The sequence below is a fragment of the Arvicola amphibius genome, chromosome 14, assembly GCF_903992535.2.
Source record: "Arvicola amphibius chromosome 14, mArvAmp1.2, whole genome shotgun sequence".
NCBI lineage: Eukaryota > Metazoa > Chordata > Mammalia > Rodentia > Cricetidae > Arvicola > Arvicola amphibius.
This window is the reverse complement of record NC_052060.1, coordinates 3577807-3646997: the sequence shown is the minus strand read 5'-3', so window position 1 is coordinate 3646997 and position 69191 is coordinate 3577807. Positions and strand designations below refer to the sequence as shown.

At 48.9% G+C, this 69191-nt stretch overlaps 5 protein-coding genes across 8 annotated transcripts; all 5 read right to left on the bottom strand.

Moving 5' to 3' along the window:
- Window positions 1–20955: 20955 nt before the first annotated feature.
- Window positions 20956–22242, bottom strand: S100a6 (S100 calcium binding protein A6). Of its 2 annotated transcripts, none has more exons than XM_038311973.1 (3): window positions 22152–22242; window positions 21443–21601; window positions 20956–21179 (listed from the first exon to the last, which is right to left on the bottom strand). In XM_038311973.1, exons 2-3 carry the CDS (start codon window positions 21578–21580, stop codon window positions 21048–21050), a joined length of 270 nt encoding a protein of 89 aa, XP_038167901.1. In that variant the 5' UTR covers window positions 21581–21601; window positions 22152–22242; the 3' UTR covers window positions 20956–21047. The 2 variants fall into 2 exon arrangements, with proteins under 2 accessions (XP_038167901.1, XP_038167900.1); XM_038311972.1 differs by having other exon boundaries at window positions 22157–22240.
- A 1440-nt stretch (window positions 22243–23682) lies between these two features.
- Window positions 23683–25504, bottom strand: S100a5 (S100 calcium binding protein A5). The gene is made up of 2 exons (XM_038311635.1): window positions 25367–25504; window positions 23683–23823 (listed from the first exon to the last, which is right to left on the bottom strand). Exons 1-2 carry the CDS (start codon window positions 25502–25504, stop codon window positions 23683–23685), a joined length of 279 nt encoding a protein of 92 aa, XP_038167563.1.
- Window positions 25505–28885: 3381 nt separating this feature from the next.
- On the bottom strand, window positions 28886–31215 carry S100a4 (S100 calcium binding protein A4). Its single transcript, XM_038311907.1, has 3 exons — window positions 31138–31215; window positions 29785–29940; window positions 28886–29182 (listed from the first exon to the last, which is right to left on the bottom strand). The coding sequence occupies exons 2-3, from the start codon at window positions 29923–29925 to the stop codon at window positions 29018–29020; spliced, it is 306 nt and encodes a 101-aa protein (XP_038167835.1). The 5' UTR covers window positions 29926–29940; window positions 31138–31215; the 3' UTR covers window positions 28886–29017.
- A 1389-nt stretch (window positions 31216–32604) lies between these two features.
- Window positions 32605–33279, bottom strand: S100a3 (S100 calcium binding protein A3). The gene is made up of 2 exons (XM_038310781.1): window positions 33139–33279; window positions 32605–32769 (listed from the first exon to the last, which is right to left on the bottom strand). The coding sequence occupies exons 1-2, from the start codon at window positions 33277–33279 to the stop codon at window positions 32605–32607; spliced, it is 306 nt and encodes a 101-aa protein (XP_038166709.1).
- A 17732-nt stretch (window positions 33280–51011) lies between these two features.
- S100a2 (S100 calcium binding protein A2) lies at window positions 51012–68812 on the bottom strand. Of its 3 annotated transcripts, none has more exons than XM_038311881.1 (3): window positions 68683–68812; window positions 52485–52632; window positions 51012–51243 (listed from the first exon to the last, which is right to left on the bottom strand). In XM_038311881.1, the coding sequence occupies exons 2-3, from the start codon at window positions 52623–52625 to the stop codon at window positions 51091–51093; spliced, it is 294 nt and encodes a 97-aa protein (XP_038167809.1). In that variant the 5' UTR covers window positions 52626–52632; window positions 68683–68812; the 3' UTR covers window positions 51012–51090. The 3 variants fall into 3 exon arrangements, with proteins under 3 accessions (XP_038167809.1, XP_038167808.1, XP_038167810.1); XM_038311880.1 differs by lacking the exon at window positions 68683–68812 and adding an exon at window positions 62103–62330; XM_038311882.1 differs by lacking the exon at window positions 68683–68812 and adding an exon at window positions 60373–60439.
- Between the last annotated feature and the right edge of the window lie 379 nt (window positions 68813–69191).

The window sequence follows — 69191 nt, the reverse complement described above, 5'->3', positions numbered from 1 at the left end:
CAACGCCCCTCCCTGAGGGATTCTTGTCAGTTAACAGCTATTACTGTAGGTAGATGGTATCCATTTTCTTCATTGGTGTAGCCAAAAGGGTGTCTGTCCTCTAGCAAATAACCTCCCACTTGTTCTCTGGCAAGAACTCTAAGCTCAGTCAGGCACTAAATAAATACATACATACATACATACATACATACATACATACATAAAGGAGGGGGACTTGGTGGAAGAGGGGTTCAGTAGGAGAGAGAGAGAAGTGAGAGAGAGGACTATGTAAGTATGTCAAACTATCAAATAATGTCTAAAAGTTTTGAAGGCGGCCATTTAAGAACCAAAAAACATGTCCTCACCAAACACTGAATCTGCTGGTCCTTTGACCTTAAACTTCCCAGCTTCCAGCATGGGGTAGTCACCAAGTCTAAGGTACTTAGTTGTCCCCATCTGGTAAACTAAAACCATTAAGACACTGAATGTCATCTGTCTGAGAGCCTGTTTCCAGTGTGCTTTCTTCCTGGGCCGTGACTTCCCAGCTGCTGTCTCCTCTGGTTTCCAGTTGCCTTGTGGAGTTTCCTAAGCACATACCCCACTCTGCCCCGCAGCCCCCGCCTCTCTGAAGATACAGTATTCAGGCTCCTGAATGCTCCTTCCTTTTCTAAGGCCAGTGGCTACTCTGTGAGTTCATTTCTTCCTCCTCTTTCATACTAGGAATAGTCCCCATACTGTGGTGAGTTTATCACCTTAGGTTCATCTACAGCTCTGACTGGCCTGCTTCCGGTCACATGTCCACCTCTTTCAACAATCACTGTGGCCAGGGTGACCTCATCCACAAGAACTAGATTAAAGGCTTGGAGAAAAGAGCACCCTCTGACACTCACGTCGATTCTGAGGAGTTAGTCGGTGTTTGTGTGACATAGTCAGAGGACTCCACTTTCTCCGAACATTTCAGAGGGTGTCAGCTACAGGATGTTCACAGGCCAGCTTCCTTTTCCCTCATGTCCTCGACCTTGTCCCCCTGGAATTCTCCCGGGGTTCCAAACCTGCACTAGTAAACACACCCTCTCACTCTAGTCCCGGGGGCTTGTCCCTCACCCCCGTGAGCTAAGCCGCACTGCAATAGCCACCCTATAAGGAGCCTCCTGCATTTCAGAGCTTTGGAGGACTGCACACAAGAGGCTCGTGGCATGAAGAGACAAGGACCATGCAGGTCCGTAGTCACACAGCCACACTGTGGCAAGTAGGAATGAGATTTTGAATAACCACCAGGAGCCCATGGAAACGAGAGAGACGATTGCCCTGAAAATGAGGGGCACAGCAGCAGAAAGGCAAGAGGGTGCAAGGGCCAACTGGCCTCCCAACCCTCCTCTGGGCACTAGGGACTTAGAGCCCTTTTGTAACTAACCCCCCTCCCCGGTCCTGCTGAACTCACCAGCTTCATGCAGCTGGCCTCCTCCACTAGCTCCGTGAACAAGCTTTTCCACTTCCAAGTCAGGCAAGGGAGGTGGTGGGATCTATTGCCAGAGAAGCCAGAGCCATGAGTCAGCTCCCCTGAGCCAAGGCCAGGCCCTATGACAATGGGTCTGAGATGAACGCTGGCCCTGAGGGAGGATCGGAGGAGGGAACAAACTTAGCCTCAGAATGTACAGACCCAGGTCACTAGGGCCCTCTCCAGGCCTGAGGCTAAGTGGAAGGCCCACACAAACAGAGGACGAGCTGACGTGCTGAGAACAGGCTGAGGCCCATATTCAGGGAAGCCTGGACAGGGCTCAGCTTCAGCTTCTCCAGCAGCCAGTCCGCCAGGAGCCTGACACCAGCTTCTCCTCACTCCAGGACCCACCTCCCAGCCACTCTCTTTCCTGCTGGCACAGCTAGCCCTGGCCTTCAACAATGCTGACGCTGTGACACAAAGTAACCCAGAGACATTATTTCAAATGGACTAGCACTGTGTAGCAGTTTCTGCTACTGTCTGAGTTTTCCAGATGAAGGGACTCACAAAGAAAACAAGCACATTTACCAAGAGCACACAGCTAGCGAGACAGCAGGGGTTCAAGACCAAGTCTCCAAGTCTGCCCCAGGGGGCGGGCATCCAGAGCCTAGCCCATTTGCTGCCCCCTTGCCAGCCTTCGCTCCTCATACTAACCTCATTTCTCACCCAGGAAGCCCCTGGAGGAAACAACCCTGAGACCTCCCAATGTAATTCCATCCGTTCACTCATTCTCCAGACCTCAATGCCATAGGAAGCAAAATATTTTCACTGCTTCCATTACAGTGGAAGGTAAAGGGAATACATTTCTAAGCTTTCTAGAGAGACTCTTGGTCCTCTATGAAGAATTTTCTAGGCAGGAAGTTAGCCCCAAAGCAAACAATAAATCTATCCTCACCTCAAGAAAAAGGCATTCTGAGATTATTCAGAGAGAGTTGTGTGTTTCGAGGACAGCATTTGTTCCCACCTCACCCCCACAGAGGAAGAGAGCAGGCACTATCCCGCAGACCAAGTGAGTGGCTCACAAGAGAACCTCTCAGCTGACTTGAACTGGATAATGTAAGGGAAAAATACAGGAAATAGTTCCTGACTAGTGAGTAAAACATCTCTGAAAATGAGAGGTTGCCTGCCCGAAGCCAATGAGGAGAAATGGCAGTACAGAAGTCAGCTGCTCTGCCACGTGATGTCGGAAGCAATTTTTGAAACCCCAGGGTCAGATAAAGATTTCCTAAAGCCTGCCAGGCATTTGGGAGGCAGAGGCAGGAGGATCTCTGTGAGTTCGAGGCCAACCTGGTTACAAAGTGAGTTCCAGGACAGCCAGGACTGTTACACAGAGGCACTCTGTCTTGAGAAACAAAAACAAACAAGCAAACAAAAACTCCCTGAAAAATGGGGTACCTATAGGACAACTGAACCCCAGCAGAGTCCTGGAGACGTCAGCTGGATCCTGGTGTAGACTGTCACAAGGGGTGAGTGAAAGAGGTGTCCTCTCCACTGAGAGGCCGTGAGTAGGAGAACTGGAAAAGCCCTCAGCAGTCAACCACCTTGAGGATTATAAGGGTGACAGTCAGAAAACCTGGAACGGCTTGCATCTCCACTCCCCCGACCTAGAAGAGCAAGTGGACACGTAGTGATGGGGACAGGTGGCTGGGGGTGAAGAGGCTTCCCACGTACCCTCCCCATTGCAGGGCGGGCCCAGCTGGGGCAGTAGAAGCCCTTTGACCGGAGCTGGAATAACTTCCCACCTCCTGCAAGTCACGACCTCTGAGACGCTAAAAAGGCTATGGGGCCAGCCATGACTTCATCCAGGGTAAGGAATGGAGGGTGGAAGGCTACTGTGTGACGAGAACAAGGTTTCCTCTGCATTTGCTCCTCCTTAGTCAGTGGTCGTGACTCACAGGCACCTGCTCTACCTGACTCGGGAGCACAGCCATGAATACAGCATTCAGGACTGAGGCCCCAGGGATCCACGAGATGATGACTCACAGGCACCCCTGCCCCGTGACCCCAGTCTCAGAGACACACCCTGGCAGCTAGTCTCACAAGCTTCATCTTTTGGGTTCATCCTCCAGGATGTTCATGATCATGTTTCTACCTAGAAGCCCTCTCCCACAGGCTCTCCCTCCATGAGTCCTTTACCCCACATCCCTCCTCAGTGGGAACAAAGATTCACTGAGCACCCACTATATGTCAGGACTTAACACTAAATGAAGAGGAGGGTGAGAAGTATCTCAGTTCAGATTCAAGGGAAAGATATGGAGGAAGAAGGGGGAACAGTCGTGCAAGTCAGCGTCAGACTGTTGCAAAGGAATGTATCAGGACAGCAGGAGAGACAGCTGAGAGCCCAGGACCAGAGAGGTCACTCAATAGACGACATGTAGCTGGGTATAGAAGATTGGGAGAGTTGAAACATGACAGAAAAGCTGCATGCCTGAACCATGGAGGTGGGAAGGATGAAGGATCAGAGGAGGGCAGTCCCTAAGGCGGCATGAACTGGGCTCCATTGCCAGCAGCAATGCAGCGTAGGCTGGGTTCTATGGAGTGAGGTCAGCCGATGCCTTGGCTCCAGTTTAGTGCTCTGGTGGTTCTCCTAAAACACCTGTTACTACATTGCAACAAATTGCAACAAAATTTTTACATGAAAGATACACGTTCTCCCATTAATATGCTGTCAGCCTCCTCTCTGTAAAGTATTTGCACTGGCTTTATTACATCCAGGTGCAGTTTTTGCTTGTTTTCAACAGTTAATCTCTCAGAGGACTGCAACGCCTCTGCCTGCACCATCAGGCAAAAGGCACCTTGCCCATCCATCCCACCATGATAACTGTCAGGGAAGACAGTTTGTATTTTTTGTTGGGGGGGTGTTTGGGGGTTGGGGTGTGTTTGGGAGTCTTTTGTTTGGTTAATGTGTGTGCCCAGGAATATTTGTGCCCAACTGTAAACTTTGGCCCGGGGGGGGGGGGGGGGACAAGCTGCAGCAAATGAACCAGAAGAGGCAGAGACACAATTGCCGAGGGCTTGCTGTGCAGACTCAGCACCCGTCCCCTGACTGAAGCCCATACAGGGATTGCATTATAGGATGAGTTTGGTTTGTGAAAACAAAAGCACATTCAGTTGCAACATGGAAGATTCACTGGCACAGAAAAGCTTAGCTCAGCTCTTCGCTGTGGGAGCCTACATTCTGCTGTACCCAGTGACTTAGCCCTAAGAGGAGCTAACTGGTCTGGCCTCTGCTCCAACCAGCTGTTGTCCAAAGCTAGCTGGCCACTGGGCTCCCCCAGCAATCCCTTAGCAACCTAACCTGCTCTGACCACTTTCCTGGCAGGACCGCAATGAGTGGGAATGGAATGGCCAGCAGGAGGTGCCAAAGGATGGGTAATGAGACACCTTCGGCAGATCAGCTTCCCCTGTCTTGTAGAAAAGAGGAAGGCAGCCTCCTCCCCTGTGCAGACCCTGTGGTCCATCATTGCCGCCCTCAGGCTCTGAGCTGAGATGGGGCGCAAAGCAGAAAGGGGCGTCTTTCACCCAGGAGAGAAGCCACCCCTATGTTACAGATCTACAAGATGGACTGATTGCTCAGACCTTTGTGATTAAAGCCCTGGAACTCTGCAGATCTAGAGCCCTCTCTCGGGCAGTTTCCTGGATAGGCATTCGTTTCCATCCCTGTGTTTGACTGAACTTCCTTATGACTGTCACATAAGCCCTTTGGAAACCTAGTGACAGACACTAGTTCCTACCAACCCAAAGCTAAGCGCACGATCAAATAGCATCTGAAAGTCACAAGAGATTTGCTCCAGCTCACCTGATGTTCTCCACAGTCTCAGAGCAAACTTCCTGTCCCTCTGGCTCTTACAATCTTTCCACCCCCTCTTCCGAAATGATCCCTAAACCTTAGGAATTGTGTTGTAGATGTTAATCTGTTCCGACTGGGAAACCCTTTCTTTAAGATGGGTTTCTCAATGGCCTGGGGCCTTTTAAGTAGGCTCAGGTGAAGGGACAGGGAGTACCAGGGAATCCCTAAGGCTCTTCACCTCCCCAGTCCTTGTCACCACACCCAGCTTTTAAAGTGGGTTTTGGGGATCCCACCTGAGTGGTCCCCTCGCTCCACCTTGGAGTAGTTTGTACTTGCCAAATTTGTACATCAACAAGCAGTCAAGATTCAAACAGTTAGACATGAGTGTCCCGAAACTAACTCTGTGGTTCCGGGTTGCAGAAATGGCTTGTCAAAACAAAATGACGAACCAGGACTCAGCACGAGCCACAGAAGTAAGAGAGCCAACAATACCTGTGGGAAGGCTGCTGCTGCAGTGAAGCTGCTTCCGTTAGTACCTTCTCCACAAGCCCCCGGCGATTTGGACACGCAGCCGGACACAGGCCCAAGTGTCCAGAAGGAGGGGCATTGGCAAACACTGCAGAGCAGCAACAGCTCTTTCTGGCATTAAAATGGCAACTATACTTTCCCAGGGAGACTTGGCGAGGAAACAAGAGTGCTGTCTTCCGGGTCGGGAGGACAGGCCGCAGTACAAGAGCAGAGGGAGCACCTCTCACCTGAGCGAGAGAAAGTAGTACATGGACTTCTTGCTTAGTTGAAGATGGGGGATTATTTTTTGCCTTTTATGTGATGTTTTATAGTATCTTTTTAATTTTTTTCAAAATGTATTAAGTATGTTGTTTCAGGCACTTAATAGGTTCTGGAAACTTATTCATAAACTACAAGTATCCATCCATATATTGCTACCGTGTGAAATATAAAAATACCGTGTGAAATATAAAAAGTTGCCCAATGTAACAGTCACTAAGGATGAGGCCTTCCAGGCTCAATGGGCTTTTCTATTGCTTTCTGTGGTGGAGGAAAAGTAATCAGGGGTTGTCAGGAAAAAAACAGAAAATGAGCACTATGCAGGAGCCCCTGGTACTTCAGCTGGAGGTGGCTGGCTCCACTCTTTTTTTACTATTATTATTTCTTTTTTTAAAATTTATTTATTATGTATACAATATTCTGTCTGTGTGTATGCCTGCTGGCCAGAAGAGGGCACCAGACCTCATTACAGATGGTTGTGAGCCACCATGTGGTTGCTGGGAATTGAACTCAGGACCTCTGGAAGAGCAGGCAATGCTCTTAACCACTGAGCCATCTCTCCAGCCCCTGGCTCCACTCTTTTGATTTTTGTTCTTATTGTTTACAGAACGACAGCTAGTGACAGACGGAGTGGTCTCCCGCTCCGTGGGCCCTGTGGCTGACTTTTTGCACTGTTTCTGAATGACGTTCTTCTGGGGACAACTTCTGTGTGCGCAGCTATCATGTTTGCTCCTCTGCTACTCCATCCATCAGCTTCCTGGGGTTGATGTTGTGTTAACAAGGAATTCCAGTGTCCTATAAGGAAAATGACTTTCCTCACCCTGGCTCCTAGGTCCACTTCTATCACCTTTAACACTTTTGCCCACTCCTTCTGGTCTCAGACCCAGGCTTGGCCAGTTCAGCCTGACGGTGACCAGAACCCTGGTAGCTTCTCTGCCAGTCACCACCATGTATCTTTCTCCTCCGTAGAAGCGATGGCTGCTTAGCTCCCAGCTGCCTATACCCCCCCACCCCCCAAGCTTTGACGGATCTAATTGAGGAATAATACGACTATTGTCTTTCAATCTACTCTAAGCACTTCCTAATAAGTATTTACCGTAATAACTAGTAACACGTTTACTACGCTAATAATAGTTATCAGTAACTCCATTGCAATGCTAAGGCCTGCAAAGGCATTCTTTCCTTTCAGTCTCAAAACATCTCTAACAGGAAGCTCTGTGTATCTCGATTTAAAGATGGCCAAACCAGGCTTGAGGATTTTTTCAGCCTCCATGCTGCTATGCCTATAACTTAGGCAAAGGGAGGGTTTGGTATGGTTTGGTTCGGATCTGGGGTTGTTTTGGTTTTGTGGGCTTGGTGTGCAAATGCTTTCTTTTATTGTGTTTGTATGTGGTGTAATAGGTTTGGTTGGTTTGGTTTTGTCCGGTTGAGACAAGGTGTCGCTGTAGCCCTGTCTTGCCTGGAACTCAGTGTGTCCATCCTGGCCTAGAACCCCTGCTAATTCTCCTACCTTGACTTCTGAGTGTGGGATGGCAGGCATGAGCACCACACCAGGCTCATGATGAGGGTTGAACTTGATTCTGCCTATTCCAAATTTATACCCTAGCCACTACACTCCACTGCAGCCCTTCTGGAGCGGTTGGGAGACCACCGTCTCCTCCACCCGGGCTCTTGGGGCAGACAGCAGAGAGCACAGACTGGTGGGCACTTTATTGTTATTTCCCTTTAAATGAGATAAAAGTTGAAAAAGATGTCCATGAAGGATTTAAATGGGAGAGTTTTAAACTCTCAGTAGCACTGGGGTGCTAACTCTGGGGACTGCTAAACCCCAAAGGCTGGAGGACTTCCGGTGCCAACACTGGTGTCATGCAGAGCAGCAACAGAATAACAGAAGCAGGCCTCCTTTCTCCAGCAGTCCTCAAAGAAGGCTGGCGTCCAAGGTCTCCAGAACAACGGGTCTCCAAAGCCCATCTGGAGCAATGGGTCTCCAATGCCGGTCTGGAAGTTTGGAACTGCCAAACTCAGATGCCGGGTCTCAGAGAGTAAAAGCCGCTGCAGAGGGAATTCCCCTCTGTAGCCCACCACGTGACAAGAGTCTTGACGGCTGAGACAAGCACAAGGCCCTCACCTGTGGCTGCTCATCAGATTGTGGAATCCAGCAAGCTTCCTGCCCAGGGCAGAAGCCTTGGACCCAAAGACGGTCAACGCTCTGTCCCTGGTGATTATGGAAGGCACTCTTCCTTCTCCGAAGAGCAAGCCAGCTATGCGCCAGACCCTGAAGTCTGCAGTGAAGATCTCAGAAGCAAGCAGGAACATCTGAAGTCAGGCCAGGGCCAGGGGGCAGGCTTTGAAGTCTCCCTTCCCTTCTTCCTTGGTGGGCTCCTGCAGCACCTGGATGCCAGGAATCAGAGATGTGCCAGGTGGCCAGCTAGGCCTCGCAAGCTGCATTTGGGTGTGCAAATAAGTAAAAAAAAAAAAAAAAGTTGCTCCAATCAGAAAAGAGTTGCCAAACCTGGGAAGGGAGGGGAAGCAACCTGAGCAGCCAAGGGTTGCCCAAAGTTCACCAAGAGGTCCACAGGTCTTTGTCTCTGAAGAGGCCAGCAAACTGTATGAAAGGCTCTGTTTCTGGTTGCTACGGTGACCTTGGAAGACTGCCTGCAACCTCCCACCTGCTGGGTTCACTAGGGGATTTCACTCAACAGGTGTTTTTTGTTTCATGGGACTTTTGTTTCTTTTTGCAGCTTCTGTGACTACTAACACAGCAGCTCCTTTGCCCTCCCAGCTTCGAAAGCTCTAGGCGCGTGGTTGCGGCACCTACATACCACTTGTGCCAAGCTTGGCAAGGACCACTGCGCTACGGGAAGATGCCACAAGGACGTGAGCCAGCCAGCCATTACCATGTTGTGGCGGTGTGAGCCGAGGACCCCAGGCCTGGTGAGCTGTGCTTCTCAGCTCTACCCACAGACCAGACAGCTGGGTTTTCCTGTGTCTCAGAGAAACAGGTCTTCCCTTCTCTGCTCAGAAGAAATGGGAACTGGAAAGGGTGTTTGGAGACGGAGCCAAATACCCTGTTAGTGGAGGCAGAATTGTACAGCAATAATGAGGTTGATCCTGGTAAGAAGCTCACAGGAAACAAAGGGCCACAGCTGCCCATGTTGATACCTCACAGTGATGTGAAAAGCCATGCAGTTTCCTTTCTGCGAGCAAGAAGGAGCTCACCCATGCCTGCGTGCGTCCCTGAATGAAAGAATTGAAAATGCATCTGCACAAAACCTATGTGAACAACTCATGCTTTGTCCTGCTTTCATATGTGCAATTTTTTTCACGTAGAAATAACCTCATGCTCATCAGCTGCTGTTCATACTACACCCTGTGCTATGTACAGATGACGGGGCACTAGCGTGTGCTGAGCCAAATACTGCTGCGTGCTGCTGCAGAGGAACTGAACACCGTGAAGCATCGTGAGCGCTTCCTGGGTGCTCTCATTGTACGCAATACCCAGAGCCCACAGATGCAGAGACGAAGTGTGTTAGGGGCTGCCAGAGGCCAGAGGGAATGACTGCCAATGGGCATCAGGTTACTAAAGGGATTAAAATGATCTGAAATCAAATCATGGTAAAGGTTATAGAATGCCAAGCTTATTAACTCCTCTGAATTAGAGCTGGAGAGGAGCTCAGTAGGTAAGAGCAGAGAACACAGATTTGTTCCCAGCCCCGACACAGCAGCGCACAGTTATACATACAAGCACAACACTAAAACACTTTAAAAAAAAAACAGACCCCTAAATTGAATATTTTGGGGATTTAGATGTAGAGTTCTTTTGAGGCAGGATCTCATTGGCTGTCCTTAGCTGGCCTGACACTCACCATGTAGCCTAGGCTGGCCTCTACTGTGTCCTGCCCCTCCCACTGCCCCTTGCAAGTGCTAGGGTTACAGGTGTGAGCCTCACACTCAGGACTGAGCTTCTGAGCACCTTTAAAGGGGCGGTTTGGTGGCATGTGAGTAAAACCCGAATAAGGCTATTTTCATAAAAAGAAAAGAGGAAAACGGCTCATTTTCTCTTAGAAAGAAAACAAAGAAGATACTCACTGGCCACTGTGTGCACACTGAAAGGGCCCCTAAAAGGCATTTTGGCTTTGTTAAAAAGAAGGTTCCCGAGAGATGGTTCCATGGGTAAAGGTGCCTGCAGGCAAACTTAATGATCTGAGTTCAACCCTGGAACCACATAGCAGAAGGCAACAACTCTCAAAAGTTTCTCTCTCTCTCTCTCCCTCTCTCTCTCTCTCTCTCTCTCTCTCTCTCTCTCTCTCTCTCTCTCTCCACTCCCTCCCTGCCTCTCTCTTTCTGTATTTCTCTCTGTCTCTGTGCATATCTCACACACATACGCACACTCACACATCCACAAAAATAAATAAATAAGTATGTGATAGAAAAAGAAGCTATAACAGTGGATTGTGACATCTTGGCTTACTTATTTTTTTCCCTGGAGGAAATAACCCAGAGGGGAAAGTGCATGGAGCAGGTGGAAGTCAGAGTGGACCTTCCTCTAGACAATTCATGAGGAAATCAGTAACAGCCTTCATCCAGGAAAAGAGAATGGGGACCAGTGTGCTGACCATCCTCCACTCGGGGTCTAGGCAAAGCATCATGGGAAACCCCCATGAACCTTCACTCTAACACACCAGGGATGACAGCCGGGATGAGGCAGCTGGGGTGAAGCACACAGAACTTTAGGTTTGAAGACAGAGGAGAGGTGGCACTGACAGGAAGCACCGCATGAGACCCTCCCCATCTGGCAGAAGAGGGTCTTGCTGATTGGTGGCTCTTGTCTTCCTCTGGAAGAAGGGTGGGAGCAGGAGGCCACAGCTTCACCACTCCTCCTCCTCCTCCTTCTGAGCACAGAAACGAGTTGCCCAGGCTCTGAAAGGGCACAGCTAGGTATGGGCACTAGGAGAACTTCTTGGACATATCCCTGCAATGACCAGTGGCTCCCAGGACCCTCGGTGCTCCCAGTTCACCTTCCATACCTTCAAGAAGAGCTCCACAGCAAGTTTCTCACCCACCCCCTTGTTATGCGCAAATCCGTGAAGTCCCCACAAAAACTAACAAGGAGACTGAGTCCTGTATGTAAAAGCAAAGAGCCTTTATTTTAATCAAGTTTGCAAAATCTGTTTCTCTGCACGTCCAACATATTGGAATAGCTGAGCCCCGAGCTCAGTTAGAATAGGGTTTTATAGTAGTAAAGATGGGGTTGAGGGGTCTCTGAGGTTCAGGACTCCTGATTGGCTGACATTTGCCTAGGGGGTGTCCTGGTAAATATGTTCTGGCAGGTGGTCCTATCTACAGCGTTGGAATGTTAGGCTTTTTCCTATGAATGGTCTGTTCTTGAGTGGAGGTCAGGTAATCTCGGTTTGTGGTTCTTTCTGCAACCAGGTATTGCTTCGGGGTAAACTACTGAGACTCAGGCCTCTTATTAAATTTATTGATTGCCGAGTTCTACTCTGGCAGGTGATAATGGTTGGAAGAAAAGAACTTCCTTTGGGTGACCTGCCCACACTTAGCTTACCATGGCTGGCCCCCACATTTCCCCTTTCACAAGCACCAATGACAAGACCCAATCTTGGGTCCTGCTTGCCCCTGATTTTAAGGAGGCTTGGAACTACTTAAATTAATTGACAATTCTGGACCTAGTGTATTAACAGACACTATAGGTAGTTATCTTGTCCCCCATGCCAGGGAGTTCCTCCTTGTCTGAGCCTTTCAACCTATTTTGGGCAGGGGCCATGGCACAACGTGTTCCTTTCCACATCTACTTCAATCTGACATTGGGGTGTTGTTACCCAGGCCCAAGCAGGTTGAAAGGCTAGCCAAAGGTGGGGGAACATTTAGGCAATGGGCACACATCAGACTCCATTGAAGGAAGTGGGAGTGTTTATACCAGCTGGACTGGTTCACATTAGCTTTTAGGAAGTCTAGGGCTTGCCACCATTCAGAGCAGGTTGTTGTCAACAACTGATGCTTAGATGCATCTGCCAACCAAGTAGAAGCCTATTGAGAAAAGTTTAAACTAGGAACATAAGTAAAAATTTATTTACTTAAAGAAAAACCCATATTGTAGAATGTAGAAAGAGCGGCAGGCTGCACCACCTGGCTAGCTTTACACCCGAAATAATTACACAGAAACTGTATTCATTTAAACACTGCCTGGCCCATTAGTTTTAGCCTCTTATTGGTTAATTCTCACATCTTCCTTTAACCCATATTTAGTAATCTGTGTAGCACCACGAGGTGGTCACTTACCAGGAGAGATCTTAACCTGCATCTGTCTTGGAGAGGAGAAGCATGGTGACTGCCTGTGGCGACTGCCTGAAGCGTCTGCCTCACTGCCTTCTACCCAGCATTCTGTTCTGTTTACTCCACCTACCTAATTTTCTGTCCTATTAAAGGGCCGAGGCAGTTTCTTTATTAACCAATGAAATTAACACCTAGACACTCCTCCATCAGTAGAAAAAGAGCAGATAAGGGGTATCTGTAAATAGAAGGAATAGACTCATACCTTTGAGTCCTAGCAAAAACTACAGATTTTGGTTAGAAGCATGTATATTTTTCTGCTGTCCAGAGAACCATGTATGGTTTGGACAGAGATGTATTTAACCCAATGAGAAACAGCTTTAAGTTAATATTTAAATTACAACCAGAATAGATCTAAAATCTTGAGCTTGTGACCCACATAGCAAGTAGTCATTGCTCTATTAGCTTATTAGAACTACCGTGGTGGGGGGGATTAGAAACATTTTTTATATCTTAAGTCATTTTTTAGACCCACAAAGCTTAAGAACTTTTATCTGGATACCTTTTGCTGCTAAACTGACATTATAACTGTCATAGACATTAATACTATCAGAGATCTCAGAAAGATAAATAAAATAGATCTGAGTACAGACCAAATAGTTTCTGAACCTATTAAAAATGACAGGGACCAGAGTCCATACACAGTTAGTCATACCCAGGTCTCCACAGCATTGGAGGCAGAAATATCCAGAACATCAGTCTTACTGACTAAGCCACGCCCATAAGGTGAACTTTTCTTTTTCTGTGGAAGAGGGACACGGAAAAGACCAGCCATATTTTGTCTAGGCAAAAGAGGTGCAATCAATTCTCCAAGGTCCTGCTGTTTGTCCACGGTCTGGGGTCATCTTGCCCAGTGGTCAGCGTCATCGTAATCCAGGTCGAGACATCATGGTGTCTCATAATCTTCTTTGGAGACCTTGGGTTACTGCTAGGATCTTGGAGTCTCTGTCTAATGCAATAAGCTTTTTTAATCATTACTTTAAATGCCATATTCTACAGATCTCTGAGGTATGAGGGCTGCCTAGGTATGTCTGATTAGACAAACTTTGTTTTTTATTACTTACTTTAAGTTTGACTTTGAAAACATATACAGGGAACTAAATAAGGCTTATTCCTGTAACTAATCATATCAGTACTTTATTTTTTTTTCTTTTTTTTTTTTTGGTTTTTCAAGACAGGGTTTCTCTGCAGCTTTTTTAGAGCCTGTCCTGGACCTAGCACTTGTAGACCAGGCTGGCCTCGAACTCACAGAGATCCGCCTGCCTCTGCCTCCCGAGTGCTGGGATTAAAGGCGTGCACCACCACCGCCCGGCTTTATATCAGTACTTTAAATATGACTGACTAACTTGTATTTATAACAGATAATACTACTACTAATAATAATAATAAGTTAGTAGCTTTCACAAGACTAGAACTCCATACTCTGTAACGATTTTGAATTAAAGCTAATAAAGAAACTGAATTAGTCATTCCGAGGGTAAACACAGAACAAGTTTATATCTAGCTGTTAATGCTGTCTCCTGCAAAGGCAAGCAACAGGTCCCAAAGTGAAATGGGAACAGGAGGGCGTCTAAGAGCTAGCATTGCCCTAGGGTAGACTGAGCTGATCTATAGAACCCATCCTAGCAGGTGTGTACTAAGTTGGCCTGAGAAAGCTGCCCTGGGCCCAACATGTTTCCCCCTTCACAAGTACAGATGACAGGACTCGATCATACTCGGCTACCTCCCCAAGGTCTACCTAGGAGGGGTGGGGCCACCTGGCTTCTGAGGTGGGGGTTGAAGATATGTATCAGACGGGCCTCGAACTCACAGTATAATCCAGAATGGCCTCACAATTGTAGAAGTGCTCCTGCCTCCACCTCTTGAGTACTGAGACTACAAGCTTGTGCCACCACAGCAGACTCTGCATGCTTCCTAAGGTAAATATAAATACTGTTCTGAGAAGCACCGCGGTTCATCTAGCCATCTGCTAACTCCCTTGTTGCAGAGACCTTGCCTGCTTCATGGTTTTCCACTGAAAGCAATTAATAATTTCACTGAAGTGTTTATATATTTGCATCTTTAAGGGATGATGCTTTTATTTCGATGATATGGATCCCAGGAGTGAAGTTGCTGGGTGCTGGGCACATGTATATTTAATTGAAGTAGCTCTTGCTGTAATACTTTCCCTCACAGTAATAGCAGTTCATGCTGCCATTAGCAGTCAATGAGAGCAGCCTTTCCTGGCACCTCTGGCATCTCTACGCAGCAGCTTCCTCTTAAAAAGCTTGGCACTCTAATGGAGTTTGAAAGTCCCGTTTCCAGGCAGAGTGTGAGGAAGAGCTCGGGAGGACTTTCAAAAGGTGGGACCTGGAAGGCCGTGACAGCAAGGGTGTCTGGAGCTGAGAAGGGTAGGCTGAGGCAAGTTCTACCAGCTGCTGGTGAACCCCTCCGTAACCTTGGTGGACTGCGGGGTTGGGGGGAGCAGGAGGAAGGCAGGAGCACTAGCAAAGAGCACTTGGAGGCTTCACTGGACACAAGCCAGGGGGGTGGGGTCCAGCTGAAGACTGGAATGGCAGGGCTTGGTAGGGCTTGGCTCCTGGGAGGGTGGAATACTAGCAGGGGGAGGAGGGGAGGCAGTGACCTTGGGACTATCCTAGGGACCTAGAGCAGGTTGTACATGGGGCCAAATAAATAAATAAATATTTTAAACCCTAAGGTTTTCACTGTAGGGTCCAGCACAGTGGTGGAATGCTTGCCACACACACACACACACACACACACACACACACACACGGGAAATAGAGAATCTAGTGTGAGAGCTCTTCTCATCAATGGGAATATACCCTTAAAGGGAATATTGAGGTCCCACCCCCTCCTCTTCTCTTTCACATCTAGGCCATGAAGCAAAGGGTTTCCCACATGCTCCCATTACAGTATACTGTCTTGTCACAGGCCCAGAAGCAATAGGGCCAACCTACCATGGATCTAAGTCTTCAAAACTGAGAACTAAAAGAAACCTTTCTTCTTAGGTTGACTGCTTCACGTCTTTTGTTATAGTAATGGAAAGCTAATACAAGCTCATAGACTGGATAGGATAACGTCATTCAAAGGTACTGAAGCTATTCCTTTAAAATGAAGAGATAAGTCAGGCATGGTAGCATACACCTTTAATTCGAGCCCTTGGAAGACAGAGACAGACAGATCTCTTGAGTTTGAGGCCAACATGATCTACAGAACTAGTTCCAAGATAGCCAGGGCTACACAGAGAAACACTCTCTCAAAAAACAAACAAACAAACAAACAAAAAGAGATAAATCACGTTCATGTATTTGAAGAGTCAATATTCTTCAAAATTTGCTCTACAGAATCAATGCAATGCCAATCAAAATTCAAACATCTCACACTGAAATATATCTTATTTTCATATTTATTTACTTAGGGAGGGTGTTTGTGTTTGGTTTGGTTGGTTTGGTTTGGTTTGGTTTGGTTTTGAGACAAGGTCTCCCTGCATATCCTCAGATAGACCGGAACTCACAGAGATCTGCCTGCCTCTGCCTTCTGAGTGCTAGATTAAGGGCCTGTGCCACCACGCCTGACTTACCCATTTTTATGTATGTGTATTGGTGTTTTGCTGGCATGTGCATAAGTGCACCACATGCATGCAGTGCTCACGGGGGCCAGAAGATGGCGTCATCTCCTCCTGGAACAGGAGCTTCAGGCCTTTGTGAGCCACCATGTAGTACTGGGCACATAACCCAGGTGCACTGTAAGAATGACAAGCTCTCTTAACCATCTCTCCAGTCCCCTAAAGCGTATGTCTTATTGTAGAGGCCAAAAATAGATAAAATATCCTGCAAAAGAGGAACAAGTGGGAGATTTGCTTTAGCAGATCTCAAAGATTACTCTAAGGTATACCAGGATGTGTTGCATTGGCACTGAAATAGATCAGTTGGCAAAAAATAAAAGAAAGTCAGAAACAGCCATACTGTGACATTGTGAAATGTATATATTCTCTTCCTCTCCTTCCAGGCACACAGCTTGTACAACCCTTGGAATCTACAGAGTGATAAGGACGTTTTTGCATGTGTGCAGGCTAGTTTTATGTCAACCTGATACAAGCTAGAGTCATCTGAGAGGAGGGAACCTCAACTGAGAAAATAACCCCATACGACTGAGTTACAGCCAGGCATTGGTGATGAAGGTCTTTAATACCAATACTCAGGAGGCAGAGGCAGGTAGATCTCTGTGAGTTCAAGGCCAACCTGGTCTACAGAGTGAGTTCCATGATGGCCAGAGTGGTTACACAGAGAAACCCTGTCTCAAAAGGGGGGCATTTCCTTAATTAGTGACTGATGGTGGGAGGGCCCAGTCCTGGGCTGGTGGTCCTGGGTTCTATAAGAAAGCAGTCTGTGTAAGTCCTGATGAGCAAGCCAGTAAGCAGCACCCTTCCATGGCCTCTGCATCAGCTCCTGCCCCCAGGTTCCTGCCCTGTTTGCGTTCTTGCCCTGGCTTCCTTCAGTAGCAAACTAACGACAATGCGGAAGCAGAAGCCAAATAAAACTTCTCCTGCCCAACTTGCTTTTGGTCGTGGTGTCTCATCGGAGCAATAGTAGCCCTCACTAGACCCAGACCTTAGATGATTGATACTTTCACCCCCACCTGCCACCTTCCAGGACTGCAGGCAAACTTTGTCAGTGGCTAGGGATGTAATCATTTGTGCTTCCTAATGAAGCTCCCGTAAATAATCTAAAACGATCAGGCTCAAGCCAGGTATAGTGACATGTACCTGTAATCCCATCACTTAAAAGGGAAAGGGAGGGGCATCGAGGATTCAAACAAAGCCAAACTCAACTACATAGCAAAGCTAAGGGCTCTGGGGCTACATGAGACTCTAAATAAGATAAAATAAATGAGAGGGTTCAGATGGCTGAATGTATAGAAAATCTGTGAGCACAGGACACCCAGGGAGGGCAGGAGTGGGCCTTACTCCTCCTTACAGACCTGGCATCTGCATCTTTTCCATCCGGCTGGTTGTTCTGCTTCTTTTTTATATCCCTAGTGAACAGTACATAAATGGTGTCGCTCTGGCTCTTTGAGCCACTCTAACAAATTAACCAAACTCTGTATCTGCTACAGTGTTCCTCTCAAACTCTGTATCTGCTATAGTGTTTCTCTCAAACTCTGTATCTGCTATAGTGTTCCTCTCAAACTCTGTATCTGCTACAGTGTTCCTCTCAAACTCTGTATCTGCTACAGTGTTTCTCTCAAACTCTGTATCTGCTACAGTGTTTCTCTCAAACTCTGTATCTGCTACAGTGTTCCTCTCAAACTCTGTATCTGCTACAGTGTTTCTCTTTTAAAGATTTAAGTTTATTTTTTATGTGTTGGAGGAAAAATATGTGCAATTGAGTGCATGTGCATGCAGTGGCCAGAAGGGGGCATCAGATCCCTTGGATCTGGAGCTCAGGCTGTTGAGCGCTGCTCCCTGTGGGTACTGGGAACCCAGTCCCAGGTCTCTGCTGTGCATCTCTCTGAGCCTGTTTCTCTTTTTTATTATATTACGTTTATTTATTTCTGTGTGCACATGCCTGTGTGCACTCTCCTTCCACCACATGGATCCTAGGAATTTAATGCAGGTCAGCAGGCTAGACAGCAAATGCCTTTACCCACTGAGCCACCCCAGCCAAATAAATGTGTGTTTCTCAACCTGGGCGTTTTGTGTTGCAATATTTATATTTTAAGTGTCATCTATAAGCTGTTTACATATTAAATATAGAACATTTAAGAGAAAGATATGAGAAAAATAGTGAAATTGAATCTGGAAGCAGCAGAGAATGGCAGGAATGAGCTGGCCTGGAGTCAGGAGAGCTCAGCCCCTCCCAGAACCCCTACTGCCTCACCGTGGTCCCGCCACTCTGTCCTTACATTCGAATGGGGTTAGTAACACACACTACACACAGTTCTGGAGATGGGACCACAACGGGTAGAGTGACACCTTGTACAAACGCGAGCGTTGTAGGACACCAACACTGTGGGAAGTGCCGCAGCTTTCCTGACGGTCTCAGCCATGCTTGGCAGAGGACCCGAGCCAGTCTCACCCCAAACTCCAACCTAAGGGGCAGCCCAGTTTATGGAAACAGATGCTGCCTGTCCAGCTTCAAGGGCGTAGGGAAGACTAGATTTTGTCATTATTGCCACATAAGAAAGGGAAGGAAAGGTGGTGGCGCACGCCTTTAATCCCAGCACTCGGGAGGCAGAGGCAGGCGGGAATCTGTGAGTTCAAGACCAGCCTGGTCTACAAGAGCTAGTTCCAGGACAGGCTCCAAAGCCGCAGAGAAACCCTGTCTCAAAAAAAAAAAAAAACCAAAAAAAAAAAAAGAAAGAAAGAAAGAAAGGGAAGGAAAGAACAGAGCCTTGGCTACCGGAAGAGGGGTAGCAGGTCCACTCCCTCTGTTCAACCCTCAGGAGTCTTGGGGCACCTGTGAGGAAGGAATCTGCAGCCAAGTCCCACGCTCCAGCCTCTTCCTAGGAACCGAGACCATGTTCAAGAGTCAACTTGAAATCTTCTGGGCGAATGAAAGCAGTTGGTCTAGGCTGAGCAATGTGGTGTGCCTTTAATCCGAGCACTCAGGGGGCAGAGGCAAGAGACTCTTTGTGAGTTCAAGGCCAGCCTGGTCTACAGAGCTAGTTCCAGGACAGGCTCCAAAGCTACAGAGAAACCCTGTCTCGGGGGGAAAAAAAGTAAAAAAAATTTAAAAATTTTAAAAATTAAAAAAAAAGAAAAAGAAAGTAGTCAGTCTACATCTGACCACACCCAATTCTACGCCCCGCTTGCCGCACACACCAAAATTTCCAGCATAATTACCTCTTCACTTCTTAATTTCAAACTACATCCCCAACACAAACAAAAGTTTTATTATTTGTTTTATTTCACTTTGTTTTGTTTAAGCCCCTCCCCCTGCTATTTGCTCTGTAGACCAGTAGCTCTGAACTCAACAGCAATTCATCTGTCTCTGGCATTAAAGAGGTGAGCCACCTCACCCTGGGAGGTGAAGTCTTATTTAGCAGAAGGACTCTGTACCTTCCTTTCCTCTCTAGCTTTGGACTCTGCACCTTCTGTTGCTAGAAGCTAAAACATGCTCCCACCTTGGCATTCCCTGAATAACTATTTCTGTCTCCCCTCGAACAGCCCACTCTTGCTAAGCTTTGGCTCTCATCCCCAGCCTCATCTCCCTTGCTGCTTCCTCAGGGGCTCAAATACCAACTAGATTTTTCTCCCGCTCCCCACTAAACTCCTTTTCCCCCTTTCTGGGTGCCCCCTTCCCAGCCTCCACCCCGAATCGGCTTCCCTATCGGCAACCTGTTCTCTGTCCACAAGAGGGCGATCACTCCGCACCCCAAAGAGTCAACAACTGGGTGTGGGCGAAGACCTAAGGCGTACTTTTCCAGAGCCACCAAACAGAGCCAACAGTGTAGGGCAAGCTCTGCCCTGGGACCCTCTTGCTGCCTAACAGTGCGGTGAGACCAGGAGGCTACTAGAGAAGGAAGGTTTTCAAGAAATGTCGCTGAATGCAAGGAAAATGCACTTAATGTCGTACGGTTGACTGGAGAAGGCGGGAGATACAAAGAGAAACCGTCCACATGAAGTCAAGAACTTTTCCCCTCAAGTTTTGGCCAAGATGTTGCCCAACTTGGATTAGGCCTTGTGGGGAGGAATATCAGCAAATACTGTCTCCGTGACACCCAGACACATCACAGATTTTCCCCCCTCCTATGATTTAAGTCTTAATGTACACCGTAGACAATAGCTCTGATGGGGATTGAAAGCTCAACTGGATTTCAGGGGAGTGGCCCTATGAGTCATTCTGCAGGAACAGGCTGGGTCAATATTGGCAGAAAGGCCTGAAGCTGCATCTGGCATGTCTAAGGACCCCAACTCTGCCCTGTTTGTGAGCACCTCGTGAGTCACATGTTCATGGAGCTGCCAGCTCCTCGGGTCACCACCCAACGAAAAGGGCCCTGGAAGTGAAAGTAGGGACAGACTCTTAAAGAGTGTGTGCCTCGCCTCCAACTGAAACACAGGCAGTCTGCAGAAAACTCAGTCATCCTGTGTCCTTGGTCACCCAGGCATCCCAGGTGTGCCCTTCCCCACCCCTCCCTCATAGATAACACACACACACACACACACACACACACACACACACAGTGAAAAGGTGGATTGCCCAGCGTCAGGCCCATCTAGGACTTCCCCGCTAACCACACCCAGACCAAAGCATGTCTTCCAGGAGACGACTGGGAGTATTGTTGCCCTGCTTCTAGTGGTCCCTAACTCCATGTCACACCCCAGATCCTCTCCTCTGGAAAGGATTGAGCCTTTGTTTAAGGTGGCTTTGCCTAGAGGGGCCATCTTTTCAGTGCCTACAGAGGCTCCCAGTGAGCTAACGGGCCTTCTCTGGGTAGGTCAATGAGCTACTCTCAGGCATTAACTGTGACTAACCTGGCCCATGGTGAGCCCCCAGCAGCAAGCCAGGAAGCAGCTAGAAATCAGTGGGGAGCCAGAACACACAAGTAGACATAAGAAAAACAAATATTTATTGTACAATTACCCACCACTGGATTTGACTGAGATAGGCCTCCAGAGGGCATCTTCGCCTCCCCATTTTATTTGAGAGCTTCATTGTAGATCATAGCCAAGGCCCCCAGGAAGGTGACATACTCCTGGAAGTTTACTTCCTGGTCCTTGTTGCGGTCCAGGTCGTCCATCAGCCTTGCGATCTCAGCATCCTGCAGCTTCTAATACATTAGGAGGAGAAGTCCATGTTCAGTGGTGCCCAGCACCCTAGACTCCTTGCCCCTTCCCTGGAAGCCCTTGAACAGGCAAGTGTTTCTGTTCATAGTCACCAAGCATACCTCAACCTACTTCTCCTCAGCCCCTGCTCCTCCCTCAGGGGATAGAACAGCAGGCTTCTCTCCGAGGGAGGTAAAACAGGAACTGTGTGCAAAGGCCACTAGCATGGCCGGAGGTGGGAGGAGGGACCCGGGCAGGGGCTACTCACAGAGCCAATGGTGAGCTCCTTCTGGATCAGCTCCTTCAGCTCCTTCTTGCTCAAGGTTTGCTTGTCTCCTTCCTTGCCAGAGTACTTGTGGAAGATGGCCACTAGAAGGCCAATGGCCTGATCCAGGGGGCATGCCATAATTGACCACCGGGCTAGAAGCTGTTTGAAACAGGGGCTAGTCAGTACCGCTGCTAGCAAAGACTTCTCTCACCATCCTCTAAGCCCAGTGACTACCTGACTACCTGCCTGAACCAGCTAGCCTCAGGCCAACACAGGTGGCAACCTAGCGGCTTAGGGGTGCAAGGGTGGAACCGGCTTTGAGGTGTCTGAACACTGTCCTCCAGCGCTTCCAGGAGAGCTGGGGAATATGACTGAGCAGAGGAAGGGATGGAGGATGCCCCTGGGCACCTCCTGACAGTGCCACACACTGCGATGACAATGACACACCCAGGACAAACCCTCCCGCACCCCAGAAGAGCAGTGTCGGGGAGCCGCCCCAAAGGGATGCCTTAGCCTCGGGGTTTGTCTGGCACAACCCAGCTAGCTGATCCTGGCTTTCCCTGGCTCCCCAAGACTCGACAGACTTATATCCCAATGCAGACCACCCGCGGAGCCCGTAGTGGCTGACTATGGCCGGAAGTGACTTGACACCCAGCCCAGGAGCACGCCGACCCTAGAAGGACCTAGGGTTACCCCAACGAGAGCTCACCGCACCGTAGACAGCGAAAAGCCAAAGGAGTGGCCGAGGGGGATGGACTGTCTCGCGGTCCGGCTGGCCTTATAGCGGCCAGCATCCGGGAGGCGCGCCCAAGGAGTGCCGGCCCGCCCCGGAGCCCCACCCTGCGCCTGAGGCCAGCAGAACACACCCCCCAGCCCCCTCAGTTTTCCACGCCTCTGCCCGGACTGGGAGCGGCCTGAGGGAGCCTAGTGACCCTGTTCCAAGAGAACTGCGCAAACCGGAGACATCGAGTTTTTCCTAATTTCCATAGTTCAGTTTGCCCTTCTGGCACGTGACTTGTGACTCTGGTATGTATGCTGGGCTTTCTGCCAGCCAGAGCACAACGCGTCCCTAAAGTTAGCATCAGTGTGAGGGGGAGTGGGAACCTTAGTGAGGCTGTCGCCCTCTAGTGACAAGGTCAACTCCAGGTGAAGGAGGGGAAGCAACCAGTGGTCTACTAGACTGTAAGACCGGCTTTCACAAAGTCATGCGGACAGTCTAAGGTGGATACCCTAGAGCAGTGGTTCTCAACCTTCCTAATGCTGCGACCCTTTAATGCAGTTCCTCACGTTATGGTGACCCCTCAATCATAAAATTATTTTCGCTGCTGCTTCATAACTATAATTTTGCTACTGTTATGAATCGTAATGTAAATATTTGTGTTTTCTGGTAGCTTAAGGGGATATAGTCAGTAGGTTGATCCCACGAGTCAGAATTTAGAGCCGACTTGGGCTCAGAAAAAGGGGAGGAACACAGTCAAGGATTTCAGACATCATCCCCCACCAACAATTAATTTCTGTCTAACACTCACTTCCTCTTGCTCAGTGCCGGGAATGTCATCCTTAGAGCAGCTTAGGCATTGATGTGCACACGATGGAGCCAAGCCCAACGAGCGTGCTTAGCTACTCATCTTAAGTGAAAAGTTTTTGAACATTTTTTTTCCCCTGAAGACAAGTCTTGTGAAGAGGAAGTTGGGCGAGGGGGGGATTAGCCTCCTGAAGTCACTCAGTGGGAAGGGTGCTAAGTCCCTGCCTCCTCTTTTACTAGGGCTGCCAGTGCGACCTCTCCAAGCTCTCACTGCACTGCTCTAACAGCCGACCAGCAGGGACCATCACTCTGGCCTCCTCGCTCCCTAAGTGCTTTTTCTCATAGCTTCCTCTGCATCTTTGCTGCTTGGGGAAGCATGCGAATGCCTGGGCCAGCTTTGTCATTTGATACTGCAGAACAAAGCCAGGACAAGGACCGCCAGTGGAGTGGGGTGAAAGCCCCCCAACACACACACACCTAAAGGCCACCTGTGTGTGACCTGAGGATGAATGGCTCAAAATTTCTGTTACCCCTGCCTCCGCCAACGGAAACAAATCACTTCAAGACCAACACATGGAAAGGGGAAAAGGCTTTAATTTCTCTGCTGGAAGAATCCATCTGTGAGAAAGAGAAGGGCCAGGGTTTCAGAGGGGCCGTTAAAGAGGCTACAGAGGGCAGAGCAAGGAGCTGCAGGTGAGGGCAGGGAGGAGCCTGGTTACTTGTCCTCTAGGAAGAAGTCATTGTAGGCCATGCACAGCGTGGTGAGGAACACAGAGTACTCCTTGAAGTCAATCTCCTGGTCACTGTTCTTGTCCAGGCTCTTCATCAGGTTATCGATGCTGCTCTCCTTCATCTTCTGCAAGGGTCCAGGGAGCAGAGACTGCTCAGCGGCTCAGCCCCAACCCACACCCTTACCACAGGACCTGACACCGAATGGGGGCATCACCTGAGTGTTGATTCCAAAGGAATTATCGTAGGGATGCTGAATGGCTGCCTACCTAGCCTTTGCCCCTGGGACATCCTCCTATCCAAAGAAATTAGAATCATAATTCGTACCAATACCTACTAAAACAGCTCATCCTAAGCCTCATCCAAGCCCCAGATTAGCCTTCCCGTATTGTAAGGCCAAGCTGGGAAAGAACCCAGACGTCACTAGATTCTTCTCTGTAGATCAGTACACTGGAGCTGAAAAGTCAGCATGTCCCCAGCCCCAGCCTGGCACCAGATGTCCTCTCAGTTTGGTCCCTGCACCCTGGATGCTCTGGTTTAAGACAGAGCCTCAGGGTGGAACAAGGAAATGGAAGTAGGCAGACCCTGCTCAGACCCTGCTCACCTTTGCTGCACTCAGTTCCAGGTCTCCCTGGGATACCGGATGTTGATGCCCAGGATGCTGGAAACTGCTTCTCTGTAACATGATCCTGGTCCCCAGATTAGGCTCCTCTCCTGGGTCCCTGCCCTCCAGTAATTAGCACCTGATGGACCAGCGGCCCTTCCCTCTACCTTCATTAAAATCCAGGATAGCTGAGCAGTTTCCGATATTGAATATGTATATGCCAGGCCAGGGATGGTGGCACTGAGGCAGCAGAGGCAGGTGGATCTCTGAGAACTGGAAGGTAGCCTGGTCAAGAACAGCAGAACGAGTTCCAGAACAACAAAGGCTACACAGAGAAACCTTATCTCAAAAAGAAAAGAAAATGTATACGTTGTGGTAAACTTCACATGCCTTGGGGAAGCCACAAATAGGCCTAGGGAAGGTGGCACTGCTTCACCCCTTTCCAGGGACATACTCCAGGAACGTTCTCCCTAGGGAACAATGGGATTCTGGACTTTATTGTAAAGATACATAGGAGGTTGGTGCAGGGGCCTGGCCTGGAATTCCAGCTCAGCCTCGATGGACAAGTTCTCAACGTATGGAAGCTCAGTTACTCTATCTCGTAGACCTTCAGATTATCCAGCCACCACTCCTATCATGTCCATGGAACTGGAATCAACGCTATCTCTTTCCTACCCCATGTTCATCAATTAGCCTGTTAGTTGACTTGACAATATCATTAGGACCTTGGCTGTGTCAAGCACAGAGGAGAATCGAGAAGGATTCCTATCCTCGAATTGTGCACAGCCAAACCTGGCACCCCACATCTCTCAGATCCACAAGATCCCTAACACAGGCTGTGGAAGCCATCGTCAAATCTCCTAAACGCAAAGCCTCCCTCAGGCAGCGGTGTGCCTCACTCCTTTGTCTCCTTTCCAGCACAGAAGGCTAGAGCCTCGGTAGCCAGAGATGCCCACCTCTTCCTCTGCTTCGGCCCCTGCTTAGACTAGAGTGCCCTGCAGTAGGTGGGCATCCCCTGGACGGGCGCCCAGAACGTGTAGTGGAGCATATGAGAACAGCCACCTACCTCTGCGAGACTCAATTCTGTCTTGATCAGTTCCTTCAGTTCTTTCCTGCTCAGGGTCAGCTTGCTACCCTCTCTCCCTGAATATTTATGGAAAGTGGTGACCATGGTGGTCAGGGCCTTCTCAAGAGGAGTCTCCATCACGATGCGCACTCTGGAGTGGGAGAGGAGACAATCACAGCCCTGGAGAAGCTAGACTCGCTCCAGTCATATCCAAAAGCCCTCTTGCAAACCACCATTGACAGGAGCCCACAGTGAGAAGAAGATCCCTGTATATACAGATAGCTTGTAATGTGAGCAATGACAAATACTGAGACAGCTGTGAGGGTGTCCAGCCCCAAAGAGGCTGTGGGCTGCCCTGATCAGAAGGTGCTGACCAGAGGGCATAGGTCAGCCTTTTCAAAGAACTGCTACAGCAGATGAAGGAGTCAGGACTTTTCTCTTCCCCCTGCAGTTTAGGTTCTGCCTTTCCAGCCAAGGTTCCCACCTAGTCACTTTCCCTTCTGAGCCTCTGAGTCACTAGAGATGAAAGGAGTGTCTCACTGTGGTGGGGAGGGGGGGCAAAAAGGAGTCCAGGGGCCAAAGGGGATTGGGGCTGAAAGTGGGAGATAAGATCTCAGCAGGAAGCAGGAGAGAGGTGGCTGGACTTGCCCAGTGACCTGCAGCCTAGTGCCGAGAGAGCTTCCCCCACAGCCTGACAAGGGCCAGGTCGGGCATGAGATATGGCTCTAGAGATTGGGTGTGAATGATGGCCTCGATTCTGTCAGCAGACAGCTAAAGCTTGTGGGACTTGGAATGAAAAACCACTTCCCCTTTAAGAGGAAAGAAACAGTGCCCACAGAACTGGGGTTTCTTCTGTAGATCCTGCGGAGAACCCTGGGCTGACTAGGAGGGTGGGGAGAAATTGCTGACTCCTACCTCCAAACTCAAGTTCTTGAACTGGACTGAACCCATCATTCCTCTCTTGTCACCCAGACTCTCATCTCCTCCCACCTCATGGAGGCTCAGTTAGACCACGGTTCAAGGCAAGGGAGGGACTCAGAGCATCTGCAGGAACATCTGGCTGAGTCTGGGAGCACAGGCTACTCCCAGACCCTGCCTTCCTCCCTTCTCAGTGTCTAACAAGGTATCTAAGATGACTACTCTCAAACTCGTGATCCTCCTGCCTCAGCTTTCTTGCTCCTCGGGTTGGGTTCTCAGCAAAGCCTTACAGTCACAGTTCCAAGCACTCTGCCCTCCTCCCTGAGCACGCTCCCACTTGCAAGGCCAGGCCTTCCTTCTGGAGGTTTCCACGTCTTGTCACACTTTCGCTTGCCCAGGCTAGCCCAGCAGAAATGAAGGAGGTCTTCCGGAGGAAGGACTCACCAAGGCAGAGAGAACCCGGAGAGTCTAGGCAGCAGCCACAGCCTCCCTACCAGGGCTCTCAGCTTTTATTCCCTTGTCCCCAGTGCCCAGGAGAAGCAGGAGGGCGGAGCCAATGAGAAGGGATGGGAGATGTGAAGAATCCAGAAAAGGTTGAAGGAAATCCTCTCTGGAAATGTTGATTTACTGTTTACAAGCAGAGCTGGAGGTAGCCCATGAAGTTCACCATGACATACATATTTTCCATACCAGAATCCATGTTTCCTACTAAACCTCACCATCTGGTGAAGCAATGAGCAGAAAAAGCTAAGCTAGGTTCTCCAGAAAAGAAACAGCAGGAAGTGTGGACCAAACACAGGGTATATCTCCCCATATCCTAGGCTACTCTCCGCAGTGAGATCCTCCAGCTCCAATCTATTCCAAGAGCAGAAAGGACCCATCTTGGGAGGGGCAAGTGAAGGAAGGTATTTCCTGCCAAGGACAGTCAGCTTAAACCACTAGCTAACATGAAGTCAGAAATGGGAAATAATCATTGGAGACTCCTGGATTGAAGGACTAAGAATCCAGGATTGAAGAAGAGGTGCAAAGGAAGGCAGGCTCAGGACTGGATTGAGACTGAGGGAGAGGCTCGGGGGTAAAACATAGTCGTGCGTGGCATAGGGTTTGAGGTGTGTTTCCTGTATTCTAAGAACAGAATTTGGTTAGGGACACAGCCCTCAGCCGGCTGAAGTTCCACTCTAGCCTGCCTACGTCCTCCCGCTGCCCCCTTTGGCATCCCACCACAGCTATTACACTAGTGATACAGCTGGGACCTGTCTCCAGGCAACGGCAGTTTCCGAAAGTAGAGAGTGATGCAGGAGGAAGCTCCGGGGAGCACACTCCCATGGAAGATGGGCAGGTTGACTGGGAGTGCAAAAAAGAGAAGACGGGCTTAGCCTGGACCGAAGTTTCTGTGGTTGAACTCCAAGGGAACATCTGAGTCACCTACCCAGTCCTCTGAGGCTGGAGAGGAAAGCACAGTATAATGAGCAGGAAAGGCTGAGAAGCAGATCTGCCAGCCTTGGGACAGCTTGTGGGTACCTCTCCCTAAGTGTCACCATCCACCCAGGCCAGGCTTGGCATCTAACCTCAGTCCCCAGTCTCTGTACTCTGAAGCCATTGCCTTAAGCCTACTCTGAGGGGAAGCAACATTTGCCTCATGTTCTAGCCGTGAGGGAGTGAGGAGACGGGGATTTCGGTTTTCTTTATCAGATAATACGGCCAAAATTACATCTCTAAAACTATGGTCACCTTCCCATCAGCTCCTTCACTGCCACCTAGCTACTACCCACCCACCCCCAATTATTCACCGTGATGTCCCTTGCCCTTCTCCAAGCAACATGATTCTTAATAATAGTAGTTCTTGTCCCACAGTCCTTTGAGAGCAGAGGCAGTTTGTGAGAGAATGACAATTTCAGTCAGCCATGATAGCATACATCTCTAATCCCAGAACTCGGGAAGCTGGCTAGGAGGGTCAGCTACAGGAGTGAGACCTCTTCTCAGAGAGAGAGGAGGGCTGTTGTGCTACCACAAATGGGCCCTCTATACTGTCCTTCTTTATCCAGTCATAGACAGAGAAGGATCAACCCACTCTTTGAAAGCAATGAGCTGGAGTAGCTAGCAGGGCAGAACCTGGACTATAAGTGTCAGGGATGAGTGCCAGGCTACCTCCCCATCATTCTCTGGCCTCAGGACTCCCTCCTTGTGACTCAGGCCCCTTGTCTTCCCTCCAGACTCCAACCAGCAACAGATGTGACCTTCAATACCGTCCCAACTTCAGTTTGAGCCCAGAGGCAGTTCTGGAGAGAGGAAGGAGGGTGGTTGGCTGGCTAACTTCCCACATCTGGAGCCTTTCAAGCCAAGCCTCTGGTGGCCTCTGCCTTAAGCATTTCCAGAGTTTGCTTTGTTGTACGTATGTGCACACGCGCGCATGTGCACACACACACATAGACACACACACTTGCATGCACGCGAAGTCAGCCACTCTACCCCTCCCCAACCTTTTCTAGTTTTATCCCTACCAAGCTCCAGCTCAACTCCCAGCAGTCCCAGCCACCACCCTGTGACGTACCCTCCCTCAGCCCCCAACCCACCATCGCCAGTCTCTTCAGCAACTGCTCGTAGTTTCAAAACTGTTTATTAAACTTGCTCAGCATTGTGCACAGAAGAAGCCAGAGTAAGGCACTATGCTCAGAGCCACCAGGGAAGAGGCCCCCTGGCAGACCACACCCCCACACTCCATCTGAGGAGTCTTCACTTCTTCCGGGGCTGTTTATCTGGGCAGCCTTCAAAGAATTCATTGCACATCATGGCAATGCAGGAGAGGAAGATGCAGTACTCCTGAAAGTCTATCTCGTTATCCCTGTTGCTGTCCAAGTTGTTCATCAGCTTCTGGAATCCAGCTTCATCAGTCCTTTTCTGGAGGTAGAAGAAGCACAGTTAGAAGCCAAACCCAAGCTAGATCTCTGAGGAGCTCGGGAAAGCCTCCAGGCCCTCCTTGGCAGCTTTGGGGCTAAGCTATGTAGAGGAGGATGCTCCTTGGATAAGTGCTTGGAATCACTGGGAAAGGGTAGGACCACACCTTCCCCACGCCTGTTTTGACTATCTCATTAGCAACAGCCGTGAGAGAGAAGCATCAGCTAACACGAGGTATTAGGAGGGGAAGACCTGCAGGTATTTGTGGCCTCCACAGTGGCTTCCTCACACACAGAAACTCAATTTCTGTGGTCAACAGTCCTGATCTAGGCTAGGGCTTCAGATGCTGACTGCCTTAGGCAGTTGTTCTTGTTTTCCTCTGCCTCTTCAATTGTGTTCGTTCTAAGCCTTCTCTCAGCTGAGGGCTAGCGAGACAGAGATGGTTCAAGAAGGAGATGGTTCGCTGTGGTTCTACCCTAAGCACCGGGCGCAAGCTCTCTGGCCTCCATCTCCCCGCCCTAGAGATACATGCGTCAAGACTAGCACCCACCAGAGCCCCATCCTCCTCCTGGGGAGGATGAAAACCACAGGCAGGACCCACTCACCCCCAGGAAGCTGGGCAGCTCCCTGGTCAGCAACTCCTTCAGTTCGGACTTGTTAAGCTTGAACTTATCCCCCTCTTTGCCCGAGTATTTGTGGAAGGTAGACACCATCATGTCCAGGGCCTGTTCCAAGGGGTATGCCATGATGCCAATTGAGACCTAGCGGCAGGAGACACAAAGGTAGTCTTCGCCGACCCACACCAACAGTGTATCAAGAACTGGCTATGTGGTGCTGCACGGCACCCAAGTTATAGACTATTCTGCCCCCATTTTAAGTGCTCCATTCCATCCTGCCCTCTGAGAGTACTTCAGGGAACTGTCCTCACTCCCAGGGGACCCACTGATGGTGAGAGGGCTGTGTATGCTCTGGGCCCCTAAACATGCAGAGCCTACTGCACAAGCTCTCAAGATTCATGCCATCAGCTTTTGGGGGCCTCCCTCGGGCCTGGCTTCAACACAACAGTTTCCATCCCTCATTCAGCTCATTCACCACAAGCACCAGGCTCTGACCATTCTTCTCTCCCTCCCACACTGGGCGCGGCTGCTGGCTGCCTGCCCAGGGACCTACAGCGGAAAAAAACAGCTGCCTAGTGACCAGCTTAGGGAGGAGTGAGCTGAGGTGGCAAAGGCAGGGGCACAGGGGAAAGGGATAAAGTGGGTTTTCTTGGCCTGGAGTGCTATATGTCCATAGGGCACTAATATGAACACAAACACACTCTGAAGATATTTTTTAAAAGCCTACAGGTGGGTGCTGGAGAGGTGGCTTAATGGGGAGAGGTGTTTGGCACCAAGTTTGATGAGCTGTTTGATGCCCAGAGCCCACATGCAGAAGGAGCAGACTGATGCCCACAGTTGCTCTCTGACTTCCACAAGTGCACCTGGGCATGAACCCTTATCCCCAACCCTTGCACACATGAACACAAATAAATAACTGTAATTTAAATGTAAAGAAAAAAGCCTACAGGTCCTTTACTTTGCTTCCTGCACCTGCTTCCTGCACACGCTGACTTGAATGGCCTAGCAAACACTGGTCACATCTCCCAAACATGAACAGAAGCTGTAGTAACAACACAGGTAAGCCTCAGCAGCTCAGAAACTCCTGAGAGCTCAAATGCCATCTATTCTCTCTCTCTCTCTCTCTCTCTCTCTCTCTCTCTCTCTCTCTCTCTCTCGTTTTGTTTTCATTCTTGTACAACACACACACACACACACACACACACACACACGAGCCTCCACATCAGAATCTCTCATCTGGATCTATTAAAAACATCTGTCTCCCCAGCAGCCTCCCTTTCTCATGTCCCAGCCTCTGCCTCTGCCACCCGCTAACACTGCTCTCAGACTAACACAACTCACCAGACCCGGAGAGAGGAAGTGATGAACAGAGAGGTTTGGGGAGAGCCCAAATGTCTGCCCTATTTATACACAGCCAAGCCCTGCCCATGCATGGGATGGGGGGAACATGGATACCGTGCTTCTGCTGTTGGTTGATGTAGTAAATGTCACAGCCCCCCTCCACAGCCCAGCCTGGGAGCCAAGTTTCCTGCTCCCCAGCAGGCACAGGCAAGCCGTGAGAGAGCCCCCATGGGCACAAGAGATCGGAATGGTGTTGATCCCACCCAGTAACCTCAGCTCAGCCAAAGTTTTAGGAAACTTTGAGACAGGGCAACCTGGGCATGGGATGTGGGCCACAGGAAAGAAGATGGAGAAGTGAAGGGCAAGAGGTGAGAAGCTGCCTTGGAAATGTGTTGCCCATGAGTTAGGAGGTGACCCCAGCCAGTGGGACAGTCAGTCAGCCCTTCTCTCCAGCCTGAACAGCTCTCTGTCACGATCAGTAAAACCCAGGGTGAAGGCTGGCAAGTCAGGAGGGGCCTAGCAACCACCCCAGGTCTGAAGTGGGAAAGATGCCTAGGAGGTCGTGATGGAGTTAGTAGTGAACTTCATGAGTGGGTAGAAGGTCCAGTGTGGGTGTCAGGGATGATGGGAGCATTCAGGGTTGAACTCTCAACTTGGAGAAGAGAGTTAGAGGAAACAGATAAAATGGGGAGTCAGGATTAATCTGTAAGAATGGGTACAAACATGGGGATTGAGTGAGGGCCAGAATGGGGATTTGGGGCACTAGCAACTGTGGTTTGAGAGATGGGAACTGACTCAAAGTATCCCCTCCCCCTTCAATAAATACAAAGCCTCCCTCACTGGGGAGGTCCTAATCCTATTACTGCTGCTCCCTGGTCTCCTATCCCCACACCCACAGCCACAGCCACACCCTCCTCCCAAGGAGCCTCCTGCCCTCCTAAAAAGCCCAAGGCAAGGGCTTCCATCTCAAGACGAGGGGGGGGGTGACAGGGATGGAGACAATGACACAATCCCCCCCCTCGTCTCAGCAGATGGGAGCTTGTAATGGCTACACCCGGCCACACCCTTCTATTGAACACGGAGACTGGTGCATTCCTGTGGGGTCTGACACTGACTTTGGGGCCCCTGCCTTCAGCCTCCTTCCTCCAGTGATAAGGAACACAGAGGAATAAAGATTCCCAAGGACCTGGTCCCAAAGTCCAAGGTGTCCCATCAGAAGAACCAAACCAAGCCAAGTTGACATTTCTTTATTAGGAGCTGAGCAGGCCCCGGCCACAGCAGCTCCAATAGTGCGCACATGACCGAGCAGAGGTGTGAGCACAGACGTTGTCCTTCCACGAAGGGAAGCACAGGCTGGCTACTGCTCCACCCCTCGCCACCTTGACATCCCTAGACAAGCTGCTGAAGCTCCTGAGTAGCCAGGGTTAGCACACGAGGGACAGCGATGGAGGACTCCAGGATCAGGGGCTACTGGGGGCAGGGGGGTTCGGGGGGGCAGTCTTTGAAGTACTCGTGGCAGTAGAGACAGAGGCTGGCAAGCGAGCGCACGTACTCGCTGAAGTCCACCTCGCAGTCCTTGTTGGTATCCAGAAGGCTCATGAACTTATTGTAGTCACACTCCCGGAACTCACTCTGTGCAAGATGAGAAGGGGCGATCAGGAAGTGAGGAGCATAAGCAAATTCTACACCACTCCTCTCCAAAGTGTGGGCCTCCCCTACCCCAACCCACAGCCTCCTGGGGGCCAACCTCGCCCTGCTTCTCGGCTCCCTTGCTCCTAGCCAAGGAGAGCATTATCCCAGCACAGGAAGAGTGACGGTCACCCTACTTTACATCCTGTTTTGCTAAGGCTCATGCAGCCTTGTCAGCTCACTTCCCTATGTCCCCTCCCCACAGTCCGGTCTCTCCCTCTTGCTGCCCTATGTTGGTGTTTGACCCCAGGCCGGTCTCTGCAGAGTCCCAGTGGTACCTTCCACTAGGGGAAGAGGTTCGAGGGTGCTCACCGGGGTCCAGGTAGGCAGCTCCTTCTGCAGCAACTCCTTCAGCTCCGACTGGCAGATCTTGTGCTTGTCCCCGCAGCGCCCAGCGTACTCCTGGAAGGTGCACACAATGGCGGCTACTGCCTGCTCCAGGGGCCGGGTCATCCTCACTGTCACAAAAAAAGGGTGTGACTCACAAAGAGAGCCAGGCCAGGCTTCTCCCTCAGAGTTTCCTGAGAGCCAATTCCAGACCTGCCGGTCTCCACCATGCTGAAGTTCCCCTTCCTCTGAGCAGCCCTCTTTGACAACTACACACACACACACACACACATGCACACGTGTGCACACATGCACATGCACACACACCACACATACACACACGCACACACATACACACGCATACGCACATACACGCACATGCGCACACACACGCACGCACGCACACGTGTGCACACATGCACACACACCACACATACACACACATGCACATGTACACACACCACACATACACACACGCACACACATACACACACAAACACACACACACACACACCAATTCACCTCCCCATTGTGCCTGTTGTGATTTTTCTGGACAGAAGTTTCATTTCCCCAACATTACCATAAGTTCCTCAGGAGCAAAATATCCCACCCCATCACCTGCACCCCTCACTGTGGGTCTCCCTAAGGACTCCCTCCAGTCCTTTCTCACCCCAACTCCTGGGAACTCTGTCTCCCATTGGACACCATTCCATGTGATACAGCCCCTGGTCCTAGAAGTCTCTGCCCCTTGGGGACCTGGGAAGAGCTTGCTCAGGAAGCCCTGCCCAGTGCTTCTTTGCCCTGGTGAGGCTAGTGCCAGCAGGCTAGTGCCAGCAGGAATGTGATCTTAAGGGGATCCCCTACCACCTTGCTATGCCTCCTTCTCTGACCCAAAGAAGCTGCAGCTGGGAACCCTCACCCCCTGCTTGCTCTGCAGCCCTGGGTGTACTGTTTCTCTCTGGGCCTCAATTGTCTTTTCCTGTAAAGTAGGTGAATTCAGCCTTACGGGCCTAGTCAGAAACGTGGACCGGGGGTCTCTGCGGAGTCCATCGGCACATAGATCTACTCAGCTATGATATACCATCCTCCCTTCCTGTGGCAGGGGCGGGGTCTTAAGACAGGAGGCTTTGAGAAGAGGCCTCCCCACTCTGATGGACAGAAAGCACTTCCTAAGAGCCCTCCTCCACCCCATTTCTGTTGTCCCCCTCCACTGCCCATCCAGCCTAGGCAAACCCTGGGCAGGCAGGGAAGCCATAGAGTTGTTTCCATGTGAGCCCATGACTCATTCTTGACTCCCCCAGGGGACTGGAGTCCTGCAACACAGGGCAGCCAGAGCCAAGACTTGCTGGGGAGTTCCCTCTGTGGGGAGCAAATGGTCCACAGCCAAGACTCTTTTTGGGGAGTTAACTCTGTGGGTCCACAAGGAGGTAGAGGGGTGGGAGCTGAAGTGGCAAGCATTTGCTAGGTTCGACTTCTTTGTGACAGCCCAGGACTGAAACAAGGATCCACGTTCCCAGGAGAGGAAAGGGCCGTGGTCCCAGAAGCTCGGCACCTCAGAGCCCTTCTGAGCTCCCCCAGCCTGCCTGGCGCCACCTCAGTTGCTATTTCAGAAGTGTAAAGGGCTTGAAGACTCACAGGAATCCTCTCCTCACCGGCAGCCCTGGCCTGTCCCAACTCATCCCCAAGAATGAAGCAAAGCAGCAAGGAGTTTACTAACGGCTGCTCCAGAACCATACTCCAGAACCATAGATGCCGACTGTCCCCACATCAGCACGAAATCATGGCTGGGCACACTCCCCAGGCCAGGCCAAACTTCCTATCAGCCCCTTAGCATTCAAGGGAACCTCTGAATCCACCATATCTGACTTCCCTCACCCCGACACCTGCTAACGCAACTTTTCCACTCCCAGACCCGGGCCCTAAATCCAGGAACAGAGCAGCTATTGAGGGGCTCCTGAGCTACCCCAACACCCAGCCCAAGGCAGTCCCGAGCAGCCACACTCACCTCTGCTGCTGGCGTTTCAGCTATAGGAGCCTAACAACTGGGTGTCCCTATTTGTAGCCTGTAGAGATGAAGGGAGCAATTATAGGGACCCAAGTAGGTCAGCCCTGAAGCTGCCCCCAGGGTCTCCTGCCTTCTTCCCTCAGCAGCCTCTATTACAGACCCACCGCCCACCTAGCAACGCGCACACATCAAAGGCCCAGACCGAGTCTCAGACACCACTCCCAGCTCATCCCCCTCTGCCCTTCCCCAAAGCTGAGAACTGGCAGCAGCTTCCTGGTGGCATCTTCCAAACACACACATCCCTCTCCTGAGCTCTTGATCATCAAGAGACCCAGAATACAAAACGGGAACACACCTGATTCTCTTGGGTTGGCCATCCAGAGTCCCCGTACAGGGGAGACCTTGAGAACACCTGGCTCAGGCCCCTACTTACAGGTGAGACATCTAAGGACATGGGACACCCTCTGGCCCAGCCTCCAGATCACTGAACGTCCGGTGGCCTTTGGCTGTGAATTGCTTATTCCCCTGGAGGAAATAGTTGTGAGGTATTTTTGAGACCCAGGAGGAAGGGTACTCCTCTAGGGAGCCTCCAGCTGGCAGGGCTTGGACTTTCTTGTCTCTCGACTCCCAGTGATGTGGACGAATGTGGGCCACAGAATCATGTGGGAGCTGGCGTGTCCCCAGCTCCTGAGGACACTGCTTTCCTAGTCTGCTGCTCTGCTCAGCACTGGGGCAGTTTTTCCAGAAGTTCTGGGGGTAGAGCATTCATTTGCCCTTCAGCTTAAGGGTATTGCCCCTTGGACGAATGGTGGTGGCGCACACCTTTAATCCCAGCACTCGGGAAGCAGAGGCAGGCGGATCTCTGTGAGTTCAAGGCCAGTCTGGTCTACAAGAGCTAGTTCCAGGACAGGCTCCAAAGCTACTGAGAAACCCTGTCTTGAATCCCCCCCCAAAAGAGTGAGCCCTGGACTTCACTTGTGTCTTCCTGACCCCTCAGATTGTCATGGTTAGAGCCCTCGGGGTTCCGTGTTCAACTTCACAGATTTTGCCGTCACTTCAGCTTTTTTTAAAGGAGGCTTTTGTTTGTTCATTTGTTTTCTTATTATTTTTTTAAGATTTATTTTTATTTTTACTTCTGTGTCTGTGCATGAGTGTTGTGCACATTAGTACAGATGCCCACATTGTCACAGGCAATGAGTCCCCGTGGAGATGGGGTCACAGGTCACATGAGCCACCACATGTGGGTGCTGGGGACAAGCTCTAGTCCTCCACAAAAGCAGTACACACTCTTAGTAGCTCAGCCATCTCTCCAGCTATCACTTAGAATTCTGATAGGGTTCCTTTCTTTTTTCTTTTTTTTTAATTTTGAAACTTTTTTAATAATTAATTAATTAATTTTATGCTCATTGGTGTGTCCAGTGGGGGGGGTGAGTCCTCTGAAACTGGAGGTACAGACGGTTGTGAGCTGCCATGTGGGTGCTGGGAATTGAACTCAGAACCTCTGGAAGAGCAGCCAGGGCTCTTCTAAGCCATCTCTCCAGCCTGAAATTGTTGGTTTTTTAGATATATTTATTTTTATTTTATGTGTGAGTGCCCATATTTCTATATAACACGTGCCTTCTCCAAGGAGGTCAAAAGAGGGTGGTGGGTGGGTACTGGAGACCAAAGTTGAGTCCTCGGCGAAACAGCAAGTACTCTTAACATTTGAGGGATCTCTCCAGACATAATAGGGCTTTTTATTTTGTTGATTTGTTTTGTTTTATGAGACAGAGTCTTTTCACATAGCCCTAGCTATTCTAGAGCTATTACGTAGGACAGGCTGGCTCACACTCACAGAGATCCGCCTGTCTCTGCCTCCTGAGTGCTGGCGTCAAAGGCATGCGACGCCATGTCTGGTCTAGGTTTCTTCTTAATGCCTTTCAGACCTTTCGTGTTTTGAAAAATATCGTTTTAACTCTGTCCAGCATTTCCTGCCATTCTTAGCTGACACAGGCGGAGACCGCCATTTCCCAGACATGGAAATCCTCTCCTGTTGCTTCTTTCTCTGTTCTCTCCCTACCCTTAAGCTTCCCTGTTTCACAGAGAGAAAATCCAACACCCAGAAGAGGATGGGAAGGAGAAGAGAAGCCCTTCTTCCCGGCCGGTGACAAAGCCCTCATGCCTGTATGGCCTCATCATAGGCCCAGCACCCAGCTTTGCTGGGCCACCATCTCCTCCTGGAGGTTGCCCGCTGTGCGTGACGAGAGTGAGCAAGTGCACAGAAGGAAGAACTGTGATTAATCGTGTTTTATTGGCAAGAAGTTATGAGGAGTTTAGGGAAGAGGACAGGGATGGTCACACCGCAGCAGAAGGAGGGGACAGAGTGGACCAGCAATTAATTTGCTTCTAGGTCAGTGACTTGTTCCCACCTGCTACCAGCCACCTTAAGCGTGTCACCTCTGCTCTTGGGATCTGATTTTCTTCACTGATAGAAATAAAAGTAGTAACCATCTCATAGGGTTGTTGTGTGGTTTGAGCCAGCACAGCAAGGCTCATGGAATAAATGTTACTAAAATATCGTAAGCGCTTGGTACATATTAACGCAGAGAGTCAGTGACTGGCCCAGGGTCATATAACTAGTGGGTGGCAGGTTCACTGTGCATACAAGTAATTAGAGCGCTGATACGAGGCATCCAGGATTAACATAAACAAAGTAGGCACAGTTCCTCTCAAGGGAGATGACAACCTAGTGCGAGAAACAGACAATAATAAATCAATGTTTAATAAGACGGAAGAGTCCTGCAGCCTAGCTTCTGGGTCTCCTTTCTTATTCAACAGCCCTTCATATTTCTGGGCACAGTCACGGGTCCTAGGAACACTGCATCTGTGTCCTCGGGAGAGGGCAGGAGCGCTGGGAGAAGCGAAGAGACTTGTTTTGGTAGAGATGTGGGGCTGGCGGATGAACATGGAAAGAACACTTAATTGGGCCTTCGCTCAAACCCCGCCCCTCCACTCAAAACCCCGCCCCTCCTCATCAGCTGACTTCAACATGTTTGTTCTTCACCTTGTTGGAGATTTAGTTTTCATACCTCCAAAGAGGGTTTGGAAGGTTCTTACCCTGAGAATCCAAAGTGTTGGCTTAGATGGTGGAATATGTCTTTCATCCCAGTGCTTAAACGGCAGAGGCAAGCCGATGTCAGTGAGCCCAAGCCCAGCCTGGTCTACACAGCAAGTTTCAGGCCAGTCACAGCTACACAGTGAGACCTTGTTTAAAAAAAAAAAAAAAAAGGAAGAAGGGGAGGGAGGGAGGGAGGGAGGGAGGGAGGGAGGGAGGGAGGGAGGGAGGGAGGGAGGGAGAGAGGACATTTCGAAATGCACTGTGTTGCTAGCTGTTACTGAGGCAATGTGAAGGATCTCATCCCCCAAGTCTAACTCAACAGAAACACCCTGAGTTCCCTTGATGGAGGAAGTAGGGACAGGTCTTTCCCCACCAGACCATCTTTCTCAGCTTCTGCCTCCACAAAGAAGGAGGTCAGGACTCTAAATTCTCTTCCCTTGGTTCCCAAAACCCCTTCCTAAAGTGCATGGAATCTTCCTGCCCTAGTGGAAGTTTTCCAGCATCTACCCGGAACCCCTTTTCTGCAGTAACCCCCAGTGCTCAGCAGTGATCCCCAGTTCCAGGACCTGGACTAGAGCCATCCTCCTTCCTTCCCACTCTCTGCTGTCCACACGCTCCATCCCTCCTCGGGCTGAACCTTGTACCAGGGCTCCTCACCTGGCAGAGCTCCCCAGGACAGGTGAGCTGACCTCCGAGAAATGCGAGAAATTCCCTGATGCTGGAGGCTGAGAAGTATTGCCTCAAAGGCTCAGCAAGATGCTGTGTGAAGGGTGAGAGCAGATGCTAGCCGATCTGGCAGAGCTTCTTACAACCTGAAACCCTGACTCTTCCTGGCTCCCTTTCTGTCTCCTTGCTATCACCGCCATCACCCAAGATCCCTGGAAAACAACCACCCCTCTATAAAGGGCAGTGTCTGGTCCTGCACCCCAGGGAAAAATAGAGACTCCCAAAAATCTGGACATTCTATTTACTTCTGGCAAAGGGGGCTGAGACCTAGGGCCAGAGAGATCATCCAAATCCAATAGCCCTGTGAGGTTAAATGAACTTGACCAAAACAATTGACCTTCTCTCTGATCTTCTGAGCCAAGTAGGAAGAACATATGCAAGGGGGTGTCCAATTACTGGGACCAGCACTGGGGCCATGGAGAAAGCTGGAGCCAGAGTCAAAGCTGTGGAATTGGAGCTGGGGACTGGGAAGAGAATCTAAACTGGGACCAAGAAGAACCTGCAAAGGTTAGATCTGCTGCTTGCTCTGACTACCAAACCAAGAGCTGGTTGTGTCCACTGTACAGATGAGAACAGTGGGCTGGTAGAGAGATCAGGTGGCCCATATGGGAGCTGTGGAGTGGGGTACCAGTTCACTGCATTGAACCAGAACCCATAACTGAGTGCTATGTGGGGGCTGAGAACCAAACCCAGTTCCTCTACACAAACAGTACATGCTCTTAAGTGTGGAGCCATCTTTGCTTGCTCTTAGTTGACTCAGAAAATCAGTAGCGTTGGCGGTGATGAGCTAAGCAAGTCTCCTAGCTCAACTGACTTCTCTGATGTTTGACTTAAAATGATAAAGGCCACCTAGGTGCTGGACAGTAGTGGCGCACGCCTTTAATCCCAGCACTCAGGAGGCAGAGGCAGGCGGATCTCTGTGAGTTCGAGACCAACCTGATCTATAGAGCAAGTTCCAGAAAAGCCAGGGATACACAGAGAAACCCTGTCTCAAAAACAAAACAAAACAAACAAAACAGATCACCTAAGGTATTTTTCAAGCACTGACTTGAAAGCCACTTTACCAAAGCCACTGCCCTCTGGCCCACAGGAACATCTAATGGCTAACTAAAACAAGATGAAATCAAACTTGGCACTGTGTGTCCGTACTCTTAGAAGGCTGAGGCAGGAGGATGGCTGAAAGTCTGAGCCCAACCTAGGTTTCACAGCAATACCTTGTCTCAAATAAATAAATGAGGGTGGAAAAAAACTAGGAACTTCCGCCATCTGTGCTTGTCTCCTTTGCAACCTTAACCTCTGGGTCAGATTCTGCTGAACTCTGCACGTAGACACATTAGTCATTTAAAGATTGTTTGTCTGGACTCCCAGGACAGGAGCAACTTACCCCAGCCCCTCTCCTCCCCAGTCAAGGCTAAAGACGCCGAGATAAGAGTAACTAAGACGTCTTCAAGATCACAGCCACATCACTGCCGTGTGACCGACTGCACATGTATCAACCTCGTTTCTCAATGTCCTATTCCAGATCACGGGAAAGGCACAGGGAAGTCTCGAGCCATCCCTAGTCTAAGACCCTCATCTTTCCCCTGGTTTAAGGTAGAAAGACATTGACTGCTGGGTTAAGGGGATGTCTATGTTACCGTATTCCCGTTTTCCTGGGTTTCTTGATTAGATCTTTTTACTTGTTCCCTGGGGTCCACTCTGAGTGGCTGAGCGAGCAGTCATCTTGGGTTTGGTAACTAACTCATGCTGGGCTTCAGTCTCCCTTTCCACAGAGCACTAGAGAGCTCTCCGAACCACACCATAAAATGGTGGTCTGACCTGAGGTGTGGTTGCTACAATTCTCATCCCAGCGGCAATTCCAGGAGGAATGGGGGAGATCCGGCCACAGATTCTTGACAAGCAAGTGATGTCCAGACCCTCCTCTGCCTCAGCACAAAGAAGGGGGAAGCTTGTTCGTTTGGATTCAGCAGGCTGATGTCAGTTATTTTGTCAAATACCAAATGGAGTGGTAAGCCACTTTGGAACCTCTCCAAATGGGGGAAACCTCAGAGGCAGCAAGATAAGTCTGGTCTTGCTAGCCCAACTAACTGTTCAAATCCAGAACTGAGAAACACACTTATATGTATCACCAAAAGAAATCAGAGTTCACAGAGCCAACCCCCTGCAAGGAGGCCCCATCTCCCTGTGACTTGGGCTGATGTGCCAGGTATATCTGAATCACCATATTCAGCCAGGTCCCCCCCAGGTCACACAAAGAACAAAGTTCTGGAGATGGCATCAGAAAGAGGAAAGAGGCCCAGTCTGCCAGCCCAGGGTCCCAGAGGGATGAGGAGTTTTCTAACAGACATGGGTCAAGGCCAAACACCAGCCCTTAACATCCCCTGTCTCTGTTTCCTCATCTGCAAGGTGCGGGCACAGGGAGGATTAAACGGCTGGAGCATGAGTGGACAAAGCACCTCGGCAGAGGCAGCGCTCCACAAATGGCTGGAGCTGCCCCTCCGCTTTCCCATCTGTAAAAAGGTTTAATAATAGCCCCTTTTGGGTTACCATGAGGCCGAAATGACAGTGTGCTTGCAAGGAGCTTTGAGAACTGCCCTAGGATGTTAATTACTGGCATCATGACTCCCTGACCCATACTTACCAGATTCCTCTCCAAGAGGGTGTCAGGAAAGTGGGCTTCTCTCTTTTTATTGCCATGGAAAGAGACCATTTCTTCCAGTGGACCTGCCTGGCCTTGCCTCCCAGCCCTAGGTGTGTGGGGAGGGCAGAGCACTGAGAGAGAGTGGCTGTCACATGGCCTCTCACTGGCTCCTTCCTCCTCTTCAGAACTCTGTCTCATCTACTCTGCAAGTGGTCCACACACATGAGAGTTTCCTGGGGAAGAACGATCCAACTTGTGGTCTCCCCCATGTAGCTTGGGCTTCTCAGAGCATGGCCCCTAGCTTCCGACACATTCTGGCATCTTAGCGTGAGCACAGCAAGAGACTCCATTGGAAGCTGAAAGGTTCCTAAGATGTATTTCAGAATTCCCAGGGCATCATTTCTCCAGCATTTCATTCAACACACAAATCATTAAGATTGACTCAGCTTCAGGAGGAACACGCATGAAGGAGCTGCTGTCTGGTCTCCACATGTATGCCATAACATAGCCTCATCTCTCGCACACACACATGCATGTACACACGTGCGCACACAGAGAAATACGCACAATGTCAAATTCTTTACTAATCTGTAGTTTACTCAGCAGTAAATTGCAAAAAAAAATTTGTCTGACTTCAATCACTTTACATAACAAGTCTGCTGTAGGTAGTTTGGCGTTGGGTTGAGGGCCTAGGGAATGTCCTCTCCTTGTGTTTTTCTGTAAACCCACAGCACACCATCCCCTACACTATGTTTGTGATTCCTGGTCACAACATGGCTGCTATGCCTCCAGGGCTCACTGTCCATGCTCTAGGTGGATGACAGAGGGAAGACGAGACCGGAAAAGCTTTGTCCTCCAGAACCTTTGCCTTGTTAACACGGCAGTATATGTATACAGGGCTTTGCCTACATTTGGGGGGCTTAGCAATGTAATATGGCTACTCCTAGCTGGGTATGCTGACACCTTGCAAGAGAAAAAAAAAGATGGCTTTTTTTAATGAAAAGAGGAGATGGATAATAATTATAATAACACAAATAAAGGCGATGCTCTCCTGGCTGTTTTGTTTCTTCCCCAGGAAACTCTGACGTGTGGGGGTCTCCTGCAGAGTAGATCAGACAACTCTGAAGAGGAAGAAGGAGCAGGTGAGAGGCCATATGGCAGACAGCTCTGTCCTCTCTGCTCACCTAGGGCCGGGAGACAGGGCCCCCTCTGGAACAAGTGGTCTCTTTTGCCGGAGTGTCAAGAGAGGTTGTCTCAGTTAGATTTTCTGTTGCTGTGACAGACACCATGACGAACTGCACGTGGGGAAGAAAGAGTTGATGGTGCTTACACTTGTGCTCTGTGGTCCAGCACTGAAGTCAGGACAGGAAGTCAAACAGGGCAGATCCTGGAGGCAGGAACTCAAACAGGGTGGGATCCTGGAGGCAGGGACGGATGCAGAGGCCATGGAGGGGAGCTGCTTACTGCCTCCCTTCACACACCTTGCTCCTCACGACTTGCTCAGCCTGCTTTCTTTTTTTTTTTTTTTTTTTTTTTTTTTTTTTTTTTTTTTTTTTTTTTTCCTCATGGTTTATTTTTTTTTATATTTAAAAATTTCCATCTCCTTCCCTCCTCCTCCCCCCTCCCTCCCCTCCTTCTCCCCTTTCTCTCCCCTCCTTCTCCCCCTTCCCTCCCCTCCCCTCCACCCATACCTCCCCTCCCTCCCTCTCAAGGCCAAGGAGCCATCAGGGTTCCCCACTCTATGCTAAGACCAAGGTCCTCCCAACTCCCCCCAGGTCCAGGAAGGTGATCGACCAAGCTGAGAAGGCTCCCACAGAGCCCGTCCATGAAGAACAATCAGAGCCCAGAGCCATTGTCCTTTGCTTCTCAGTCAGCCCCCGCTGTTGGCCACACTCAGAGAGACGGGTTTGGTCGCATGATCCATCAGTCCCATTCCAACTGGAGTTGGTGATCTCCCATTAGTTCTGTCCCACCGTCTCCATGAGTGAACGCACCCCTCTCGTTCCTGACTTTCTCCCTCATGTTCTCGCTCCTTCTGCTCCTCATCGGGACCTTGGGAGCTCAGTCCAGTGCTCCAATGTGGGGCTCAGTCACCTTCCCCATCTGTCGCCAGCTGGAGGTTCCCTCACGGTCCTGACTTTCTTTCTCATGTTCTCTCTCCTTCTGCTCCTCATCAGGACCTTGGGAGCTCAGTCCGGTGCTCCAAGGTGGGGCTCTGTCATTTTCTTCATCTATCGTCAGGTGGAGGTTCTATGGTGATATGCAAGAAATTCATCAGTATGGCTATAGGAACTGGCCTTTTCAGGCTCCCTCTCCTCAGCTGCCCAAGGAACTAACTGGGGGTGTCTCCCTGGAAACCTGGGAACCCCTCTAGGGTCAAGTCTCTTGACAACCCTCATGTAGCTCCTTAAATTCAGATATATGCTTCCCTGCTCTCATATCCACCCTTCCTATATCCCAAGCACCCCATTCCTCCGAGCTCCCCCCGCTCTCCCCTTCACACTTTTCTCTCCCCATCTTCCCTTGGCCCAGTCTTGCCCAACCCTCAAGTTCCCAATTTTGCCTGGCGATCGTGTCTACTTCCAATATCCAGGAGGATTACTATATCTTTTTTGGGAGTTCACCTTCTTATTATCTTCTCAAGGATCCCAAACTTATAGGCTCGATGTCCTTTAATCATGGCTAGAAACCGAATATGAGTGAGTACATCCCATGTTCATCTTTATGGGTCTGGGTTACCTCACTCAGAATAGTGTTTTCTATTTCCATCCATTTGCCTGCAAAATTCAAGATGTCATTGTTTTTTACCGCTGAGTAGTATTCTAGCATGTATATATTCCACAGTTTCTTCATCCATTCTTCCACTGAAGGGCATCTAGGCTGTCTCCAGGATCTGGCTATTACAAATAATGCTGCTATGAACATAGATGAGCATATGCTTTTGTTGTATGATTGGGCATCTCTTGGGTAGATTCCCAATAGTGGAATTGCTGGGTCCTGGGGTAGGTTGATCCCGAATTTCCTGAGAAACCGCCACACTGCTTTCCAAAGTGGTTGCACAAGTTTGCATTCCCACCAGCAATGGATGAGTGTGCCCCTTACCCCACAACCTCTCCAGCAAAGGTTATTATTGGTGTTTTGGATTTTAGCCAATCTGACAGGTGTAAGATGATATCTCAAAGTTGTTTTGATTTGCATTTCCCTGATAGCTAGGGAGGTTGAGCATGACCTTAAGTGTCTTTTGGCCATTCGAACTTCTTCTGTTGAGAATTCTCTGTTCAGTTCATCGCCCCATTTTTTAATTGGGTTAATTGGCATTTTACCGTCTAGTCTCTTGAGTTCCTTATATATTTTAGAGATCAGACCTTTGTCAGTTGCAGGGTTGGTGAAGATCTTTTCCCAGTCAGTAGGCTGCCTTTGTGTTTTAGTGACAATGTCCTTTGCTTTACAGAAGCTGCTCAACTTCAGGAGGTCCCATTTATTCAATGTTGCCCTTAAAGTCTGTGCAGCTGGGGTTATGCATAGGAAACGGTTCCCTGTGCCCATTTGTTGTAGAGTACTTCCCACTTTCTCCTCTATCAATCTCAATGTGTTCAAATTAATATTGAGGTCTTTAATCCATTTGGACTTGAGTTTTGTGCATGGTGATAGATATGGATCTACTTTCATTCTTCTACAGGTTGACATCCAGTTATGCCAGCACCATTTGTTGAAGATGCCCTCTTTTTTCCATTGTGTACTTTTGGCTCCTTTATCAAAAATCAGGTGTTCATAGGTTTGTGGTTTAAGATCCGGGTCTTCTATACGATTCCATTGGTCAACTTCTCTGTTCTTATGCCAATACCAAGCCGTTTTCAATACTGTAGCTCTGTAGTAGAGTTTGAAGTCAGGGATGGTAATGCCTCCAGAAGTACCTTTATTGTATAAGATTTTTTTGGCTATCCTGGGTTTCTTGTTTTTCCATATAAAGTTGATTATTGTCCTCTCAATCTCTGTGAAGAATTTTAATGGGACCTTGATTGGGATTGCATTGAATCTATAGATTGCTTTTGGTAGAATTGCCATTTTTACTATGTTGATCCTCCCAATCCACGAGCAGGGGAGATCCTTCCATTTTCTGGTATCCTCTTCAATTTCTTTCTTCAAAGACTTAAAGTTCTTGTCAAATAAATCCTTCACTTCCTTGGTTAGCGATACTCCCAGATATCTTATGCTATTTGTGGCTATTGTGAAAGGTGATACTTCTCTGATTTCCCTCTCTGCTTCCTTATCCTTTGTGTATAGGAGGGCGACTGATTTTTTGGAGTTGATCTTGTATCCTGCCACGTTACTGAAGGAGTTTATCAGCTGTAGGAGTTCTTTGGTGGAGTTTTTGGGGTCGCTTATGTATACTATCATATCATCTGCAAATAATGAAAGTTTAACTTCTTCCTTTCCAAATTGAATCCCCTTGATTCCCTTATGTTGTCTTATTGCTATTGCTAGAACTTCAAGCACTATATTGAAGAGATAAGGAGAGAGTGGACAGCCTTGTCGTGTTCCTGAATTTAGTGGGATAGCCTTGAGTTTCTCTCCGTTTAATTTGATGTTAGCTGTCGGCTTGCTGTAAATAGCTTTTATTATATTTAGGAATGACCCTTGTATCCCTAATCTCTCCAAGACCTTTATCATAAAAGGGTGCTGAATTTTGTCAAATGCTTTTTCAGCATCTAATGAGATGACCATATGGTTTTTTTCCTTCAGTTTGTTTATATGATGGATTACATTAATAGATTTTCGTATGTTGAACCAGCCCTGCATCTCTGGGATGAAGCCTACTTGATCGTAATGGATAATTTTTCTAATGTGTTCTTGGATTCGGTTTGCCAGTATTTTATTGAGAATTTTTGCGTCCATGTTCATGAGTGAGATTGGCCTGTAATTCTCTTTCTTGGTTGAGTCTTTGTGTGGTTTAGGTATCAGGGTAACTGTAGCTTCATAGAAGGAATTTGGCAGTGACTCTTGTGTTTCTATATTATGAAATACCTTAAGGAGTATAGGTATTAGGTCTTCTTGGAAGTTCTGGTAGAATTCCGCATTGAAACCATCTGGTCCTGGGCTCTTTTTGGTAGGGAGGTTTCTGATAACAGTTTCTAATTCTTCGCGACTAACAGGACGATTTAGAGCATTTACCTGGTCCTGGTTTAACTTTGGTATATGGTATTTATCTAAAAAACTGTCCATTTCTTTTACATTTTCCAATTTTGTGGCATACAGGCTTTTGTAGTAAGATCTAATGATTTTCTGAATTTCCTCTGTGTCTGTGGTTATGTCCCCCTTTTCATTTCTGATCTTGTTAATTTGCGTGTTCTCCCTCTGCCGTTTGATTAGTTTGGCTAAGGGTTTGTCAATCTTGTTGATTTTCTCCAAGAACCAGCTTCTTGTTTCATTGATTCTTTGGATTGTTTTCTGTGTTTCTATTTTGTTGATTTCTGCCCTCAGTTTGATTATTTCCAGTCTTCTACTTCTCCTAGGTGAGTCTGCTTCTTTTTTTTCCAGAGCTTTCAGGTGTGCTGTTAAGTCACCAATGAGTGCTTTCTCCGTTTTCTTTAAGTGGGCACTTAGTGCTATGAACTTTCCTCTTAGCACTGCTTTCATTGTGTCCCATAGGTTTGAGTATGTTGTGTCTTTGTTTTCATTAAATTCAAGAAAGACTTTAATTTCTTTCTTTATTTCTTCCTTGACCCAGGTGTGGGTCAGTAGTTGACTGTTCAGTTTCCATGAGTTTGTGGGCCTTCTGGGGGTAGCATTGTTGTTGAATTCTAATTTTAATCCATGGTGATCCGATAAGACACAGGTGGTTACTAATATTTTTTTGTAACTGTGGAAGTTTGCTTTGTTGCCAAGTATATGGTCAATTTTCGAAAAGGTTCCATGAGCCGCAGAGAAGAAGGTATATTCTTTCCTATTTGGGTGGAATGTTCTATAGATGTCTGTTAAGTCCATTTGGTTCATTACCTCCATTAAGTCTTTCAATTCTCTGTTAGGTTTCTGTCTGATTGACCTGTCCATTGGTGAGAGAGGAGTGTTGAAGTCTCCAACTATTAGTGTGTGTGGTTTGATGGCTGCCTTGAGTTCTAGAAGTGTTTCTTTTACATAAGTGGGAGCTTTTATATTAGGGGCATAGATATTCAGGATTGAGACTTCATTCTGAAGGATTTTTCCTGTTATGAGTATAAAGTGTCCCTTTCCATCTCTTCTGATTGATTTTAGTTTGAAGTCAACTTTGTTGGAAATTAGTATGGCCACACCCGCTTGTTTCTTAGGGCCATTTGCTTGATAAACCTTTTCCCAACCCTTTACTCTGAGTAGGTGCCTGTCTTTGTGGTTGAGGTGTGTTTCTTGTAAACAGCAAAATGTTGGATTCTGTTTTCGTATCCAGTCTCTTAGCCTGTGCCTTTTTATAGGTGAATTGAGTCCATTGATATTAAGTGATATTAATGACCAGTGGTTGTTAACTTCAGGCATTTTTAGTAGTAGAGTTTGTGTGTTTCCCTTCTTCTAGTTGTGCTGGTGAAGGGTCGCTAGATGCCTGAGTTATTGTCGGCGTTGTTGGACTCCTTGGTTTGTGATTTTCCTTCTATTACTTTCTGCAAGGCTGGATTTGTGGCTGCGTATTGTTTAAATCTGTTTTTGTCCTGGAATATCTTGTTTTCTCCATCAATGGTGAATGCAAGCTTTGCTGGGTATAATAGTCTAGGCTTGCATCCATGTTCCCTAAGTGTCTGTAGCACATCTATCCAAGCTCTTCTGGCTTTCATGGTTTCCATTGAGAAATCAGGTGTAATTCTGATAGGTTTCCCTTTATATGTTACTTGACCTTTTTCCTTTGCAGCTCTTAATATCTGTTCTTTATTCTGTATGTTTTGTGTTTTGATTATTATATGGCGTGGGGATGCTTTCTTTTGATCCAGTCTATTTGGTGTTCTGTAGGCTTCTTGTACCTTCATAGGAACATCCTTCTTTAGGTTGGGGAAGTTTTCTTCTATAATTTTGTTGAATATGTTTTCTGGGCCTTTGAGTTGTAATTCTTCTCCTTCTTCTACCCCAATTATTCTTAGGTTTGGTCTTTTCATGGTGTCCCAGATTTCCTGAATGTTTTGTGTTAAGAATTTGTTAGATTTGTTTAGTTCTTTAATCTGTGAGTTTATTTCCTCTATAGTATCTTCAGAGTCCGAGATTCTTTCTTCCATCTCTTGTATTCGGTTGGAAATACTTGTCTCTGAAGTTTCTGTTCGTTTACTCAGAGTTTCCATTTCCAGTCGTCCCTCAGATTGTGTTTTCTTCAATACCTCCATTTCATTTATCAGGTCTTGTACTGTTTCCCTTACCTGTTTGATTGCTTTTTCTTGTTTTTCTTGTTTTTCTTGGGTATCTTTGAGAGATTTATTTATTTCGTCTACCTTTTTGTTTGTCATCTCCATTTCTTTATGGCAGTTTTTTACCTCCTGTTTAAGGTCCTCTATTATTTTTATAAAGTACTGTTTAATGTCGGTTTCTTCTATATCTTCTGGGGTAGGGTGTTCAATTCTTGTTGTTTCGGGATGTCTGGCTTGTGGTGATGTCATGTTGCCTTTCATGTTGTTGGAGGAGCTCCTGCATTGGCGCCTGCCCATCTCTTCCTTCAAAAGGAGCGCGGAGGTGTTTGGTGTCCCCAAAGAATGATGGATCCTCCTGCAGACTTGACCTCGGTCTGAAAATGGCGATCCTGCCTCCAGGAATCTCAGAATGAGCTCAGCCTGCTTTCTTATAGAACCCTAGACCACCAGCCCAGGAGCAGCCCTGCCCACAATAGGCTGGGCCCTCCCCATCAATCACTAACTAAGAAAATAGGTTCTCTCCTCTCAGATGACAGCGCTTTGTGTCAAACTGACATAAACCTAGCAGCACACGGATGGTTCTGTCTGAGCTCTAGCCACACAACTAACACCAAGCGCAAAGCACGCTGAGCGAGCCCCTTGAGGGATGGTAACCCCAACTTCCACCTGCTACTGCCCAAGACACCCCAACCATTTCCAGCCTACCCACAGACCCATTGGAGATATAAATGTATGTTTTCACCTAGCATATCTCAGAGTGGTTCATTCTACAGCAACAGGTAGCTAGGAGGACATCTAAGTCACTGAACCAAACTTGTACTGACCACCAAGACGTCTAATGTTCAAATGTTAAATTTAGTTAAGTCATCACAGATCGGGCCTTGCGTAACTTCCGAATGCTTGTATGACTGGTACAAAATCCAGTAGCTATCAAAACCTTTCAAGAATAGTAAATTAAAAGATAAAATTGGACAGAGATAAGAAAGAGTGAACTGTAGGGCCTGGTGTTTATAGGCTGGAAAGCTGGTAATCCATGTGCTCAACTATCACCTGGCTGCCATAGGATGTAGGATATATTCCAGCTTAGGTTACAGTTTTAGGGGAAATGGCAGAAAATAAGAATTCTTGCTTGAGCTGGCTCCTAAGAGGTTTTAGCAGAGATCAACAGGGAGAGAGTGAACTCAGAACTGAGCTAGCCAACTTGAAAGTGGGTAGGATAATGATGCTTTCTGAAAATGAGAACCCGGCCCCGGGCCTGGGATCTGACAAGGAGCCCTTAATGAAACTCGGGGCTGGCTAGGCCAGCACTGCTCCCTGAGCCGCTCTTGGGACCACTCACCCCTCAGTCCCAAACGTTAAGGGCTGTGCTATGTTCTGAGATTATATCCTCCCTTCTCTGTTGAAACTGGGGAGGGAGGAGAAATGATTGTAGTTGTAGGTGGTATTTGTCTTTTTGTGGTTTGGGGGGGTTTGTGTGTTTTGTTTTGTTTTGGTTTGGTTTTGAGTTAGGGTCTTACTATGTAGACCAGAGTTTGGCCTCAAACTCTGTAGACCTGCTGCCTCTGCTGCCTGCCCCCTGCCTTTACCCACTGTCCTTGCCTCTGCCCCTGCCCCACCCCTGGCCCCTGCCCACTGTCCTTGCCTCTGCCTCTGTCCCCTGCCTCTGCCCAGTGCCTCTGCCCATGCCCTTGACTCTGCCCCCTGCCCCTGCCTCTGTCCCCTCCCCCCTGTCCCTGCCTCTTCCTCTGCCCATGTCCTGCCTCTGCCCCCTGGCCCTGCCTCCTGAGTGCTGGGATTAAAGGTTATACTACCATACCCAACCTGCCTTTTAAAATATCTTTCTTAGCAAAATAAAATGTTACCAGCATACCTCAATTCCCCAATCTCATTTTGTGAACTCCCAAAGAGTAGACCCTTCGACCTCAGAGGAGTCGGAGAGCAGAAGGTGTCGGAAACCAGAGCACTTTCTGTCTCCAGCCCTTTAACTGATCCACCCAGGGCTCAGAGCATCACTGAGTCATTACGATGTTGTCCACAAATGAAGAAACAAAAGTTTATTTAGTACAAAATTTAAAAAGTAAAGAGCCCTATGGGCGTGGAGCGCTCTGCTTCAGGGCCGGGCTGGGGACCCCTGGAAGAAGTCATTGCACATGATGGTGACCAGTGCCAGAAACACAGCATACTCCTGGAAGTCCACCTGCTGGTCACTGTCCTCATCAAGGTCGCCCATCAGCTTCTTTAGTCCCTCCTCATCCACCTTCTCCTGAAAGAGGCAGGGAGTGGAGTTATCACCAAGCTCCTGCTCGACCCACAGCCAAAACCTCCCCTTTACATTAGTATCCAGCGTCCCCTCCCCACTGGGCAGCCAGGTGCACACTGGGCAGGAGACCCCATGAGGTACCAAGAAGGCCCAATGAGGAAGAACAGACAGACTATGATGTAAGAGTCTCCTGCATTGCTGGGCGGTGGTGGCGCACGCCTTTAATCCCAGCACTCCCTAGGCAGAGGCAGGTGGATCTCTGTGAGTTCGAGGCCATCCAGGTCTACAAGAGCTAGTTCCAGGACAGGCTCCAAAGCTACAGAGAAACCCTGTCTCAATCCAGCATGCTTGCTGGAGTGGGGGATGCTGGGTGCTGGGTGTTCCTCAGACTAGGTATGAACTCTAATCTCTGCTAGATCCCAGCTTCATCTTGATGATGAGAAAAATCAAAGCTTACTGCCCCCTACATCAGCTGGCTGAATTCAGAAAAGACAAACTTTTTTTTTTTGTTTTTTGTTTTTCAAGACAGGGTTTCTCTGCAGCTTTAGAGCCTGTCCTGGAGCTAGCTCTTGTAGACCAGGCTGGTCTCGAACTCACAGAGATCCGCCTGCCTCTGCCTCCCGAGTGCTGGGATTAAAGGCGTGTGCCACCACCGCCCGGCAAAGACAAACTTTTTAATACCAGCCAAAACAATAGGAGAGAATTAACCCGAAATGGAAAAAAAAAAGTAAGCCTTGCCTCATATTAAGGCCTGAGACCTGACTCTCTAGGATTATCCGTAAGTCTGTTCAAGACAAGAAGCAAATTGAGACCTAGCTGCACCTCGCTGCCAAATGCCCCAGGGTGCATGTCTTAGCTGGAATCCATTCTTTCTGTATGCTTTCTTGGCTGTCATACAAATGTGTAAAATAAAAGGAGAAACTAATGCCCTAGTAATACCCCTGTGTGACCTTGGGCCAGCCGCCTCCCATCTCTGAGTTCTGGACTATTCAACTAGCAAATAACAAGATTCTACCAATGGACTCTGAAGCCCCCCACAGCAGTGTGCTCAGGAATACTGAAGGGGCTAGCCCTTGATACGTCCATTCACACATAGACTAACTGCCACCCCAGGGACCAGGGAGTGGAAGCTGATGCGGAGATCCTCAGCCCCACCCTGGCACGAGCACCAGGATTTACCCTGTGTGTCCTCCTCCCGCTCCCTGCCTCCCCCCTAGGCTCCCCTCCTGGCCTGCCTCACTTACCCCCACAAAGCTGGGCAGTTCCTTATGCAAAAGCTCCTTCATCTCCCCCTTGCTGAGTTTGAACTTGTCACCCTCTTGACCGGAGTACTTGTGGAAGGTGGAGACCATCACAGCCAGAGCCTCTTCCAGTGGACTGGACATCTTGAGTCTAGAGACACAAAAGAATACCATCGAGGAACTTGGGGCCTCAAGTCCAGTCTACAAGGTCTGCTTCTGCTCTACTCCGCATACCCTCTCGGAATGGCAAGGCAATGCCTGCATCCTGCTCTGGAAGTGGTCTCCCTAAGGAGCAGGGTTCACACAGCCACTTCACACTGCTCTCAGATGTTAAACCTTTCCTGCGGTCTGGAGTCACCTAAAGCAGAACCTTGTATTCTAGGGACACACCTCTTCGGGGAGTCCTGTCTACTCGAGTGTCTACAGGAGGCAGAGAGGGGGATGGGAGGAGGCTGCAGGATGTCTAGAAGCTCAGTTTGACTCCTGTCTGTGCCAGGAATGTAGAGCATAAATGTGTCCATGGGCTCCGGGGATTGCTTGGCAGCAGCCATGGGAACAGTCCAAGAGTATGAGGCTCTATGCAAGGGTCAAAGCTTTCATAGACCCTAGTCTCCTGAAGTCAGAGTCTCTGCCATCTAAAGGGACGCTCCCTTAGGCAGGAATGCTTCCTCTCCTAGCGTGACAGGCTGAGCGCTGTGTAGCACATGCTGGTTCTTTGCAGACAGGTAGCAGGATGGAGACAACCGAACACCCTCCCCATCAAGAAGGATTCTGTTGGGGTTAAAACTAAAAAATATTAAATGCCCAGTGTCTTGGGATCGGGCTAGAAGCTGAAGAGATGAGGTCAGAGTTCAGAGGTCACTTTTTCCAAATTCCTCTAAGAATATTGGGTGGGTTCCAGGGTAAGCCAGAGGAGCCAATGCTGGAGGCAGGGAAAGTTCCCTGCCTCCGCAAGCCCCACCCTCACCCGCTTAGAACAGCACAGTAAGCAGCCTTGGGCAAGGCTCTGCTGCTACACGAGGCACGGGACCCAGGCGGGGCTAAGCACTGAGACCCTGTCTCTGGCTTCTTATTCCTAATGGATTCCAGTATTGACTGCTTTTGCGACATCTCACTGTGCAGCCCAGTCAGACCCTGACCTCATGACTCTCCTACCTCAGTCTCCTGAGTGGAGGATTTCAGATATGCTCCATGGCAGTTACATCCGCCTTCACCCCCACATATGCATGGCCTACTCCTAGGCCTAAACCCCAAAAATGAGGCCCTAGTCAGACATATCTAAACTAAGAAGCAGAGACCTCAGACCCAGAGATGAGAGAACAGGCCACAGGGTAACCTAAAGCCTCGCAGGGGATTCTGGGGAAGGTCCTTCCATCCAAAACTTCACAGAGGGTCTCTTCAAATGGGAAGTCCCACTAGGAAGCCAGAGAAAACCGCAAGAACAAGGATTGAGATAGTGGAACAAAGATCGAAACCCAGGTCCTGTGCAGGACAGAGGTACTCACCAGACCAGGAGGTGGAGAGACCCAGGAGGGAATACAGCGGCCAAGACACTCGGGGTAGGGATTTATATGCAAGCCCTACTGACCTCCAGTTTGTCATTTTTGGGAAACAGAACCTGTCCCAACCTGATCTTGATAAAACCTGGCCTCCTGCCACCCCACACACTTCCTCTTGGCCCATCCCTCTTAGACAGCACCGGCCTCAGCACCAGCTGGAGGAGCCTCCAGTTCCAGCTAAGGGCATCCCTGAGCTCATCTGGGCCTCAACATGGAAACATAGGGATTGTGAGGAAGGGGAGCCTGGTCAGGAATGAGGGGAGGCAGCTTTTGTTCTGGGGCCTAGAGACTCATTCCAAGCCTGGTTCTCATATTATGCCTGTGAGTCACAGTTTCCTCTTGTGTCAGAAGATGCGGGGACATAGGGTGGGTGGGAACTTCACAGCCTGTGCTCATGGATATGTGTGGTGTGTGGTGTGGCGTGTGTGTGTGTGTGTGTGTGTGTGTGTGTGTGTGTGTAAGAGAGATAGAAAGAGACAGAGAGAAGCTGTCCAGGCACCCTAGAAAGCTGGGGTTCAAAAGAGCAGCTGGAGACATCTAGAGGAGGATGTCAGGAGGTCTAAGAAATCTTTTGTTGTTTGCTTTGTTTTGTTTTAAAAGCCTGGCACCAGAATCCCTCTTAAAGAGCTAGTGAGGCGGCTGGGTTTGTTTAAACTACTTCAAAATGAGCAAGGGCTATGGTTCTGTACCAGACCCAGATGCAGTGAGCAGCAGTCTCTGTAGGATGCAAAAGAAAAAAAAAGGGAGACATGAACCTCCTCTTCTTCCTTCTACAGATAGGTGAATGGGTGGGCGTGATTCCTCTATCCAGAGCTGAAAACAGGGGCCTGGACCCAGCCATGGCCCTCACCACCCCCCAAGGTGTCTTCTCCATGGAGAAGGACACTGTGTCCTTCAACTGGGCCCAAGGGAGGGGTCTTCAGGAAAGAGCTGACCTCAAGACTGCCCCCCTTCTGCCCTTTATCCCATCCCCCCACTTGGGCACCGCCCTTCCTGTGGGCCCAGCTCTCTTCCCCCTGCAGACATCAGGCACCCTCTCTCTGCTCCCTCTGTGCTGGGTGACTCACATGGTTCCAGGCCCAGATGCCCAGGTGGTGACTCAGAGGCACACCCTGCTGCTCCCCAAGGCCAGAGCAGCAGCCGGAAACCCCAACCCACAAGTGCCAGCGTGGAGCCCCTCACCAGGCAGCACGGAGGGAGGATGGTGACACCACGGAAACCTGTGAGCGCGCAGAATCAGACCCCCAGGTCTCTGATTCGGAGTCACTATGGCAACCAGCTGCAGAGCACAGATAAAGTGGGTCGTGGCTCCTTAGTGTCCTCTTCTCTGTCTTTGCAAAGGCACCCAGTGTCCCCCCACCTCCCCAAGGCACCTGAGTGTCCCCCTCCTCCACTCCTCATGATGCTTCCCTTCCCTTCACAATCTACTTTAGGTAGCGGTAAAAACTTTCCACCCTGGGGAGGAGCCCACGGGGAACAAAGTCCTGCCACTCACAGTGACTTTACTTTATTCACATTAAATCCCTCTCCACTCAGAAACTACATGGTGTCTCTTCCGTAAAGTGCACAGTGAAGCACCCTGCGTGCTAAGTGCACAGGGAAACACCCTACGCGCTAACACCCACTGCTTTCCAGCCTCCCTGACAGTCCTCGCTGTCTGAACAAGTGTACAAACACGTGGTGAAACCAAGGCCCTTGGCTTCGCTGATGGCCCTGCTCAGAATCTGCCCACACTCCCGCGTGTGTCTCCTTCTCCTGAGATCCCATCTACCCTTTGAAGGCCACTTGAAAGGGCTCCTCTCACAGAGCTAGACTCCATTGCTACCTGTCCTGGCACATACGCTGCACTCCCAGTGCCCTCCCTCTGTCCTGAGCGTCTTCTTATTTACACAGATCCACTGTGCACTCGCGTTCTCTCACCCTGGCCTTGTGGTGAGCTCACTGATGAATACTGGGTCCTATTCATTTCTGCATGAGCACAGAATCTCGCCCACACCAGGTGCCTCCCAGCGTTTATGGCTGCTGACTGGCAACAGAGGTCACTGGGGCTAGTGGGTAGGTAGGAGCCAGGGGACTCTCTTTGCTGCCTGCCTGGAAGCACACCACTGAACACGCCAGTAAATAATACCGTCTCCTCTGAGTCCCAGGAGCAGCAATGAGACAGAGTTGGAAAACAGAGCCTCTGAGAGCTACAAATCCCTGAGGAGTGACCACAGGAAACATCCTGCCACAGGCACCCAGAAAAGGACCCAAGTCCCCAGAGGACAGGGATGGAGGCTGACAAAGAGGGCAGAGAAACAGTCAGGTGGAAGAGTCAAGGAAAAAAGAGATTGGGGGAATGGATCCATGAGAACATAATAGTGACAGAGGAACCGGGAGACGGGACAAGATGAAAGAGGGGGCTGTCCACAGTCAGGCGTCTCATCTCAGACATGGAGACATTTGTGCCCCATCCAATGGCTATGCTCCTGAAACTTCCAAAAGCAAACCGACTTGCCTCTGATTTTCTGTGTGACCTTGAGCATCTGCATTTAGAAGGTCAGGACAGATAACACACACCATGTGGATGAGCCCACCCCACCCCAGCTCTCCTCGCCGCCCCCCCACCCCAATCTGTTCTGACATTCTCCAGCAGAGAATCCAGGACAGAAGCAGGCGGTGGGGCATCCCAGGCACTGACTGCCCACATCCAGGCCCAGCTGGGCCCTCACATTCCATCCACCCCCTCCCAAGCTCTGAGTGCCAGCCGTGGCCGGCTCCGGTTTTGCCTGTCCCTTTTCTGCCTTCTAGTGGTGGAGATTTATCATTGCAATGTAGCTCAGGTCCACCAGCAAGCTGTTCCCAAGCCCCGAGCGAGCGTGATTCACCAAGGAGGCGGCAGCGGTGATTCATCTCCAAGGAGCCTTCCCACGCCCACACCTGCTTCACATAGAAGGGGTTTCCTGGACAGCCCCTGCTGAGAAGCCTAGGTGGAAGCCCGAAACCGGGAACCTGTTTCAAATGCCTGGGGTAGGATTATGGGCTGTAGGAGGTGTCAGAAATGAGAATCTGAACATTGCCCAAGTTGTCTCTCACCGCTTTTGGGGGGCAGCTCAATGAAAAGAGAAATGACCTCACTATCAGCTTCCCAGGTATAAGTCTGGGTGCTGTCCCTGACTCACTCTGCAATGTTAGGTAAGTGGTACCACACCTCAGAGTCTAAACCTTTTTGCCACGAGGATCACTTTTAGTATCCCCTGCACTCTAAAATCAGCTTTTAAGTTCTTTTTCTTATCAAATTGAGTGAAGTCATTCACGATCTGTTCTATAAATCTTAGTCGTGGCTCTCGCCTTGCAGCATGGTCATTACAGGAGAAGCCACACCTTACATTCTTAATTGCTGTTCCTAAGAAGTGTGTGCATTCCTGTGGCTGCGGAGGACCTATTGTGTGCCAAGTACTCCATAGATTAACCCACCTAGATCATAAGACAATCCCAGGAAAGTGGACCATCTCACCCTACTTTGTAGAAATGAGAATTGGGGCTCCAGGACATGTTCCCACCCAACAAATAAGGGAGGAAAGAAAACTTAAAGACGGGTGATTTTGCAGTGTTAAATGTCTGTGTGCTCCAGGCACCAGTGTTGACAGGAAGTCTTAAGGATAGTTGCTGCTCCATCTGTCCAGCAAGTTAGCCTCAAGTCTCGTCCACACTGGGGTCTGTAACATCCGATTCTGTGTTACCCCCTTGGTACAGTTCGCGCTGCACAAGGATTTCCACCCAGACAGGTGGGAAATTACCACACCAACAATGGAGTCGACAATGCCCTACAGCTAATCACCAGGCGGGGCAGAGGGAGCACAGGAACAAACAGGATGCTTAGTTAGCTGACCAGAAACTGTCCTCAAGATGAACCCCAGGAACAAGGGTAGACCCGGGCCCTACAGGGGTCCAGGAGCCCGTCTTCTCAGCGTCTCCACTTCTAGCACCTTTTCCTGTTGACTTCAAATATACTGTGGCCCAAATTTGAAATAAACTAAAAAGCAACCTTTGTGAGCACCCCCACCTTCCAGTAAAGACTGGGTCTTATTCATTTCTGCGCATACTGGATCTCGCCCACATCAGGTGCTGCTGAGCGACACCAGAGTGGGGGCGGGCGCACTAGGGACGGGAGCCCTCCCTCTCCTTGCTGCCTGAAAGCCCACCAGTCATTACACTAGCAAATAACATTTCCTCTGTGTCCCAGGAGCGGCAGTGAGACAGGGTTGGAAAACAGAGCCTCGGAGAGCTACAAATCCCCAGGGAATGACCACAGGAAACATCCTACCATGGAGACCAGAGAAGGGGAACTGTGCAGAATCTCCAAAGGGCAAGGATGGAGCCTGGAGGCAGACAGATGGAAGAACCAGGCTTCCCGTGCGCCACAAAGAGCACTGCCATCCACCCAGTGCCCCAAACCAGGCTCCACTTCCCTTGGCTGCAAACCAGATGTCTGGTCAGTCTGCTTATTTCTAAGAATGCCTGGTCCCCTTCCACACTGCTTTAGGCCTCATTCACATCATCTGGTCCTGCCGCAGGTGCTCCCCCACCCCTGCTCCCGGGCCTCACTCCAACCCTCCTCAGCTCTGCTTCCAGGGTAACTCTTGAAAAGTTCAAATCTCTCCAGATTAGAGCATTCGGCGAATTCTCACCGCTTTTCGGATACCAAGGCATGCCATGCTATCCTTGGCACGCTGACTTTGCTGTGGTATATCATACTTTCTCATGCCGCCAAACCTGTGCCCATGCCCTGTACTCTTGTGGAAAGCCTTCCTGAATGGAGCCACCCACAAGACTCTTTGATTTCTTTTCTTTTCTCTTTTTTTTTTGGGGGGGGAGAGGGGTTTTATTTATTATTTTGTGTGTATGAGTGTTTATCTGAATGTATGTCTGTGTGCTACATTCATATGGTGCCCAAGGAAACCAGAAAATGGTGCCAGATACCCAGGGACTGGGGTTACAAACTCTTGTGAGCCATCAAACCTGGGTCCTCTGGAAGAGCAGCCATATGCTCTCAAGCCACAAAGCCATCCCTCCAGCCCCATCACAAGCCTCTTAATCACCCTTCCAGCTCAGCTCAAAGGTTATTTCCTCCAGGTACGTCCCCAAATCTATTTCCTGGGTCTCGTGCGTGCGTGCGTGAGCACGCTCACTCTCTCACTCTATGCTGTCCCTCTGCCTCTGCACGAAGTCCTCCCATGCTTAGTACCTAGCACAAAGTAAGTGTTTGATGGATGGTGGGTGGAGGCTCAAGCGCTGTCTCTCACTGCCAGAATCTTCTCCCCTCCCTGTATTATCCCACCTCCAGATACACACAGCCCCTGACCCTTCCGAAAACCGCCTCGTTTGCATTCTACGGAATCAGCTCTCTGCAGCGCTAGCAGAAGCTCCTGTCTGGCTAGCGATGGAGAGGGAGCAGCTTAAAGCCCCCTTTTTGGAAGACGACTCACCCCACTGCCCTCTCCACCTGCATGAGAAGACTCTGTTCTCCCCTCACCACTGATGCTGCTCCCTCCCATCCAAGCTAACCGCATGAGAAGGGCACCCTTCTGTGTTCCCTTCCTCCACTAAGGGCCCACCACCCCCATGGGTCCTGTTGCTGGGCAGCTTCTGTCCATGGTGAGGTGTGGAGAAGGACCATGCTGGGTGACTTTCCTGTGGAGACAAATGTCTGTAGTGAACTGATGAGTTTGTTGGGATTCCTTGCTGGAGCTTGGATGACTCGAAGACAGCTGCATTACCAACCCGCCCTCCCCCCCCCCCCCGCACCCAGGGCATCGATAACAATTAGTTACCTTGCACTGCCTGCAGACAGCTCAGCAAATCAAAAAGTCTCCTCTCCCCAGAAGTCCTCTCTGCTTCTATCCATTCTGGGAGACACCTCTGAATCCTGTTTTAGGAGCTTCCTGAGATAGGGAAGTTTTGTTTACTGCCTGAGCTTTAGAGGGATGTTTAAATCCTGAAGAAATGGTTGCACACCTGTCCATGATATATATAATGACCTTTGGGGCTGGAAAGATGGCTCAGCAGTTGAGAGCACTGGGTGTTCTTCCAGAGACAACAGGGTTCTAGAACCCACGGGACAGCTTTAATTCCAATTCCAGGGGATCTAGTGCCCTCTTCTGGCCTCCTCGAGCACTGCATGCTCACAATACAGAGACATACATACAAGCAAAACACCCATAAACCTAAAGTAACACAAAGATCTTATTGGTCTAGTCACTTTTCCCATCACCAGGATAAAAACACATAAAGGAAGAAACTCAAGAGAGGAAGAGTGTGTTTGACTCACTACTCGAGATAGCACAGCTCACCATGATGAGGAAGCTGGGAAGCGTGAGCAGCTCCATGTGGGGGTAGAAGGACCCTTGGGCACATCATGTCATCAGTCAGAAAGCAAAGAAGTCAACCAGACGCTGGGCAAGGCTGCAACTCTTTAAGCCCTGCCTCCCAGTGACCCACTTCCTCTTGCTAAGTCACACCTTCTAAAGATTTCTTAATTTCCTGAAACAGCACTACCTGCTGTGGACCAAGTTTGTAAACACATGAGCCCGTGGAGCACAGTTCCCATCCAAACCATAACATCCTGTGCCTAGCTGGATGGCCTTACGGTTGTCCCATAACACAGGACGTATGCACGTATTCAGGACAACTTTAAAAGCCCCCGGGGTTGCTGGGGGATGGCTCAGTCCAGAAAGTAACTGCTGCTCAAACAATATGAACCTGAGTTTGAATGGTCAGAAATCATATAAATAGTTGGGCATGGCAACACATACGTGTAACCCTGGTGCTGTGAGGCAGGAGACGGGAGGATTGTCATGGCTTGTTGGTCAGCTAGTGCAGCCAATTGATGAGCTCTAGGTGTAGTGAGGGACCCTGCCTCAGACAGTAAGTTAGACAGGGATTAAAGAAAACATTCCTACTTAGCCTCTGGCTTCATATGGATGCACACACACACACACACACACTCATATTAAATATATACACATATTATATATTATATTAGTTTATATAATATATTAAATGCATGCTATATATATATATATGCATCAGAAGAAATAAAAAGTAAATAAGGACCAAAAAGTCCCTGTGCACTTAGAGTTCCAACACTGTTCAGAAGTCCAAAGTCTCTTCTGAGACTCAAAACAAACCCTTAACTAAGAGCCCATGGAAAAGCAAATAATCAAGTTACATACTTCCAGTGTACAATGATACAAACATATCCATTCTAAAACAAAGGAATGGAAAAATATCAAAAGAATAGCAGACTAAAGAAAGACCAGAATTCAAACAGAACCCAAAGTTTATCTGCAAAACCCCTATCTGCCCTTCCTGCAGCTTCACCTTGACTCATGGTCCTGTGCACATCAAACTGTTCACCTTCCCCACTTTTCCTCTCCACTATCTGCTCAGAATTCTGACTGGAAACCTAGCTAAAGGCAGTGATCAATAATCCCGTGACAACCAGAGTGCTCTGCAACAGCTCCACGCCCAGCATCTGGGCCGAGACAGCATCTTCCGGGCTCCATCACGTCTGTACAGTCCTGTCCCTCCAGCCCTGCATCCTGTAGCATGTGTGCTCTCTCTTGGCCTGGGCCTTTTCAGTGCCTGCTTAAAAGTCCAAATTTCTGCTATCTTCTGCATCCTGGGATCTCTCTTGAAACTTCATGCACAGCGCCCTCACGCAAAAACTCCCTGCAGAGAATGTAGCATTGCTACATATTGCCAGACCTCAGCAACTCTGGGTAACCTTGGTGTAAACTTCCATCAGCCCATGAGTCTGGAGTTTTGTTTGCCTGCCAAACCAGTACTACATGGAAAATAACATCACGTTCTTACTGCCAACTTGAAATGTAGCCTGACCCACTTGGACTGTGGCCGCAGTATCCAAGGGCCTATGTGACTTCATCCGGGGAAGTTTCCCTAGGCAGCTATTTTCAAGCAACCCCCAGGTGGAGGCACTCTCCTTTGCAGCTTTCAAATTAGGGCTTTCAGCTACGTTTTCAGCTTTATGCCCTGAGGCCTTCAGTGGGTAAGATCTCGCCTTTCGTGCGCCATTCCCACCGTCCCAAAGCAAGCTGCACAGTCAGTCCTTAGTTGTGCTCCTTGCAGCTGTTGTGTGTCCTTGTAGCTGTTGTGTGTCCTTGCAGCTGTTGCTGCTTTCTCTGTAAAACCCCTATCTGCCCTTCCTGCAGCTTCACCTTGACTCATGGTCTTGTGCACATCAAACTGTTCACCTTCCCCATTTCTTTCTCTCCACTATCTGCTCAGAATTCTCACCAGAACCCTAGCTAAATCACGTGGCAACCTGAACTCTGTGCTGTCTGGCAATGTTCTCCACAGAACAAATCAGTCCATTGCTTCTGAACGCAACAGCACTCAAATTGTTTCTTTATCTGGATGTAACATAAATGGCGTCTAGCTCAGTGTCTGTTACAGTCCTGCTTTATTTTTAGGTGTATTTGGTTTTGTTTGTTTTCCTTGCTTTCCATTGTTCTCTTTTGTCTCTTTTTTGACATTTCATTGAGTAGTTCAAGCTGGCCAACTTGCTATGTAGCCAAGGATGACATTGAACTCCCAACCCTGGTGCCCCCACTTTCCAAGAACTTGGCTCACAGGCATACACTGCCACTCCCAGCCAGTTCTTCGCCTCTGCATCCTCATGAATCCAAACCGTGTCCATCTTTCTAGCAATAGTATGGTCTCCTGAACACTTATCAGAATGGCCCAGGAAGCTCTGACTACTGTGTTAGGGCCTCTCTAGCCCACAATTCTAAATTCCTCCACATTCCTCCCAAAGACCAAAAAAACAATAGGATCAATTTTTTTGGTTTTGTTTTGCTTTGTTTTGCTTCTGTTTTTTGAGATAGGATTTCTCTGTATAACAGTCCTGGCTGTTCTGAAACTCACTCTGTAGACCGGGCTGGCCTCAAACTCAGAAGTCTACCTGCCTCTGCCTCCCAAGTGCCATGGTCAGTTCTATGACAGCAACAGCTTTCTGTATTAGTTAGTTCTTCATCACTTTAACCGGCTCTTGACAGCTTCTAGAAGAAAGGATTTATTTGAGTTCATGGTTTATCTGGTGATAATCCATCGTAGAGGAGGGTGTGACTGTGGGTGGCTTCATGGATGTAGGAGATGAGGCAGTTGCTTGCTCCAGGGTGCCTTCCAGGAAGCAGAGCATCCATGATGTGCCTGAGGAGGCTGTGAGGCCTACTCCTATACCTCAAGTCTGTAAATAGGCCCCAAGTCCAAGGGTCTCTCAATCTCTCAAGATGAGTCATCACCTGGGAACCAACTATTCAGAGCATGTAGGAGAGAATTACCACTCAAACTACAACACGGCCTCAGCTCCTGACTACATCATCTAGTCAATGGCTGTGAGTGGGAGCCCTGCTTGAGTCCTCCTCAGAGCTTCAAAAGGAAGAAGATGGGAATAACTAGCACCCTCCAAACCCCAAACTCTTCACCTTCTCAGCCTCTCTGTGGCCATTTACAACCATTCGCTAGAGTCATTTTTCAGGGGGTGTGGTCAGGAAATAAAAACTCTCTTGTTTCCCCAGCCTCTGTCCACCAAAACCGCCATTGCATCCTAGTGAGAGCCCGTGAGAAGGAACACAATGGAATGGAACGTGTAGAAGTCCCTAGAGTATGCTTCCATCAGATGGGCTTAGAAATTCTGAGCCCTTTCCCTGCCCTTAACCCTACACGTCTCTTCATCGACAACCTTTTCAATAAACAAGATAAAAGATAATTAAAGAAGCAAATAGCCTTGAAAATATAAAAGGAGAATAAGGTAGCTGTGGTTCAGTGGTAGAGCAGTCTCCTGGAGAGAGCAAGGACCTAGGTTCCATTCCCAAAAAGGGAGAAAGACTGTGAAACAGGCACCAATAACCAACACCTTCTTTTGATAGTCAATGAACAAATTCTAAATACTTAATGGATAACCTTTGTGAAGAAGCTCAGAAGGCTGGTGTCAAGTGCTTGCCTTAACCTGGACAGCAGAAACGGGCAGATTCAGGATATAAAATTATGGGAAAGTGGGGTTAGTCAGAAAGCTTAGCAGGTAAAGGTGCTTGCTGCCAACCTGAGCCCCACACGGTGGAGAGAGAAGGGATTCCCACAGCTGTCCTCTGACACCCGCATGGCCATGTGGGTGTCTACACATAGATAGGTAAATATGAACAATCTAAAGGAAGAGAGACTTCCTTAGCCACAAGGTTAATAAGTAACAGTGAGGGGACAGGGAGGCTCCAGGGACGCAGCTTTCCCTAGGACAGTCACGGGCTGGGAATAACCTTAGAAAACTGTTTCTGAGGTTGAAGAAGCATTGCTGTCCTACTTCACAATTTGGTTGACTATTTTGTTCTATTCTGAATTTTTGTTCTCTCTCTCTCTCTTCCTTGTTAACAGGGCGTCACTATGCAACTTAGGGTAACCTCCAACACAAGTTCCTCTGTCTCAGACTCCCAAGTGAAGGGGTTGCCAGCAGCTGTCACTAAACAACTTAAAAACCATCATTTGTGTTCAGATCCAGTCAATCAGGGGTGAAGGACATCTAGAAGTGCGATGCTCCTCAGAGTACTGGACTTCCATAGTCCACTGTCACTGCAATCCGTGTCAGAGACGCCATCTGAAAATACAACACATCTAAAACAAAAACAGAAACTCACTTTTCCCTGGCAACAGCTCTTCTTCTCCTTACATTGCTAAGGAACACAGCCTGCAAGGAAGTGAGCTTAGAGGCTGCTGTGACATTTGAGGGACTCCAACTCCTGATGAACCATCCGAAGAACTTTCAGAGCACTGGGTTTTCTTACGGGCTAACTGGAAAATTTGCAGAGCAATTGTGATTGGGCGATGTGAGTATACAAACCAGATTGGGGAGGGGACATCAGGGTCACCGGGCGCTGGTTTAAAATATTAATCCATCTCTCGCAATGAGACTTTTAAGAGGATTTCCTAATACTAGTTGGGAAAAGAGCATGTTCAATGTACTTCTTCTAAAAGGCCCTCCAGAAAAAAAAAGTAGACTTATTTTCTAATATTAATGAATCAATATATATTAAATACCTGCCTCTATTAGAATCTTCAAATAATACAAAACAGCAAACGCTTTTATAACATAAAACATTTTCTAAACATCATCCTCTCTTCCTCCCCATGCCCCAGTGTTAGAGATAGAACCCAGGACTTGCACATTCTAGGCGAGGGCCCTACCACTGACCTACAATTTACCTACAAATACGAATGACTAGCGTGGGAGTAATCTTTTTGTACACTGTGAAGCTGTGTCTCTGCCAAGGCACCTTCTGATTGGTTTAATAAAGAGCTGAGCAGCTAATAGCTAGGCAGAAGAAGCTAGGTGGGAATTCCAGGGAGAGAAGAGGAACTCTGGGAGCAAGAGAGGTGGGGCTAGCCAGTGAGTTGGACATACAGTACTGCGTGAAGGTAAAGAGCCAAGCAACAGAATGCAGATTAATATAAACAAGTTAACTTAAGGTATAAGAGCTCGTTGGGAACAAGCCTAAGCTAAGGTCAAGGTTTAATAATTAATAACAAGTCTCCATGTCATTATTTGGGGGCTGGTGGTCCAAAGAAAGGGCAATAACAGCTGACCTACATCGTTGCCAAATAGTATAAATGTGTTTGAATGTCAGAGTTTCAAAATTTGCAATACATTTTAGTTCTACATAGCAAATTAAATAATCTGCGTGATTATTTTATAACAGTTACCATCAAAATACTAGAAGAGCCTGCTTCCTCCACAGCTGTGCCTCTGAATGTGCTGTTTGGTGTGTAATGGTAAGATAGACTGCATTAGTAATCTGGGTGGCATATCTTCCTTCCTTTCTTTCTGTATTTGTTTGGTTTTGTGGTTTAGGGCATGGAACCCAGGGTTTCACACATGATAGCTCTACCATGGAGCTACACACCAGCCTATATTTTTCTTTAAGAATTAAATTGGTCACTTAGTATATGAGCTGCATTAATCTCCCTACTCACATTTATGCAGTTCTAGAACTATGCATTTTATAAATTCTTTTCCCAAAGAATTCCAGTCCATCTCCTTTTTGTTTTATTTTCTTTTAGAGCCTGTTTATTCTTGAGTAATATCTGTGATTATGCATCCACTCGCCACCGCTTGTGGTCCATAGCTGTGCTCATACCTCAGAGTGTCCTCTCAGTTTGCAATGGCAAGAAAGACTCCAATATTAATCTGGGTGGAGCCACTAAAATACGCTTCCTTTCAGCTCGGATCAGGGTGCCACACCACGAGCTAGAGAACATTCTTTCGGTGGTTTCCCATGTCATAGATCAGTCAACCCGGGCACACACGAGAGGATGGTTTATTACATTCCGTGTCACAAAGGGAACATTTTATACTTCAAACTGAAACCAGTTAGACGTCTGTATCCGGCTGCTGTTTTAACTCCCTGCCTGTGAGGAGGTCCCTATCTGCACCATCGCCCCTCCACACTACAGCTCTCAGGGCTGGAGGCAGCCTTCCACCTCCCACAGGTCCTTACTCAGGTACCGAGGCCCCGCAGTTTCAGAGTTGGGACCCCTGGTGCCTGAAGATCTCAGGACATCTGCGCCCTGGCCGTCAGCTCCTCGTGGCCTCCCCTAGCCAGAGACCGTCAGCTCCTCGTGGCCTCCCCTAGCCAGAGACCGTCAGCTCCTCGTGGCCTCCCCTAGCCAGAGACCGTCAGCTCCTCGTGGCCTCCCCTAGCCAGAGGCTGGCTGCTGTCCTAGCAAACACACAAGCCTCGGTGTCAGGCAGCCCTGAGGCTGAAGCCGGGCTCCCGTTGCCAGAAGAGAGGGCCAACCACAGTGTAACTCGGGACAGTGTTGCTTGGTGATACCAATGCTGAGCGGAATCCACGTACATGAGCGTGATTAGCATTCCTCTCAGAAGTGTCCACCACAAGAGCCACGTCCTAGTGTGTTCGATGAACTCAGGGAAGTTCCTCATTCCAGAATGGGACAATAACCAGTTTCGGGAGCAGAGACAGGTGACACAAGGAAGCAGTATTTTTAAAACGCAGGGCATTACTCACGAGGAAGTGGTTTCAGAGATCAGTTATGGTAAAAGACTTAAGACTTTGGGATCTGGACTTGAATCTCAACCCAATGATTAGCATTAATTCTATTAATTATGACCTTTCAGAGGCTGAAGAGATCGCTCAAAGGTTGAGAGTTTGTGCTGCTCTTGCACAAGAGGACTAGCGTTCAGGTCCCAGCACCAACACCAGGTGGCTCACAACTGCTTAGAACCCCAGATCCAGGGCACCCAAAGTCTCTTCTGGCAGGTGCTCACGCGCGTGCACACACTCAAACATACAGAGATAAAGTGCGTGTACACACGCAAACATACAGAGATAAAAACATTTATTTTTTTTCTTTATCTTATTGCGAAATCAATCATCCAACCACAAATCCCAAAGGAATCCTTCCTCCTGTAAGTCACGACTTTCAGGCTTTTTCTCGCTGCTATTACATTCAGCACTTCAGATAAGAGACAAGCTCACCTCAAGCTCACGGGATCACGAAAGGTGTGTTGACAAAGCTCCTTTGGTAACCTGCTTGCCTAGCATTCAAGAATTCCTGGATTTAACCTCCAACACCCCATAAATTGGTGTACCCAGGGGAAGTGGAGGCAGGAGGATCGAGACTTCAAAATAATCCTCAACTACATAGTTCGAGTCAGTCTGGGATACATAAGCCCCTATCTCAAATGAATAAACCTGTTCTCACGGACTGTTGGAGTAATTCGCAGGATCAGTGATCCAGCCTCAGAGCCCACAAGGAATTAAATATCATCCATCGATCCGCTGGCCACATGTTCTTCCAGCCTTGTAAACCCAGGATCTGCTTATTAATGCAGGAGAAAGCCCTGATTGGGCCCTGCTTGGTTCAGCTATTCTGCCATTGCCCAATCCCTGTAGCCAGAGAGACAAAGGGTAAGGTCAGACTCTGGGTCCCTTACTAAAGAAAGAAAGCAAGTGTCACCGTAGCCACACTGTGTGTGCTCTTGCACAGTAGGTCCCTGCAATCACCACTCTACTCCTCTGTGCAGAGTCCTATCCCATCCCACAGATGAAATGAGCAGACACATGTGATCTTCACACGAACTCAATGCGCATTAGTAGAAGCATCTCTGTGGTACTCGTGGAACATACACACGAACTCAAGCATGTTATTAAAAAGCAGTTTTGTGATACACATGGGATATACACATGAACTCAATGCATGTTATTAGAAGCAGCACCGTGATATGCACGGGATATACACATGAACTCACACATGGTATTAGAAGCAGCCGTGGAAAGAAAAAACCAGGGTTGCAGAGATGGCTCCGTGGTTAAGAACACTGGCTGTTCTTGCAAAGGACCTGGTTTCAATTTCCAGCACCCACATGGTGGTTCGCAACTGACTATCTCAAATTCTAAGGGCTGTACTGCCCGCCCTTCACTGACCTCCATGGGCACCGGACACATGGGTACATACAGGCAAAGTAAAGCACTAGTGCACATAAAAACTTAAGAAATAAATAAAAGAAAATAAAAAAGAAATATTCCCTACCAGGAGAGACAATCAATCCCTTTGTCAGGCTTACTTACATGGCCGGAGTCTATTAGTGTAGACCTGCAATCCCAGGACTTGAGCTAGGAGGATCAGAAGGTTGCTTCAAGGCTAGCCTCGACTACATAGCAAGTTCAAAACTAGCCTGGGTTATATGAAATTAAGGATCTGTCTCGGAAAGAAAAGGGGGGAGGGGAGGGAGAGAGAAATCTTATTCACGTCCAGTTATTTTCCTGGAATACGGGAATAGGGAACTGACCTCACTGTCACAGAACCAGTCTCTTGGGACAGGACCATTCCTTAATGAAATGATGAAGGGCAACCTGAACCTGCCCAGCTTTAAAACACAGAAGTCTTTCCTTCAGTCAAGGAAAGACGGCAAGCAGCAGGCAGGCAAGAAGAACTAAAAGTTCTGAGTACCACTCACATGTTATCTAAGTCCTAGACTTTCAAACCGTGAGTTACAACCCTATGTGGGTCACAACTGGAGTGTGTGTGTGTGTGTGTGTGTGTGTGTGTGTGTGTGTGTGTGTGTGTGTGTTTACAG

Bases quoted from the DNA above. Each gene is read 5' to 3' on its own strand.
- S100a3 (XM_038310781.1), bottom strand. From the start codon at position 33,279: ATGACCCGGCCCCTGGAGCAGGCAGTAGCCGCCATTGTGTGCACCTTC. The intron at 32,770-33,138 runs GTGAGCACCCTC...CATCTTGCACAG, and splicing joins AGCTGCCTACCTGGACCCCG to AGTGAGTTCCGGGAGTGTGA.
- S100a4 (XM_038311907.1), bottom strand. From the start codon at position 29,925: ATGGCATACCCCTTGGAACAGGCCCTGGACATGATGGTGTCTACCTTC. The intron at 29,183-29,784 runs GTGAGTGGGTCC...TTCTACCTCCAG, and splicing joins AGCTGCCCAGCTTCCTGGGG to AAAAGGACTGATGAAGCTGG.
- S100a2 (XM_038311880.1), bottom strand. From the start codon at position 62,269: ATGAGTCAAGGTGAAGCTGCAGGAAGGGCAGATAGGGGTTTTACAGAG. The intron at 52,633-62,102 runs GCGAGATCTTAC...TTGTGTCTCTAG, and splicing joins GTGGGAATGGCGCACGAAAG to ACTCAAGATGTCCAGTCCAC. The intron at 51,244-52,484 runs GTAAGTGAGGCA...TGCCTCTTTCAG, and splicing joins AACTGCCCAGCTTTGTGGGG to GAGAAGGTGGATGAGGAGGG.
- S100a5 (XM_038311635.1), bottom strand. From the start codon at position 25,504: ATGGAGACTCCTCTTGAGAAGGCCCTGACCACCATGGTCACCACTTTC. The intron at 23,824-25,366 runs GTAGGTGGCTGT...GGACCCTTGCAG, and splicing joins CAGAATTGAGTCTCGCAGAG to AAGATGAAGGAGAGCAGCAT.
- S100a6 (XM_038311973.1), bottom strand. From the start codon at position 21,580: ATGGCATGCCCCCTGGATCAGGCCATTGGCCTTCTAGTGGCCATCTTC. The intron at 21,180-21,442 runs GTGAGTAGCCCC...CTAATGTATTAG, and splicing joins AGGAGCTCACCATTGGCTCT to AAGCTGCAGGATGCTGAGAT.